At 41.6% G+C, this 71,881-nt stretch overlaps 2 protein-coding genes across 3 annotated transcripts; both read left to right on the forward strand.

Annotated features, from left to right (window-relative positions):
* The first annotated feature begins 12,621 nt into the window (after positions 1–12,621).
* Positions 12,622–22,882, forward strand: LOC100708724 (arginine and glutamate-rich protein 1-B). Its single transcript, XM_003451898.5, has 4 exons — positions 12,622–13,180; positions 16,257–16,482; positions 20,022–20,105; positions 21,606–22,882. The coding sequence occupies exons 1-4, from the start codon at positions 12,849–12,851 to the stop codon at positions 21,768–21,770; spliced, it is 807 nt and encodes a 268-aa protein (XP_003451946.1). The 5' UTR covers positions 12,622–12,848; the 3' UTR covers positions 21,771–22,882.
* A 4,913-nt stretch (positions 22,883–27,795) lies between these two features.
* efnb2a (ephrin-B2a) lies at positions 27,796–54,317 on the forward strand. Of its 2 annotated transcripts, XM_019353217.2 has the most exons (6): positions 27,796–28,104; positions 28,296–28,857; positions 39,946–40,229; positions 47,029–47,121; positions 48,315–48,422; positions 50,152–50,561. In XM_019353217.2, exons 2-6 carry the CDS (start codon positions 28,745–28,747, stop codon positions 50,559–50,561), a joined length of 1,008 nt encoding a protein of 335 aa, XP_019208762.1. In that variant the 5' UTR covers positions 27,796–28,104; positions 28,296–28,744. The 2 variants fall into 2 exon arrangements, with proteins under 2 accessions (XP_019208762.1, XP_003451948.1); XM_003451900.5 differs by having other exon boundaries at positions 27,799–28,857; positions 50,152–54,317.
* Positions 54,318–71,881: the final 17,564 nt, after the last annotated feature.

Here is a 71,881-nt window from a genome sequence, read left to right on the forward strand (position 1 = left end):
CCTTTTCCACAGGAGCAGGTAAGCCTGCAGGGTTCACAGATTTGCCTTCGGAGGCGAGGGGGCCGCCCGAGTTTAGTTGCGCCCTGGAGAGGGAGCGAGTGTTTCAGCAGAGAGTCTGAGAGCAGAGGCCTTCTCATGCAGGAGCAGCGAGCTCCATATTGAATGTGAATCAGGGCGGGGGCCGTGCAGCCCCATTGTCTGGATAAGTGAATAGATTGTCTTTCATGTCCTGAAGTCTGCAGCCCTCTGGCTCTGCTGCTATCAGCCTGCTGATCTCAGAAAATGAAAATGCTTTTTTCTACCTGTCACTGATATGATAATTACAGATCTGTGCGAGCAAAGGCTTCCTGCTGCATCTCTGATGTGCAGCTTTATGCTTACAGGTACATGAAGACGCCTATCTGCACGTTTATTTACGGCTTTAAACTTTTTACTCAATTTCTTTTGTTTTATTTTACTTGGCTTGCATTACTTTTAGCTGTTTTTAGATTGTATAAATGTTCAGAGGTACAGGTGTGATCGGCTCTTTCACAGGTGTGCATAGAAACACCAGACGAGAGTCAAAAAAGAACGAAGGAAAACGCTGCCATTGTTGCTCGCAGCGTGCTGGACACCGCTGACGGTGGGAAAAGTGACCCGGACGCTCCGGCTGGGTTTGATTAGAGCCACCGTGGAGCGGTGACGGGACTGCTCGCTGGCTGTGAAAGCTTTCGGAAGCTACCATTTGGACCGGACTGTGCCGTACTCTGATTGTTTCCCGGATTTGCTTTTTATTGTGTTCTAGTGTCTGTCGGACTATTTAGCCGTGTTTTTGTCCTTCCCATGATTTTATTGCTTAGTTTAAACAACTTAATTCCCTGTAGTTTAAAATATCCTTCCCCCACGAGCCTTAGTCACATTTAATTCAGGTTAGACTTCCTGGTTTCTCTCTCTGGCGTCGGTGACGTTGAAGGTAAATCAGGATGAACTTTTAACTGTTTCTCCGTTTGTCCCTGTCCTCCTGAGCCTGGAACTCATTACCCACTTTCCCTCTCCACACAGCAGGGTCTCAAACCTTTTATCAAATTAGTCCTTACTGTTTTTGTGACCTGCTGGGATTCCCACGTGAGTGGGGGTAGAAAAATGTGTGTGTGTGTGTGTGTGTGTGTGTGTGTGTGTGGTCAGTGATTTTCAATTGTTTTCCTGTGATTGTCTCAATGCAGGGCACTTGTATTGTATTGTTTTTCCACTATCTCCACCCATCTGGCACTTTAGACAGGTTAAAACAAACAGAGAAGTTTGCTCTCAGGTCTTTTTATTTGTTCTTTCCTCCTACGAACTGGCATTTAAGGCTGATGTCTCTGTTTCATTAGAGGTCATGTCGACTGTTTCAGTCTTTTTTAAGAGTTTCGCTCCAAATATCAGAGGGTATATTTTTTTAAAAACTTATTCCATGGAATATCTCCCAATAACTTGTATATTTATCTTTACAAATACACCAGCACACAAAAAACAAAATTAAAAATTCATGGATGTAAACCCAAAGCGATCGCTTTAAAAACCAGAAGAACAATCAATCAATCGATGACAGACAGGCATGACTAACATGAGAACATTAATCATCTTCTATTGGCAGCAGTTAATACCAAAGTCTGCTTTCAAATCTCAGTCAATGAGCCTCATTAAGGTTCATCATCTGCAAGATGTAAAAATACACCCCTAAACATGGCTGTCTTGTTATCGAGGCCTCCTTTGGTGGCGGTTATCGATGTGTCTTTTCCCAAAATACAAACTTCCAAAGCGGCGAAATGACCTGAAGCAGCTGATGATGAAGTGTGATTTTATCCACCGACTGCAACAATTCAGACGCGGAGAGATGACGACATCAGCTAAAGATTCTGCGTTGCTGCAAGCTGCAGGTTTTTCACCCAGAAGAAGCAGCTTTGTGTCCTGATTCAAGTTTGTACTCACTGGTTTGGTTTCGAGCCTAAAGATCATGGATTAAAAACAAAACACAACAGATGTGTCTGATTATTGCTGTAACAAACTGGGGTCGAAGGATGAATCAGTGTCGATGTTAATGTCAATTTTATTCATGTAGCAAATGTCATTGCATATAAACTCAGTGTACTTACTGTAAAAGCTGAAAACATAAAAACTGTGTGGCTCTTAAATGTATTAATTCAATAAAAACAACATAACAAAGAAATAAAGTTAACTAACACACAGAGTTATTAACTGTGAGTCTGTGAGAACAGAAAACCAGCGACTAAAATTAAAATAAATTAAATTACATCACAAAAAATAAAATGAATAAAGTCCCAACAGGACGTGAGCTTCCGTCTCAACAACCTTACACATAATTTTTGCACTTTCTACTTTTTTAATGTATTACATCGGGTTTTCACTCCCAGGAGAAAGTAATTTGTTACGCGTTACATTACTGCAAAAGTAATGTGATTACAGGCAGCTGCCACCCCGCCAGCCTCCTAATGCTGGAGGGCTGTGGCCACGGCCTCTGCTGGTGTGTGTTACAGGTGAACATGTAAAACAGGCCGAGGCTGGTTTAATTAGCCTCAGTTGGCTCCATCAGGTCCACAGATCCCTGCTACATCCACCAGCAGCTAGTTTTTCCTCCTGTGGATTTCAAAGACACTTTTTTGATTTAAGCCAAACATTTTAAAAAATAAAACAAGTGGAGGTGAAATTCCTCCTTTGGCAGCGCTCTGCTTGGATTTGTCGGATCATTTGTCTGAGTATCTCTTACACCTCTGGAAAATGTGAAGGGGCCACAGATAGGTGTTAAACTATCCAGCAGACAAATGGGTTTGGGACTCAGATCCACGCTGAGGTCGACCCGGAGATGGTGGGGCGTCCTCAACAAGTTAACCCGGCTGTGAAGAGGCTTTCTCCTCCAGACAAGGCGTCCATACATGCAGGCGGGGCCTCCTGCTGCTCGCAGAGGGCCCAGCAGGAGAGCTCGGGGAGGCTACTGTTTCTGCCACTGTCAGTGAGATGGATGAGGGGGGAAACACAGGAAGAGGGAGAGTCTGTGACATCTTAGCCTGCTTTTGACACCTGAACACATCACACACACACACACAGTGAACATATGCTGCCCCCAACATTTAAAACACAGATGCAGAAGGAATCGGATTCGAGCTGATGATGATGGTTGAATTAGGTGTGTCACCCCCTCGCTGGGGAGCGCACACGTGTGCGGTACAAAGGTTTGAATTCTGCACAAAGGAGCAAAAGGACGACTCCATACTGAGCCAGAGGCAGGCGAGTGATGGATATGATGGATCAATCACCCTCGCTGTTTAATCAGGACATCAGTCACCCAACTCGAAGGCAGGAGGGGAGGAGGAGAGCTGCAGGCTCTTTATAACCACATTTAACCCCCGAACGAGGAGGCCGTAAATCTAAACAAGCAGAGAGAAGTCCTGTTAAATCCCAGGAAGAGGCGACAAAGAGGGAAAGCAGGAGGTCAACAAGCTCAAAACTGATAACACAAAACATAGTCAGAGTTTGAAAACTATCAATCTGAGTGCAGAGATGACAGCAGGGGATACTTTAAATCTGACATTTTAAGAAAAAACTGTCCCAGAAAAACAGTCTGGATCAAGAAATCACAGATCGAAGGACTGAACGCTGCCACACGAGGATTTATTTTTTTATTAACACAAATTCAGAGTCGCCGTCTGAAACAGCAACAATCCATCTGAGATAAGATGAGATAACTTTATTTACCTCAGTTATCTTCTAAAGTGTAATGGCTGATTAAATAGAATAATATATACCTCATTAAATAAGATACTGAATGACTTTAAATAATGTAAACACGTACACAAAAAGCAAGTGAACTATAGTAATTCAGAATCTAAATACATTGTTTAAAAAGCTGTATGGAGTAAGGAGCTCATTAATTTTGAATTTAAATAAAACTCAGTAAAAGTGAAAATATGCATAAAATAGTAAAAATGTATTTTAACAAATTAAAAGTTGAAAAAAATAAAATATTGTATATCAATAAAGTAAAATACTACAAAATATGGTACACAATATAAATACACTAAATATGAATTATATTAAAATAATACATATTATAAAAACATAAAATATATTAAAATTCAATAAATTCAATAAAATAAGAAATATAAATGAATTGTAAAATGACATGTTTGTGTTACCTGTGGTGGATTACCCTGAAATATGTTAAAATGACAAGTTCATCAATAAATGCATTTTTTTTTTAATGAAAAAACAAACTAATCATATAGTTTGTACTTGACGAAAAGCTAAAATAATAATTTGGGAAGTATAATTAATTGAAATTAGGTTTATTATTTATTGCTGCTGTCAGTGTGACCTTTGCAGAAACAACACAAAGGACTGAAATATTAAATCCTCCCTTCACAAAGCATCACTGAGCCACTTCAATATTTAATAAGAAGTAAACTCAAAATTCAGCAGCAGAAAATGCTGATGTTCAAATAAATGAATGAATGAATAAATAAATAAATACGCAGCAAACATGGCAGCTCCTCTGCTTTCCTGTGGAGGTCATCTGATGTGTGGCCATCATCATCTCCACACCGGAAAGGAGGAAACTGCTCATTAGCTGAGATCAACAGCTGGCTTTTCAGCTGACAATGACTCGCTGCCTCTGCGGCGTGTTTTACAGCATCGTGGGCCGCAGCTCGGGGTCCATGTTTTCATGTAGAGTCATCAGCCCGTCACAGCAGCTGCAGAGCCAACAAGAGCGAACTGAACATTTCTTCAGTCGCCTTTTGGGGAGCACTGAAGTAGATGATCAGGCATGTCGCTGTTTTTGTGACGCTTGCTATAAAAGCTGATGCTCTCTGCAGAACAAGAAGCCATGCATGAGCTGTACTGCACAGCAACCTAGGGTATTTGTCAGATAAGTGCAGTAAAATTGCTCAAAAGGTTACAGTTTAGCTAACGTTTCTCTCTGGTGTGCTCAAGAAGCTCTGAGGGCTCAAAAATGATAGCGTGAAGGTAAAATTCTGCATAAATAAAGTTACTGTTCTGAAGGGGTCGGGGGAGCTGTTGTCAGAGGGGATGACCTGTATGGAGCGTATGGAACGAGAGGTTAAACTCATCTATTCATGTGAGCCATTGTGAGCTTTGTGAGGGTGACGGAGCAGCGCCTTTTCACTCAAAGCAAACTCGACAAAGAGGCCAAGAAGGCCTGAGAGCGACACGACAGCTCGCCGCTGCATTAAAGGCATCAGACTAATCAACATGGGCTCGTGTGAGTCAGTCCCGATGAGGTGATTCCTGAACAGCAGCCAGAAAATCCACTTTTGAGAGTTTTGAGCTGTTCCGGCTCTGCGAGCAGATAGAGATCTGAGATCTGATTGAACTGAGACGTTTTGCATTGAGAAGCAGCAAAGCGGTGAGCTGCAGCCGCTCCTGAAAGATGACGAGGAGGAAACGGGTGCAGACATATGAAAGCAGTTCTCAGGAAAAAAGTCCTCTGAGTGACGATTGGGTGTTGAGTAAGACCTTGGCTCCTTCTCGAGCGCTCAAAAACCGGCGACTCGCAGCGTCACCGTGACCCGAGCCTGCAGGAAGCGGCCATTGTTACAGCGGCGAGCGTGCGTTTGGCTGTGATGGATGTGTGTCTCTTCCTGTTTGTAGTTTCTCAGGAGCGCACTTTCTTCCCATGCTGCGAGAACACACTCTGCAGCCGTGCTTTCTGAAAGAGAGGAGGGAGATGAAAGAGGCGCAGGAGTAAATCTCATCCCCTCGGACACCAAACACATACTCGGGAAGCCTGGGAAGTCTTTTAAGTCCAGTCCTTTCCCTCGAACGCTGCAGCTCATGTTCCTGTCAATCTTCTCGCCCTCGTCAGTTGAGCAAACACGGCCCTGCCTCTCTGCATACGCTCGCAGTTTTTAATTTCACCTGATAATTGCCCCCAACCTTCAGGAAGTGAAGCAGACACTCGTCTCAGATGAAGAACCTGACCCCTGACCTCAGAGTCACAGTCACCTGTCCCTCCTTAAGAAAGATGATCCCAGGCGCTGTCCGCCGCCACTACAGCCGCCGCTGCCATCTATACGCGGCGGTGACAGCAGAGGTCATCTCTGAAGCTCCTCTAACACTTAATTATATCTCCTCAGAGGAAAGAGACAAGCAAACCGTCAGAGGGAGGACATCGGGCATATGGCAGTCGAAGGGAATGGAGAGCTCTTTTCAGGGTTTCTGAGTCTGAATGGAGCCGAACGTTTGTGAGAAATGGTCAGTCAGACCACGGACATCTGGTCAGTGGCTATATGGAGGCTTTCAGGGTGACTTGGACGTTATAAAGTACTCTTTGCAACATTTATCTGCAGAGTCTTCACCTCTAGCAGGTCACCAGAGACCCATCTAGGGTCAGAGTTGCATCTGATTCTCTTGGTATGAAACTTGCCTTTTGGATGTATGGATGGGTGGATTATCACTAAAGGCTGTTTCAAGCTTGTTTAAATAGGCAAAAATTATAGAAAAAAGAGGCCTAAATGGCTAAGCTTAACCAAACAAATCTGTAATACTGGAAACCTGAAGCTCTTATAAGTTGGTAGTTTCATGAATATCATAAGAGAAGATTTCTAATTTCCACCTTTGGCCCAAAAAATAGTCCACATCTGATATTTTCCTTGGTCTCCATTGGGCCTTGGCTTACAGGTTTCCCTTTACACCAACTGCCTCCACATCTGGCTCACACAACATCTGTTAGCGCTGTAATTGAGCCATAAGTGCCAAAGTAGCTCCGATCTGGCCTAATGTGTCTGTTCTCTGGGAATCCTGTTTTAGCTCAGTGGACTCACTTTATTTAGCTTGTTTTTGGTCCATTTAGTGCATCTGGCCTGTGTAGACCCACAATCAGCCTGGCACATGTCCACATGTGGGTTCACCTTATTAAGATCAACGGCTTCCACGTCTTAGCCCCTATCTGCCACAGAGAGATGATCCAAAGGGGGATCAATATTCAGCCAGAAAGAGTCTGCTTTGGCCTGCATTGGTTCACCTTTAATGTACTCCATCGTGGATTGCTTGAATGTTTTGCAGATTTCTTTTGGCCACATTTGACCTGGAATGACATTGCTCACCTTACATGAGTTAAATGTCAGGTGTGTTGTGATATTTAGGCCACATCTTGCCCACAATACATTTTCCACTGTTGTGATTTACAAAAGTAGACCAGGTGTTTTCTTGAATATCGTAATTTTGCACAAATAACATGAAAAACTATTAATAATCTGATAATTTCATCCAACTTAAATCCTAAAAAACATTTTTTCCAAGAGAAAATAAAAAATTAATGGCTAAAACTGCAAAGCAAATCACAAACTGCACAGTTCAGATCCAAAAAAACTCCCTGCTGCTCTTTATAAAGCGATCATCACATCGGTGCTGTTGTTTATTTGCTGTCTTCCTCTTTCAGGCTTCTCGTTATAGTTTAATCTTGTGTGAGTCACGCCTCCTAACATGGACGTTTTCACTGTCTGAGAATGAAAAATCTAAACATAAGTGTGGGAAATGATGGTTTTACTCACTGCTGTGAGACTGTGTTGGAATGGCAGGAAATGAAGCTGAAGGTAAATTTGTAGTGCTTTTGTTGCCTAAAGCCAGTCAAAGGTGGGCGTATAAAAAGAAAAATCCAGTCAGTGGGAATCAGGTGGACCAGAGAGGACTTATAATACAACACCGCCAACATTTAACCCAAAGGAAAAGGGCTCTAATGAGTGAGTAACGATTGTTTCCTGGTATCACTGCTCAGTCCTCCCTCCTCAGTTCCTTCCCTTTCCTACAATCTCCACCTCCACCATCCTCCCCTTTTGTCTCCTTCTGCTCCTCACCTCTCCCATACCCAGCCCGAGGAGAAAGAGCTGCTCTCATTCAGGCCTTTCAGGCTCCCCTCCTCCTCCTCCTCATCCTCAATAGCTCTTTATGCTGGGACCCCTGGGCCATCAACATGACAATGTGACAATGTGGCGGGGCTTTTTAAAAGAGATCCTGTGTTTGTTAAGTGTTTCTGCCCCTGAAGAGCCACCACGGGGCAGGAGAGGGGAGCTGTGAAAGCAGAGGGTGAACTTTGATCACATGATGTGAAAGGATGGACTTTTTGATTAACTTGAGCCGAGCGGGCCGGGGAGGTTTTCTGATTCCCCGATCAATGCTGAATTTATTTAAAACAAACTCTTCAATCTACACATTAAACAGGTCTGACACAGAACGGCTCACACTGGAAATTATTTGAAGGTCATCTCACACAAAATCCACCAAATTAGAGGAATCTTCCCACCATTTCAGAGACATGGTCTAAATCAGCTCATATTTTCTAAAGTAACTTTACCAACACATATGAAGATGTCATGACTTACAGTCCTATGAATTCAGGAGACATCCACATTAAACTTTCTGGGCTAAAAAACACGTTTAACCTCTGCTAGAAACTGAAACCAAGACAGTTTTACATCCACTCCAAGAGTCACAATCTAGTTTTTGTTCAGCATATTTTTTTTCTATACCCAGCTTTGAGCATCAGTGTTGCTGAGGTTCATCTCAACACATGAATATCAATGGGATCAGCAGAGGTTTCCCCCCTGAAGCAACAGCATGCGCCGTCTTTGAAAGCACTGTTTCCACTCGTGCATGTAAACAGGAAGGGTTGTAATCAGGGGTTAACGTGGGATTTGCAGGGAAATAGAATCAACTTAGAAATAAGTCGGATAATTTCAGTTGTTTTCTTTGTGGACGGGCTGTGATCAGCTGACCTGTGCTGCACTCTCTGTGGATTCAGCCAACTACATCGAAAGTATACAGTATAAGCAGATGTCATGTGATTCATCACAGCTGCTTTCTAACCTCTATAAATGTGGAAAGAGCATCCTTGGTTAAAATTCAAAGTGATGACATTGGACCTTATATAATAATGATGATGATGATGGTTATGATACCAACATAGCTTGCACATTGTACCATTTACCTATTACAAACCACCCAGTTTAGTCTGCACTGATTTACAATTCTCATCTTTTAATTTATCAAAGACTTTTCTCAGTATGAAGTAACCGGTGACATCTTCACATCCTTTGTTTTGTCTGATCAACAGTCCAAAATCTAACAAGATGGCCTGTCATGTTATTTCCTGCTTTATTGTTGTCTGTTGCTGGTAGTTTGAGTTATTGGACCTAGACGGTTATTAATACATACTATAACGGAAGCAGGCACAAAAAAGAGGATTAAGAATAGAGCCCTGAGGGACGCCACAGGACAAGAAAGCAGGTGAGTCAATGGTGTTTTCAGGTATGAAACCCAATTTTTAAGGAACATTTTCTTCCCATCGTGGTGTGATGGACACTCGTACATGGACTAAGACTGAAGTCCATTGTTGAGATTTTAGTTGGCCACTTCAGTGGATATTTTGTGCTTCAAAGGAGTTGGTGATGCTCCTGTATCACATACACCTTTAAGCCTTGACTGACGTTATTATCTGTGACTTATCCAAACTGCTTCTCCTGAGATTACCTCTGAACTCTTTCAAAAGAGGATTAGAGAAACATTAAACCAACTCTATTGCCTCTTCTTCTACTTTCACCTCAAACCACCCAGAAGCAAAGCAGACGAACCGAAGCAAAGTCTTTCATTTACACATCCTCTGCTTCTCCAATCTGACTCCTCCTCTCCCCCCGACCGGAGTCGCACTGGAACTCCTTTCCTTTCCACCTCCATGAAGCATTTTCTATTGTTCATCAAAAGGGGGCTTTAAGCACCTCTGCCTTTTCCGAGTGAAAAACAAGACATTTCTAGTGCTTTAATGCTGATTCCTCTCATCTGAAGGACAGAACGCCGCAGATCATTAAAATAAAAGTTAAAGAAAATCGATTATTTGGCTTCAAGCAGAGGCACGAGAAGCAGAGAGGGAGGGAGGAGAAGCTGTTCCTGGACAGATCAACTGCGACTTGCCCTCAATTTCTGGCAGTAAAATCACCTCATTTCTGACTTTGCTTTAATTCAGAGGAAATTTGTATTTCTGAGGAAGTGCTCACACTCAATGTGACACCACAGGCTCACGGATGAATGCACTGCAGCTCAACACAAAGGCCTTTTTCCATCTGTGTGGGTATAAAAGTGACTCATCTGACAACTCAGTTCACAACAAGTAAAAGTGCTTTTGATGTACATTCGAGGCAGCACGCGGTGTGACTCCCTGTGAACAAATTATTTCTTTCTACTAAAATTAGATGCCGCTGCAGGTAATTAGAAAAAACAAAATCAGAGAAAACCCTCTGAAGTCAGAACACTTTCATTTTGAGCTTGAGCGGTGTGACCTTTTTGAAGCCGGGCTGGTGAGTTATGTGTTTTTAAATATAGTAATGGCAGTTTATTTTGAGCGCAGCACTCCGGGGAGAGTTATCACAATGGCCTCATTTTGCCAGAGCGTGATGGCAAACGTTGCGTGGAGGATTGTGTCATTGTCAAGTTGAGTTTCTCTTTTTCCTCCCTCGTTCTGTCTGTTATCTGATGTTCATGTCTCTATATTTACAAGCTTGGATAAAAGCATCATTTTCAGCTCTGATAGTGCATGAAAACAGCTTTTAAAAATGGACATGGCGACGTTAAAGATAGGTCAAACAGGGACAAAACTTCAAATCGCTGTCGAGCCCCTGTAGCAGAGCAACACGTCCAGTCAACTCTTTATAACTTTTACTGTTTAAACTTAATTTATGTCAAAAATGAGATCACCTGCCAATTTGGTCCCATATGATGTGGTTTGGGATTTTGTGTCAACCCCATATTATAACAGTAGCTGCACAAAAGGTAATGAATGACATTTAAATTTACTAACCTAGTAGAGATTAAAGGCCCTGACTGACAGTGAGGTGGTAATGTTTATGGAGAAAACCTCACATAACCACATGGAGAAAATAAACTGAGGAGAAATGAGTGAAAAGTGCCTGGGTTGGGAGTTCAGCTGCACTGGGGCTTTAAAGGCCCCAGAGCACTGTTTAATTTGATATACCTTTATTAGCCCCACAAGGGGAAATTTCATGTTAAGGCTGCCGACCTATTGCACGCAAGAAGAATGAAAATTAGTTTATCTCAAAAAATTCAAAATTACTGAAAACCAACACTTGGAAATAACAACCTGGCTTATTAAAATAAACACAATATCACAGAACTAAATAGTTCAGAAAGGTAAAGGAGCTCAAGTAAACAGAAAATACAAAAAAGTAAAGAACTCAGAAAATTAGAGTCAAATATGACATGACAATGAGCTTCAAATGAATGCAAGTATTGTGTTGTAAGGTGATGAAAATTTCAAAAGATGTTTTGAGCAAAGAGAGAAAGAGTTCAGCTGCATGTCCAGTAAATGGTGCAGGTGGTCTGGTTCCATTGCTTCAGTTCAATTGTATTTACACAATGCCAAATCACAACAACAGTTGGCTCAGGGCACTCAATATCGTAAGGTAAAGACCCTAAAATACAGAGAGACCAAAACAATCAGATGACCCCTATGAGCAAGCATTTCAGCGACAGTGGGAAGGAAAAACTCCCTTTTAACAGGAAGAAACCTCCAGCAGAACCAGGCTCAGGGAGGGGCGGGGCCATCTGCTGTCACTGGTTGGGTTTGAGGGGAGGTAGGCAAAACAAAAGACATGCTGTGGAAGAGAGCCAGAGATTTATATCCATTCATTATAGCCTCAGTATTTTGGATTACCTCTCTGTCAGATTGAGGAAACCAAGCAGCATGCTGATTCAGACTGGATTCAAACAACAGGAATATCAAATTCCTTCACAGAGTAATATGGATGCAATCCAATCAATGTCCAGTAACATGTCACAGATTACACCACTTTTTACTTTTCACAACTTATTTGTTAGGAGGAGCAAACTAAAGCTAACTTGGTGTCTAGCAACCTATCGATACACCGGCCCTCATCAAGAGATCACTGGAGCTGAAACAGGGGCAGGAAGAAAGCGACTGATAAGAGGATGGATGAAAGTTAAATGCCCAGCAAAAGCAAAAAGATAAAAAAAATGTGCATGCATCTGACAATACAACCAGAACAACTGGAGACATACCAGATGGTACTCAGGCAATTTTTTTTTAACGATATAAATACAGCTGTGTGTTGAAATGTCATCTTTCTCTTTGGTGTGATGTTAAAACCACATACTGAATACAAATATAGATTTAACTGCTGTAACATCACCCACTTGGTTCTAGACTCCCAGAATTGACCACACGTCAAATTTCATTAGCGAATAACAAACAAATACAAGTATACATGTTTTTGTAAAGAGAATTAAAGTCATGCGTTAGTTTAGAAAACTTTTTATTGAGTCTTCTAAAATCCAAAGTTCAAAATGGAATGCCAGAACTTTCATTAAGCCTTCAATATGTGATTACTTCACTTCTTGAAAGATAAGTTTATGCATCCCAGTTATATATTATATATAAAATGCAATTTACACTTGTTTTTTAAATTTATAGATTATATACAAATCATATATTCCCATTCATAAAGGTCTTAAATTTGTTGAAGTGATTTGGCTGGTTTCTGGTCTTTTCAGAGTTTGCTTGAGCGGGAAATGCCGAAGAGCGACGGAAAATCCCGAAGCCCGCGGTGCCTGCTGGGAAAACTCATCAACCCGCCATCTTTCCTTAAAGCGAGTTAGTAGGGCAAAACAACAGCTAGTTTGAAGGGTTATTTCTCCAAAATTAAGCCGCTGGAGCAGCGCAACATCAGCTGTTCGTGTGAATAACAAGCTTAAAGAGGAGCAGGCGCAGTGGAGGGCCTGATTCGGTACATATATCAGCCGTAGAATCCAGCAGTCCGCAGGGCACCATGGGCCGCTCTCGGAGCCGCAGCTCGTCCCGGTCCAAGCACTCCAAAAGCAGCAAGCACAGTAAGAAACGGAGCCGGTCCCGGTCGCGATCTCGAGACAGGGAGCGCTCCAAGAAACGCTCCAAGTCCCGAGAGTCGAAGAGGAACCGGCGCAGAGAATCCCGGTCCCGATCCCGGTCCAACACAGCGTCGTCCCGCAGAGAGCGAGCAGCCTCACCGCCGGAGCGCATCGACATCTTCGGCCGGACGCTGAGCAAGAGGAATGCGCTTGATGAGAAGCAAAGGAAGGAGGAGGAGGAGAGGAAGGCGGAGATGGAGCGGCAGAGGAAGATGTGGGTATATTTAATACAGAAACCGGCACGTAAACTGTTACATAACGATACTGAACCCCAGCCCGTACTAGGCTACGGGCTAACCCAAATGCTAGGCTAGCTGCGGTCATTTGCATGGCGATCGTTAGCTCTCTGAGCTAGTTGGCTAACGCTAACAGGCTGCACAGGCCGCAGCGCCTGTCAGAGGAAAGCTTACCTGTTCAGGTGGATCACACCTATAGTTCTACCGTCATTGATTCAGTTAAACATAACTATAAACTCGTATTTTAAGCATCATGATAGATTTGTGAGATTGTTCTCACTGTCCTGCAGTTTTCACCTTGGGAAAAAAACAAAACTAAAAAAACAAACAAACAAACAAACATTGTGCTGGTAAAGTTGAACTAACGAAGTAATGCATGTTGGCTCCTCTTTGAAGATTTAAATATGTCAAATGAGTGGCTATTGGTGTGCATGTCTGTCAGTTAATCCTGCAGTATTTTTAAATTTGCCTTTTAACTTCCTGCAGCAGGCAGAGATTTGACTCTCTGACCTGCACTGAAGGTCAGATCAGTAGTGATGTTGATGCTTCAGGAGGTGCTGATGCTCAGTTACCAACATGCATAATCTTTCCACGTTGAGTGAAGAGAAAGCGATCTGTGTGGGTTTAGCTCCAGGTTCTCGACAGACGTCAGGGATTGAATTTCAGTGCATAGATTCCTGAAAATCCTGTATATATAATGATGGTAAATCTGGCACAGAGTGATCTAATAACATATAGCCCAATATTAAACCAGAGCTGATGATGTACTGACAACACCTGGAGTGCTCACTAATGAATGCATACATACAAATGTAAATAAATAAATAAAAAACAAGGACACTGAAAGGACAAACAGCAGTGAAGTTGATGTAAATCCAGAAGAGCGAGGAGCACCGCAGCCTCGTGTAAATAAAACAAAATCCCCACAATCTGCTTTAACTCGTATAGATGAGTCACTTTATTTTCTTTTAAAGCAAAGATGCTCAGAAAAATGTTAAAAGGCAAATTTAAAAATACTGTTCATACAATAATAAAGTTCCAGCAGTGGGTTAGCTATTACTTTTAGTTTTCTAAAATATATGTTCGATGTATATTGATTAAATTTTTGGAGGAAAAGTCTGAAATTGTTCTGAGACTCATTTTCATATTTTCTGACTGGCAGCAGGGCATTGAGGCTTTTAATTTCCCCCTCACAGGTGTATTTTGGGGTTGAATTGTTCTTGATGATGCTCTTGCATGATTTCTATGTTGAATGAGTGTTTTTCCTCCAATGAGCACTTTGATTTCTCCTCTGGAAAGACAATTGTATTAACATATAAACTGGAGAGCGAGACATTAAGTGAAAAGCTCTTGATTTATTGAATATTAACTTTACTCATTGATTATTTTATCTCACTTCAGCTGTAGCTGTACTAGTAATGAGTATTTTTATAGACGCAAACAGCTGGATAGCTGTAGCTCTGAGCATTTGGAGAGAATGTGTTTCTCTTATAGAGAATAAATGCGCAGATGTTGATGTCTGCAGTTAAAACCATCTGGTTTGTTTATTATTAGTTAAGGTGGGTTTCTGTTTTGCTGATTTTTATTTTTGTGAGGGATTATATACAGGCATCTGCACAAGGACTCAAACCCGAAACCTTCGATTTACAGTTTGGCTCATGGTGTTAGCTGGTATGCAGGTACTGATTCCTGCTGTTCTTCAAACTCTCATACATCTGCTACATCTCCATTGAAGCAGCTGGCCATCTTTTCTGTGGTCAAACACTCAGTACAAATGTATACTATATATATACTATAATCAATAGTTCACAGTAGGTACAGTAGAAGCGAAATAAAAAGCTAAAAAAACATAAACTGGAACCAAACTCAAACTTTCACCTTGTAGTCCACATGTGAACACAATGGTCCACTGAGAGGAAAAATCAAAGTTTTCATTAGTGAAAAAACAGCTCTTCTTCATGTCATTAGTCTGCTCGATCAATGCAGTACTCCCACAAAAGTAAGTAATACAACTTTGTGAATTTAACAAACACAAATGTAAGTGAAAGGTGAATACTTGGCTTTAACAGGAAGGCCTTTTTTTAAAGTCATATTCTATTGATATTTAAATCTTATGGGTTTAAACAGGATGCAGAGAGAGGATCAGGACGCAATGAACAACCACAAAACCTGCTGCAACAGCTAAACATCACAAACTGACTTAAACACACAACTTTAAAAAAAAAATAGAGTAATCATGTTAACTTAATCTTCGTTACTGAAATAATCCTATTTGAGATTTTAATGAAGCAGCTGTGACTGTAGATACATCCATGTTGACTGCAGCTTTTCAGGTGTGTGTTATATTACCTAGAGGCTCACACACACACAGAGACACACCTGAGCCCACACCTGGCTTCCTGTCTGTCTGTCCCGTCTCCTTTCTCCTTCTGCCTAACAGCCACAGGGCCCATTAACCAGGCATACAAATGTAAATATAAAGGATGCTGGGCAGGGCTGGGTCCAGTTTCTGGTTTCCACAGCCTGACTGAGTGAAACCAGATCCCTGAGAGGGTGGAGAGTGTGTGCCTGTGTGTGTTTACATCGCTACTAATAAGTTCCTGTTTACACAAAAAGAACAGTTTAAAGAAAAGATAAACAGGATGACAGGTGACCTCCATCTAAATTCCACAAAACACTTAGAAAAACAGTCTAAATTGCGCCCAATCTCATGTTTGAAATTAAAAATTTCTTCATGGTTATATTATGTATTATTTAAGAGCTGTTTAAAACAGTTTAGTAAATTCTTAAATATCCATTTGAACAATAACCTTTGTTTTTTTTCCTGATCAGCTGTGTTGCAATATTGGGTTTGGTATGGCTAGTAAAAACCACTCTGTTAGGTATGGTAAATAAAAACTGGTCGGTTAGCTTTGGGTGAATACAGACTACGCTGTTATTTGAGATATTTCAAAGCGGCTCGGTGTTGTTTATTTGATTAGCCATTAAATAGTCCTCCGTTTTAAAACCGAAACACGAATTAGTGACATGCGAACCTTTCGTTCTTTCCTGTAGCCGGCAGCAGGAGATCGAGGAGAAGCTGATCGAGGAGGAGACGGCGCGGCGAGTTGAGGAACTCGTGGCCAAACGTGTGGAGGAGGAGCTCGAGAAGCGGAAAGACGAGATCGAGCGGGAAGTGCTGCGACGCGTCGAGGAGGCGAAGCGCATCATGGAGCGGCAGCTGCTGGAGGAGCTGGAGCGGCAGCGGCAAGCCGAGCTGGCGGCACAGAAGGCCAGAGAGGTAACGCTCGGTCGTTTGGAACGCAGCCCCTCCCTTACCCCTACACCACCCCGACCCCAAACCCCTTCAGCTCCCTTCACTTCCCAGTCGCCCACTCTGACTGGGTCTTCGGTCTTTTATCTTAAATGTTTAAAGTGTAACCCAGCCATGGCACAAGTTTCACACAGTTGGATGCAGCCGTGCTGACGGGAAGTGGCAGCTTTCAGAATAAAAGCAAAAGGGAGCACCTTGGCTTCAGGTACTAAAGCAAATCAATATATCCAAGGGCATAATGAATGTTCTTCATTCGTGTAAATTATTAAAGTAATAATAACAGCAGTGACAAGAATAATAACGAAATTCCTGTCATTCACTTTTTTTTGCAGTACTTGCATTTCAGCTCAGTGTGGGAGTCTTTCAGGCTGTTAGCTTAGTTTCTCTTTTCATTAGTCAGTGAGTGGACCTCTCACAGTGAAAAACCTTTAAGTGGGTTTTAAATCGAAACAAATTACCACGTTACCTCAACTCTCCAGCTGTTTATCAAAAAAATTTCACTTATTCCTGAAATCATAGGTAAGGTAATTTTTTTAAACATTAGAGTAGTTGAAAAATGATATTATGTGTTTATTTCTTATATAGTTTATCTTGTCTATCCTGAGTTTGGTAGGATGTAACGTGCTACAGTTAAAAGGTTAAAAGTTGACATTTTATTTCTGTTAATCTCTTTTAAATTATAATTTTTTTTTAAAGGATAGCAGTGCATTTCTAACTTGCTGGTGAGAGTTTTGCCATGGCGGGTTTTCATTTCGTTTCTGGTTTACTCAAGTTTCTTAGTTTTGTATTTAAGGTATATATTTATTTAAAAAAAATTAAAGATTAAACTTGCTGCCTGTCAGTGGTTATTTTAGGGTTTCTTTTGTTTGTTTGTTTTTAAGCCTTTTTAAAAACATAAAAAATATACTATGCAATTATTACAAGTCTGACACTGTAACTGCCATTATTGGGGAGGATTTTTTTTTTTTCTTTCCCAGGCCCCAAAATAAATTTTTCTGAATCTAACAATCAAAACCATGATATAAAATGTTCAGGGTGAAAACAAAACTTATAGAGGCAGTTACATAAGTCCTGTCTCACTGCTGGAATATTTATTAAATTGAAAGTTTTTGTTCTTCCGACTTTTATTAGAATAAGTGAACGTAAGATTTACAGACGTCCTATCTGCGAATGTTACGTTCAATTATTATCAGGGAACTCTTCAGCAGTGTGAAACATGTGTTATTTAACTTGTTTCTGTGCATAGTCAAGGTATAGACCATGACTTTTTTAATAAGTGGAAGAGAGACTTCTGGATATTCACTTAATCAGCCATTGATCTGAACTGATTTAGTTATTCATTAAAAAAAAAAGCCCACAGGTTTCTAATTGAATAATGAATAGTTTATTTGTTGGAATACATGTAATTAGTCTTTTGAATTCAGTATTTCACATAGTGCAGTTTTTATTTATGTATATTATGTAGTCTTTAGCTCTACATATGATTTTGCTAATTTAAGTGTGAGTATTTTTATTCCAAATTTTACCTTGTTGAGGTGTTTGTCATTGTATTGCACTTTAGACTATTAGGCTAGGCTGTGTTTAACTTCATTTTAGCTGATATAGCTGGATTTTTTTTAACTCTTGGGATAAAGTGTATTATTTTATTACAACTTATTTTAAGTTACCTGAACTTAACTTATCTGAACTTACCTCAAGTTAACTTATCCAAAGCTTAACTTCTAGAACGTAGGTGAGCTGAGCTTAGCTTATTGCAACTTACTGCATAGTAACTTACTTTTACTCGTTATGTGTTACCTGATATCAAATTCTGTGAAACTACTTGAACTGAAGTTCAGATTAGTTAAGTTAGCTTTAATTCTTAACTTAGCATAAGATGAGTTTAGATAAGTTCAGCTTATTAGATGGAGCTTATCTTGACTTACCTGAACTGATATTAATTTAGCCTATCTGAACCACATGGTTGTTACTATATAAACATACTAATTGTTTTGATTGTGTTCGCTTTAGTTTGGTACTTGTGTGACATTGTTTGGTTCATTTGGTATTCCTGTTCGTGTTTTAACTATCAAAATGTTTTGCTTTAACCCTGATTTGTGCTGTGAATTTGTTGAATTGTGGAAGGTAATAATCGGATTAATGTCGTTAGTCTTCGGTTGGTAATAGCCTGTATACCTGATGAAGGTCAGATGGACTAAAACATTGTAATTTAATTTGTTTTCCAGCAAAAAGTGAGAGTTTGCACAGGAAAGATGCTAGGACATCTGCTAAGTAAGGTCTTCTGGGGTCATTCCTTTAACTTTATTCAAACTGATTTCTGTTCAGATGCTTAGTCGCCCTAAAGGTTCATTTTTACTAAGAAAAAACAACCCTGACTCCCCTCCCTGGGCACTATTAAGAAAAATGGCGTCTGTTTACATCACAGTATTGTGAATGAGCGGTCCAGCTAAAGTGCAGTGACCATCGGCTCGGGACTAATAGGCTAAGAAATGTACCCCCCCCAACTCTTTGTTTACCCTCAGGACTGCTAGGAAGAAAGGTCAGCGATGTGTAGAAATGTTCATCACGTCTGTTTTAATCCACCTCACCTGCTCTTTAACTCTTTGGGGGAGGGGAACATTACAGGGACGCTTCATTTCCTGTTTCCTGTCCTGACAGGTTAATCCCCTCTCACCTGTGTCACCTGTTGATGATTTTTGTGGAGCTTTTCGAACAAAATGTGTTGATTTATTTTTGTGCTGACGACTTGCTTCTCCTGTAGGCTCAGTTTGGAAATGTGTTTGTGCTGTTATTTTTTTGTTAATTTTTTGGAAACACCACCTTCCTAACTAGCATTGACCTGCAACCTTTCAGCTCAGCCGTGACCCGCGTCCTGTACTGTAAGTGTACCGTGGGCGGGTCCACTTCGAACACACACTCTCTCTCACACACACACGTACACACTTACATACTTGCACAAACACACACCTGCACACAAACACAGACAAACACCTTTGTACTGCACTCCTTCACCGCGGCTGCAGGCTAAGCCGTAAACTGATCAGTAATAAAGAGGAATGGCGCCGTATGGCAGAAACCCCCATATCTACCTACCCACACCAGGAGCGCTCCTGTCTCTGCAGGGGCCACACAGTCCGGACGAGACAGTAAATATTCAACCGTTTAATGCTTTCACCAGTTGTGTAGGTACACAGGAAAATGGTATACGTGCATTGGTGAGCCAAAACTATTCCCTCCTTTATTTTTCTCTTGCTTATAAACATGTTAAAAAGCAGCAGCAGCTTTGATTGTCTGTCTTTTTTATATATCTGTCTTCTATTGATGAGTGTAATCATGCAGCACTAGGTGTGTGTTAGTCTTTAATTTTTCTCTAGGCAGCATTAGAGGGATTTTTAAAAATGTGTGAGAGGCTGAACAAACTTGTCGTGAGTGTGTGAGTGAGAGTGTGCGTGCGTGCCTTTCGTGGCCTGTTCGTGCGCTAACATATCATCGTGTTGCTTGTTTAGGAAGAAGAAAAATCGAAGCGGGAGGAGCTGGAAAAAATCCTGGAGGAGAATAACCGCAAGATCGCAGAGGCTCAGGCCAAACTGGTACGCCAAACGGGACACACACCTTTCTGTCGTTACCATCCACTGCAGTGTGTTCTCACCATCAGCAGTAATTTTACATTATCAACACATGAAAGTTAATGCAATTTAAAAATAAGGCAAACCTATTTAGATTACTCATTTAAGGTTTGCGAATAAAATATTGGCTCGTGTTAGACATTAAAAACTGTTTGATTAACATGATGAATCTACTCTTATTCAGACAAAGATCTCATTTGAGTTAAAATACAAAAGTTTCCAATTTGTCGCCAATATGCAAATTATGCTATTTGGAAAAACGTTTAAGAAAATGGGCTTTCTTTGGCCACGATACTGGGCTGTATAAACTGGTATTGAAAAAATAAATTGTGAAACTTACAAATAAGTAATGTTCAAAATCCCCCCAGAAAAGTGTCTGTTCTAGAAATCCTTGCACTGTTGAGTTGTTGCATATTTACATGCAAGAACATAGTTTAAAGATTACTTGGTTTTGATGAAGGGACCCCAGGTCAGAAAGAGGTCAAGTGGTTAATTCAAAGACTTTCCGTTATGAAATGGGTTCTGAAGTTGGATTGAAAAATTGGATTGATTTGGGAAACTGACATTCATCTGCTTTGAGCTTTTAATGTCGTGACTACATCTTTAATCAAAAAATCTGGATGGATTGAGACCTTAAGGCTTTTTGCTGTGACATTACTGGGTATGGCAACGCTCCGCTGGCAGGAAGCAGTGTCTACCCAGTGGCTTTGAGTTGATGGTTATCAGCCATGGAAACGGATCTGCAAATAAGTGGGACAGGGAAAAAATAAATTCTGCAGAGTTTTGCTTATTTGAATCAGGATCAGTCTGTAAAAAAACTAGCATTCCTGCAATAATTCAAAAACCCAAATTAATGCTGTTTAAGAAGAAAAAAAAAAAATAGGGCCAATCAAAATTGTTTTGTTTTTTGGCTTTTACAAAGGAGCCGTAGAACAAGTTACACAGTACAATAATGCCGTTACGATGGTGACGAGAAAGAAATCTAATTACATAGTCTTAAAGTAAAATCACGTGTTGTCTAAATCTAACAGTTGTATTTACTGTTTAAATTGAATGGAATGGATTTTAACAACTCAATCTAACGAATACGTGTTTGTTTAATAAGATAGATTTAGTTAAATCTAATGGAATCAAACGGAATAAATTTTATAAAGTTTAATAGAAAAATAAATAATCAGCTAAATCTTACAGAATAACTTTTATTGCCTAAATTTAATGAAGTAATTTTACTGCTACTTACTAGTACTACTTGTTAGTATGGAAATAAAATACAAACACCTGTTGAAGTTCCTTCAGCAGCAATATTCTGGGAAACACGGCACATTTAAGGAGCTTCATTTACTTGGATTTACTTGATTTTTATGTCCAGTGTTTTTGTTTTGTTTTTTGGATGAGCTGGCGGTTTGTGTAATCATGGCCTTGTGTGACCCCGCCCCTGCTTCCTTTTCTGTGTCTGTCCCGCAGGCTGAGGATCAGTTGCGTATTGTGGAAGAGCAGAGAAAGATCCACGAGGAGCGCATGAAGCTGGAGCAGGACCGGCAGAAGCAGCAGAAGGAGGAGCAGAAAATCATCCTCGGCAAGGGCAAGTCCAGGCCCAAGCTCTCCTTCACCCTGAAGGCCACAGAATAAGACTGCTCCCCCTTCGTCCGCAGGTCATCCCCCTCCCCCCATCCAGCTCCTCTTTCTCCTCCTCCTCATCATTCAGCCCCACTCCTCCTCCTCCTCTGTGGAACGCTCGCTTCGTTTTGGAAGTGCTGAAAGAAGGGGGGGCGCAACCAGCGTGTTAACTCGCTCCCTCCCAGCTTTGAAGAGGAGGCAGCTCTTCACCCTAGAAGGACCATCGCCCCCTCATCCTCACCCTGCTGCACAGATGACTCTTGTGCTTCTGTTTTTTTTGTTTTGTTTTGTTTGTTTTATTTTTTAGAAAACTTGAACTTTTTTTGATGTAGACGCTCTAACGTGTCCCTCGCCCTGCCACCCGGTTAAGTCTTAACTCTCGTGCTCTTCTTACGGCCTGAAAGGCAGACCTGATAGGCATCTGACTCTGTCTAGTTCGGCTCGGCTCATGTGCAGCATGGGAGTCGGCCTGTGGGTTTCCTGTTTGCAGACTCTGTGGTTACCAAATCACAGACTTTAAAAAAGCACAGCAAACTTCCCGTCCAGCTCGCCCTCCATTTTAAAAATCCTGCTCCTCTTCTTCTGTGGCTCTGCTTCAGCTCCGCCTGCCGCGTGCATTTTGGCTTTTAAATGTTGTCCTGAGGGGAACAATTTAAAAAAAGAAATAGAAATGAGGTGAACCCGCCGCTCGACTCCCAGACTGCCCGTGATCGAACTGCCGGAACCTCCTGCAGGAAACTGAGGAGAGATGGCGTTTTCCTGTCTGATGTATTATCATGTGCCGCCTCTCCCTCCTCACTCCGAGTTAAAGATAAAAATGTGTAGGAGACAAAAAGCCACAGTCCGTGTTCTGTCCCTCAGTCATGTGCTAGTAAATTAACGGGCGAGGTAAGTGTTGATTCGTAGAGGACTGATTCGCACAAGTTCAGGTAAGACGAGGATTGAGGTCAGCGCGAGCGTGGATGTGTTTTAAGTGTGTGAATGTGTGTGTGCGTGTGGCTGACCTCAGGTGGGTATATAAAGACTTTTTGTTATGTTGTGGCATTTTGAATTTGTCATGTAATTTCCCCCCCAATTGTCAAGGGACTGAACAGATCAATAAATCCATTGAATGCCTACACTGACCTGTGTGATGCTTTCCTGAGCTCCTATCTTATTTAATTCAGCCCTTCACAGTTTCATCTGTAATCAGGTAGCCCGATCAGTGACAAATTTTAATGGCGTTATTGGCACCACTTTAGAATTTTTTTTTTTTCTCAGCGATCCATTTTCTCCTCTCAAGTCAATACATCACTGTCAGGTTAACCAAATCCCTGTAACAACATTGCCTAATTAGTTGGCAGCTGCAATTTGAGATTTTTCTGCAGCTGCTGGTTTGTTTCCAGCTCGTAACGGCAAGTGAGGTCGCTGCAAGCCGACCGTTCGCTAGATTACAGAGGATGACAAATGACCTCGGCAAACCCGCATTTCAGTGCAGCTCAAACCCAACTCTAATGAATCCAATCGAAACTGTCAACCTGCGTTTGAGGGTGTAAGTGAAGCGGTGACGGATGGCGATATTAATGTGGCGAGTTACTAAACTCGGGTCACCAGGCTGAGCTCCGCTAATCGGAGGAACAACCCAAAATGCTGCGGTCCATTTTAAAACAGGTAAACCCAAAGTGCTTTCTACTAAATGGAGATGGACCAGCAATATAAGAATAAAACCAGAGACCAAAGCTTTATTTAAAATAAATTAAAAAAACACGGCTGAAGGAAAAATCTAACCAGAAACTTGATGGTATATACAAGAACTGCAGTTAAGACCACATTTTTCTTTATGTGGCTCTAGAAATGTTTAATAGATTTGAAAATGTTTGGATTTCACTTAGTGCCATTAAAAACAGAAAAACACCTGAACAATATAACATGCTAATAATAAAATTAAAAATAATAAATTAATAAAACTAGTCTTTTTTATGGTGCTTGTCAGTTTAAAACTTTAATATAATACTAAAATGGGTTTCATTTATTTAGCTTTAATTATGATGGCACAGGAAAGCTGGGAGAGCGAAAGCATGGGGGTAGACGGCAAATAACCTGGAGCAGATTCCAACTGCTCATCCTGGTGAACCTACTGAAATGTTTCATATTTTTAACAAGAAGCACTGTGATTTCACAGGATAGAATAAACTTTTTCTGTGTTTAAGCTTATTCTGGCTAGCTAACACAATCTGTAAAAAATGTTTGTTAGTAAATGATTTTTATATTATTTAATTAGTTTTAATTGTCTGGTTGGGCTTGGGCACTAAAGCCAATTACTTAGAAAAAGATTGTGGATTGAATTTTTGGGGTTTTTTGTAATTTTTTTTGAACTAAGTGAAATATCAGATGATAGTAGTTAGCTTTTGATAGCGTTAACTGTAGGTTAGCTAAAATTACCATTTTCCCTCCTTTTTTTTTTTTTTTTTTGTTTAAAGATTCATTTTATTGCTGAAACAACTTTGTAATCCAGTTCTATATCACATAAATGGTACTGAACAAAAAACGAAAAATTGCAAAATTAGCTTAGTGAACAGTAACCTAGCTGACCTTAGTTGCCTCAATATCTTTAAGGAGTTTTACGTGATTTTAGTAAATAATTTATTTATTATTTCCTTTGTGCGTGTCCTTGTGTTTGTGGGGTTTTTTTGGTTTTTAATGAGTACATGCTGTTATATTCATGTTCATTTTAATTTAGTTTATATAGCTGAGAATACTCTGTGGAAACAAATGGCTGGCATTGATGGCTATTTTCTAAATAACTTGGCTAGGTTAGCTAGTAATAGCTGTAGCTATAGCCTAGTTGATTTTTTCCTGCACTTTAGAAGTTCTGCTTCTTTAAAAAATATCAAAAATTTTTAAAGAAATTAGCACCAGAGGCTTAAGATGGCCTAGATTAGCTGACTTTTATGTCTTTAAACAAAAATTATTATTTAAACTTTTAGTTGGGAGTTCATTTGTTTAAGTTGACCTCCTTTCAAACTAATAAAGCCCAACTCACAGGTCAGCCTGAGAATTAAATATGTAGGTTTCTTTTTAAATTAGTATTTTTTTTTTAATGTTGAGGTTATGGATAATTACGTTGACTTGCTGTTTATTTGCACATGTTGTTATGCAGTTTGAATTATTTTAGCAGGGTCAATGCACATTACATATATTTTGACAATTAGCTGTTCATTTCTCAAAGTAAATCTGAAACTAGAAAAGGTGCTGTGAGTGTAAATGTCAGAGGTAAATAACTGCTGTGTTTAAACATGTAAACCACCTTCAGACCTCACCCAAGTGTCTGCAGGCAAAACAAAGCAGCGCCATTAGGGCTCCCCGGCTTTTATAGAGGCACTAAATAAAATTATTAAAACATGAATGGATGAAAGCTTAATTTAAGCCTTGAGTTTAAATGTAATAATATTTACAGAGCGGTGAGAATAGCTCATATGATTCAAACCGAAACCAAGCCTGCAGGTGCAGGTTACAACTTACTTTGTTATTTTTGTTAATGCTCTCCAAGCGGTGCACAGAACCGGAGGTAAAGAAAATATTGGTTCATTTATTCGTACTGTGACTTCCTGCCGGAGTCAGGCGGTCCCTCTGAGTCTGGAGCCACACGTCGGTGAGACTGTCACAGAAGCTGCTGGGACATCCACCGCCCGACCCGGGTGCCCGGCGGACCCACAGCCCGCGGCGGTGCGCTCCACTGCGGGCTGAGCACTGCTGCGTGTCCCGCTGCAGCTGACCGGAGCCCGGACCTGCCTGAGCAAGTTTAGTGATTAAAAACACAACTGAGCCTTAGTAGAGTTCCTTAAAACAGTGAAACACGAGAGTTTTTAAACGACAGTGTGTTTTCATAGTTTTTGGATAAGAGACACGTCACGTACTGTTTCCTTTTACCTGGAATGAACTTATTTCCTCCTCCTCCTCCTCACCTGTCTGCAAGAAAGTAAAGGTGTGCAAGAAAAAAAGGTGTTGTTTTTTTTCTGTAAACGAAATTAACTTGAATTTCTCTTAAACCGAACTTACACGACACTTAAACCCACTTTTATTTCCACGAACTTTAATTAAATTAGGTTTCCACGCAACTCCCTACATATTTTAACGCTGTAGGAAAAAAAACGGAGGCAAGTGTAAATCCTGTGCAGACTGACCTCCTGTTTCTAAGTGTCAGACAGTCACAGGTAAGTGCGCGTGTGTGTTTTACGCTTGTTTTGGCTGATGTTTGCGCACAGACGCTTTCGTGGCCCGACGGCTTCAGGAAGAGCTTTTAAGACTGGCAGAAGCTTCCTCTGCCTGATTGAAACAGAAACAATTAGAAACATCAATAAAAACAAATAGTGGGGATTAAAGGCTGCTCAGGAGGACTTTCAGGTGAGAAAAGGACGATATATATATATATATATATATATATATATATATATTTTTTTTTTTCCCCCTGTAGGTTTGTCACAGACTAGAGGTGCAGCAGCAATAATACAGTAAAGCATATTTAGAGCTGTGCCCATCCGGCATCTAAATTCAATTAAATTGAAGCTCTGACAATAAACATCCAGCTCCGAGTGCAGCTCTGTGTGTTGATTCCAGGCCGGCAGAGGAGAAGGGAGGACGGGGGGGACTCCTCAATTATCTCCCGGGTGAAGATCCGCAAAACAAACACCCGCAATCCACTTTAAAACCGCAGATAGCGTGAAGTATGAGAGAGTGTGAAAACTTCACAGAGAGGAGTGCTCATTAAATTAGAGGCTGTTTACCAAAAGTCAGCAGGTGTGACTGTTTCATTTCAATAAACAGATAAAATAGTAATAATAATGTTTGTAGAGTTAATTGAACGAAGGCTGAGCATGTTTGAAGGCTGGAAAATATTATTTATTACAGGAAAGGAGTCCTAGGACACAGCAGAACTCATTTTTATCCCCTGAAAATGTTTATTTAAAGGTGTGAATGTGTGTAAATTTAATTTACTGGGCAACACACAAGCGGGAAATAATGTTTTTAAAAGTAATTAAGCAAAATCTGAGCATAGGAAATATTTTTATTAAAGGGGGAAGTCCTGAAACAGAGAAATAAACTGGTTTGGGGCCTCTAAAGACGTTTTCAAAAAGGGTTAAATGTTTGTAATTTCTATAAAAGGGGAATAAACGGGTAAAAAGTCTCGTTTTTATTATTTAAACCAACTGTGAGAATGTTAGGAGGCTCGAATTTTTATTTATTAAAGGGGAAAAACGTCTTTTTTAATCCTGTAAAACCTTTTTTTTCATAAAAGTGCTAATGTGTTTCATGTCAATATGCAGGTGAGATAAAATATAAAAAGTGAATTAGACAGTGTGGGCATGTTAACAGTCTGGGAAATGTCTTTATAAGAGGAACCGAGTCCTGAGACGTCATTATGAGCCTTTAAAACGTTTTTAAAAGTCTGCACGTGTTTAACGACGGCTAAGAGTGAACATGCAGGTCAGGACTCATGTTAATCAGTCTGAGCTTCTAGAAAAGTGGAAAACGTTTATTAAAGGGCGAGAAGACGGGAACATAGGAAAAACTACCTTTTAACCTTTAAGAATGTTTAAATTCCTCCTTTAAATCCATTATACTCTGTCCCGATTCACTCCTTTTTAATTAAAACTATATATTTTGTCTTTTTTTCGCTTTTTAAACTTTAATTTAGAAGTAAGATAAACCTAAATCTTTCTCTTCGGCTGTCTCTGGCGCAGATTTTCCGCTAGTGGGCACTCTTGGCTTGCGGAAAAACTCGACTTGCTGAGTTCGAGTGTGTGTGTGAGTGTGTATGTGTGTGAGCTCCTGCAGCAAACACACACACAGTCCCGTGTACGAGCCTGATGGGAGCAAATGTTTTCATGATGTTTCTTATGCAATGAACGCGCTCCAGAGTAAAAGCGCACTTTATTTACATGGACTCCGGTGCGCTGCGTAAACCTTTAAAAAGGTGAGATGAGAAGCTTTACGCTCGCATTCACGCGTTTTTCGGTTTATTCCTGATGCTAAAATGTGGGTGAATTTGCACGGACTCTGGCTGGAGTGTGAGTCGGTGGGTTTTCGGCTCCCATTTCTGCGCACAGTCGCCCCTCTGAACTGAACCAGTTGCCCTCTTTGAGTGACAGCCCGGCTCCAATTGACTTCCCCAGCCAAACGAGGACCAATCACCGGCCGCTGAGGGCGGGGCCTGTGCTCAGCAAATATTCCCAGTAGCCGTCCCTTGCAGTTACTTTCCATCCAGGTTTCGGAGCAGCCGCTGAGGCTTCATCCTCCCTGCGCGCTTTGGTTTATTTTGCGGGAGGACGGATCTGCAGGATTGCACCGCAGCAGCAGCAACACTTTGGTGTGTGTGTTGTGTGTATGTGTGTGTTTATATCCGTGAATGTGTGCGTTTTTTGGAGGGGTGTATAGTATGAGAAGTTCCATCCCAGCTCCTTTTATTTCTTTCATTCTCACATGTGATCATTTTCTTCATTTTGACCACCCGACCTCATTGTTTCGCCCTCCTCATTTCTCTGCTGCTGTCACCCACAGTTTGTTGCTCACCAGCTGAAAGAAAGAGGGAATATCTCACCACCACCACCAACAACAGCCACCACCACCACCAGCCACCACCACCAGCCATCTCTCCTTTTCTGTGCTGCTGCTGGATTTTGCTGGACTATAACGCAGAGGGATTTATATTGGTATTGATTTGCTCTCTGATGGGATGTATTCCAGCCTTTACGCGCTGAGCGGGGAGAATACAAACGCACTGTGCGCCGAATGAACTGCTGCCGTTTGGTTTTTGGTGCATCTGGAGATGCTCTGATCGGGGTTTGTGGTCCGTGCGCATCCCCTCTGGATCGGGATATAAGCTGAAAACACTTCCCTCAGCCCTCTCTGTCTCTCTGGAGCCTTTTTTGTTGTTGTTGTTGTTTATTTTTTCCCCCTTCTCCTCCCAGTGTGGACGTTTGGCTGGTTTGAAGGCGCACAGGCTCACCATGGGGGACTCGATGTGGAGATATTATTTTGGAGTTTTGTTTATTGCCTTGAAAGTGGACCTGTGCCGGGCGCTCATCCTGGAGTCCATCTACTGGAACACAACAAACACCAAGTAAGTGCCGCTCGCAAAAAACCCCAGACGTAGTAATAATAATAATAATAGTAAAATAAAAATTATAATAGTAATAACTAGACTGAAATCCATCCCATGAGCGCGCAGAGGAGCGGAACAAAGAGCCTCGGATTTTAATCTTGGGCTGGTATTCTCAGGGTCATTTTTACTGGGTTTCTGTCTCGAGTCGAGCGAGAAAAGCTGGGTTTTTTCGGAGTTAACCCTTCGTGTCAGCTCGCCTCCGAGCTTAACGTTAATGGTTGGTTAGAAAATAGCCCGCTGGTGCGCTCCCGCACTCCTCCGGCGCAGTTTCTCGGAGGTTAAACTCTGATCCGTGTCAGATTTGCGGCTAGTCGGGGCGTCTTTACGCGCAGCGCTCGGCTCGGGCCCGCTCGGCTGTGCGTCACAGCGGCGTGTTTGGGGCAGATTTCTGCGGCTGAAGTGAAATTTTCACGCTTTGCTGTGATAATAATCTGCAGCCACACGTGTTTGTGGTGACAGGGGAGAGGACTGGAGCTGTTTCAGAGGCTGAAATGTTAATGTTTCGTTTCAGCGAGAAGCGAGGAGTCTCCGCGGGGGCAGCCGGGACGCTCCGCCGGGCCTCAGATGCTCTGCTGCGGGTTGTGTGTGTGTGGGAGAGTGCGTGTGGGGGGTAAATATAAAACAGTGAATTCAACCCCCTGAGCAGTGAGGTGGATTTTTAGTTTGTGGGGTAAATGCGTTTAGGACGTGAAAAGTTTTCCTGGAAGTTGGAGTGAAACGGCGGCTCCCCAAACGCTTCCAGCCGCTCCTCGCTGCTGCCAGACGGACAGAAAAGGCCTCAGAGGGGTTGAACTCTGCTCTGGTGAATATTCAGAGAAGCGGTTGAACTCTTTTAATGGAAATTTAAAAATAAAAATAAAAGAGGAGAGAGAGGAGGTGGCCCTCCTGCGTGCAGCCCGGCGGGGGGCGCCCGTCTTTGTGGCCGTTTGGTCACGGGCGAACTCCTGCAGCCAAAAGGCTCCAGAGCGGGAACGTTTTCTGGTTGGTGGTCGCACTAGAACAGGTGTAAGTCATGGAAATGTGCTCCTTTAGCCTCCTCTGACTGGCGCTGTGTCCATTTGTGACGCAGAAAATGAGCGCAATTTCAGAAAAGACGCGCAAAAAAATTATTAAAGCGAGTGTTGGTGCAGGGCGCAGTTTAGATGCTGGTTCAGTCTGGACCTTTAGAGGCTAATCTTGATCAAAAATATGATCTTATGTGTGTGCGCACTTTTAATAATTTAGTTTCTTTTAATTTATCTTCGGGTTATTTCAGAGATTGCTGTGATTAATTTTTACATTAAATTTTTAAATAAAATTTTTGAAGTCTGCACACCTGAGACAGTGTTTAGTAAAAATACTTTCAGTTCAGTTTTATTTATGTAGTTGTTTTACAAATAAGTAGGAGCACCCTCACCTGCAGGAACTGGATTAGTTTGTTTTATTGTTATTTTTTTCTTAAATTTTCTAAAAGTCAGTTTTTATGACATTTGACTGAAAATGTCAAAAGTTTCCTTCCAGAAACTCCCTGATTTGGATCTAGATTAGCTCTGGAAGCTCATCACGTCTAAATTAAACCCAGTTCTTCAGATTTTTATGCAGACCTTTCAGAATAATCCTGCTGATAAGCAGACAAACAGGAGGGAGGGGGGGCAAAATTATTCCTGTGTCTGAGTGGAGAGGTCAGAGGTCACACAATGATCTCATTGGCTGATTTTTCTTTTTCTTTCTTTTTTTTGGTAGTTTTTAAACTCTCCTTCTTTTGCTTGGGTTGAATAACACCCTGAAAGTCCTTAGTGTCTTCATCAGCAGGTCGGAGCTCCCCCTGCCTCCTCTTCCTCCTCTTTGACTATTCAGTTTAGGATGGATGTTGGAAATGTGAAGGATTAAGCCTCATTGTTGTAGCTTTACTACTTTACTGCCCTCAAAAAAACAACAAAAAAAAAAACAAGAGAATGACCCCCTCCTCCTCACCACCTCCTCCTCCTTCGTGTGGTAATCCATTTTGTAGCTGGGAGGGAGAAACAAAAGCGAGGCCTGCTCTACATGGTTTTATGTAAAAGAAGCGCTCCCTCTCCTCCTCTGCACTTCATTAAGAGATTACACAGCAGCCCCCGAAGGCCCTTTGTGACCGGGCAGCGACGGGGGCACCTCTCGGGGTCCTTTTGTGAATGTGGAGGGATGCAGGGAGGGACGGAGGGAGGGGGCACAGAGATGCAGAAACCTCCTGAATGAGTGACGAGGAGTCCGATTCTAGTGTTTTTGTCTCTGTGAGGCCGTGATGGCGTGGCACATTAAACCCAGCTCGCCCTGCTTCACGTGCAGCTAGGGTTTATTTTCAGTTTATGGTGAATAAATACATTTAACCTAACTTTAAAAATAGGCTCTAACACGTATTGTGTCCATTAAATCAAAATAATTTCTGTTTCTGTCATTTTAAAAGACTTTGCTCTTGTCCTGCTGCTGTAACTGAGTCACTCTGCTGAGTCAGACCAGAAAACACAAAAGTAAAACATTTACAAAAAGCAAGCACAGCACACGAAAACATACGAAAGCAGCACGTTGTCTTATTCTTCAGATTTTTGACTTTTTACCTTAAAACAGACTCCCTTTGTGCACTTTCTGACCCCTTTTAAATAATCTAAGCAAACTCAGCTCTTCATAGCTAACTGATCCTCGCTAACAAGTTTAAAAAAAACATTTTTCAAGTCTTTTGTTAGAGCAACTGAAATATAATTATACTACAGTAGATAATAATAAAAAAAATTGTTAGTAGTAGTATTTTTACTAACTTATTTTATCCTCAACTGATCCTGGCTAACTTAGCTGGTCCAAGTCAGCTGATACCAGTCAACTTAATCTCTTCTAGCTAACTTAAGTTAGCTAAAATTACTTAAGTTAGCTAAAACAGGTTAAGTTATCCTAAACCTAGCTTATCCTAGCTAACTTAATCTGTCCTAGCTAACTGATACTAGCTAAGATAGCCAATTTTAATTAAGCGATCTTAGCTAACTTAACAGATCCTAGATAACTGAAATAGTAGCAAACTTAACCGAGTGAAGCAAACCTAGCTGATCCTAGGTAACTTAACCAGTCCTAGCTAACCGATACTGTCTGACTAGTAAGCTAATTGGGATGACTAAAGTTAGTGTTACTTCCTTGAGGGCAGTGATGTAAAATTATTCATGTTTTATTTGTCATTAGTTATGTTAGTTGGTTAAGTGTTAGAGGTGTTTAATAAAGCCACGAATGATTACATATACAGTATGACTAAAAATAAAATGCATGCGTTTGATGAATATTCAGTTTTTAAGACATTAGAGAATAAATAAATACTGGCCTGACATATTTACAGAGGAGGTTTATGTGTTGCCTTAACGTTGTTTGTCAGAGAAACAGATGCTCAACCAATTACAATTACGGCAGCTATAAATCAATGTTATTCCAGCGTCAGTGTCAGCACACTGGCTGGGTTCCTCTGCATTTTAACGCCGACCCAATGTTTATTTAGCATTTCAGTCTCAGGCATAAAGATGATTCAGATGAAAAGTCGGAGAAGCAGTTCGTGATTGCCTCTGTATAATGAAAGAACAGGGAGAGAAGAAGAAGAAGAAAATCTCTCTGGGTGATTACGGTGGTTATGTTTAGTTGCCTCGGGTCAGATGAAAGATACGAGGCCACCACGTCTCGTCCGACAGAGGGCGATTAACCCTCGCTGCAGCTAAACATCCAGCTCCCCTCTCCGTTTGCTCATGACTTCAGGGCCGCAGGAAGAGGTCAGCGGCTCCATTTGGTCACACAAATCCACTAGAAAGTCTGAAAATAGAGAGAGTGGAGGGACAAACAGGATGCTCCTCTTTCTGTTTGTTTTTCTTCTTCTACCATTGGGCTCCTTTTGTCACCCTGCCCTCCACAAACACTAAAAACACTTAGAAGATAAACGAGAAAACAGATGTAAGCCTTTGAAGACTCACTCAGGTGTCGCCTACCTGTGAGCCTGATTTATGTCACTTTCTCATCATGGCAAAGTTACACCTTTAAAAATCTTGAACTCCTTTTTGCTGCTGTAGAGATGAACCCCGTCTGTCCTCGCCTCCTCTCTGCGCCGTCACAGAGGAGGCCCCGTGAGGCCCGGGGTCTCCATCCAGCTCCTCTCCCTGTGATTTTCTGCCTGTTCACGAACAGTTGTTGGGAAAAAGGGAAAAACTTTTAATAGTTAAGTATTTTAACAGTTAAGTGTGTGAAGTAGTAAAAAAGTTGGCAGTTTGTCTCAACAGAAGTGTAAAGTAAACTAAAAGTCTGTCGGGGAGGAGTGAAAGTCATTAATTTATGCGCTATGTACATATTTTTAAACTAACTCCAAACTGATTTTATACTGATTTATATAGATTTAATGAATCTTAACATTTAAGTGCCTCAAACAATAGAAACTGCAAAAACTCTGACACATAAATGAAAGAAATCCTTTTCAGCTGTAGCTTTCAATGTCTTCAGTGTGATTTTGTTGAACTAAATATAAAATATGCAACTGTTATTTTTCTTCCCGCTGTTTTAAAAACCCACCTTGTCCACCTACGTGTTTGAGGTTTATTGTTTTGTGTTATTTGTTTTTACCTGCGCTTTACTCCAATCTGACTGTGTATCCAGTTATAACAGGAACAAAAGAAAACTCAGCCCTTTGACTTTGATCTTTTTTTTTTTCTGAATATGAATTTGTAAAGCTTGTATGTGTGATAGTAATGATTATTGCTGTATGGATTAGAATTTTTGATTATTTTATGTAAACCGGTTTCTCCAGGCAGGTTCAGTTGCCCCGTAGGAAACTTTTACTGTCGTTTAACGGCTTCCTAACACCGTCGGTCCTTATACACACACAGCAAGTATTTCACTTTAACAAGTTTAAATTGTTGGTGTGAGGGTGACACAGGGTTTTTCTGTAAACTTTGAAATTACTGACAGAAATCTAGCTGCCTTTTGCTGAATTATCAAACAAATAAATGTAAATATAGAAGTTTTTCCACAGTTTTCTGGAGGGTTAAAGGCTGAGGCGTTCTGTTTCAGTGTCGTAGGCAGTGTTGGGATGTTTATTTTTAGATTTTTATTTTTATTTTACCAGGAAGTCGCAGTAAGATTAACAGACAGAGATGGGGCCAAGTTAGTAGTGGTATGAACTCCATTACACGCCCTTCAAGGACTTTTCTTTTCACACCTTTACTTTTGTTCTTTGCACTTTTAAATTCACGTAACTCCTCTGACAGCTTCAGCTTACTATGAAAATTCAGATTTCCACAAAGAAAGCATGAAGACGTTGTTCTCTTAAATAATTTCAGTATGAACATCCCAGCATTCACTTGTTTACACACAAGTCAGTTAATAGAGGATCTAATCAGCTCATTTGTTAACAATAAAATGTATGTAAAATTCAAAATGTGCTCCAGTGGTGCAAATCTGGGAACTCCTGTTTTATTATGAATTCTATATGAAAAATCAGTCATTTGAGTCAAAGGACATTTTTCTTTTGATCAGTTTCAGTTTTTCTTGTCAAACTCGTGTACAGGGCGTTTAGAGCGATTCCTGAGAAGGCACGGTTATTGTTCAGTTCCTGTTCATGGGTTCAGCAGGTACGTGTAAGGATTTTCAGGTTTCAGAGTTCTTCTTTTAGTTCATCTTTTAATTTTGGCTGATGCCTGATACTTTTACATGTTTTCTCCACTGCTTCATGACTGAAGTGCTGTAGTTTGTGGTACTCCAGTACATCCCCAACACAGGAAAATACTGCATTTTTACTACAGTACGTTTTTCTGAGAGACTTTCACACACAAACATGTGAAGATCATTGAGTATAGCATATAACAATGAGGGGATTAGTGATCTGACAGAAAATTGGCACGTTAAGGGCTCTTACCACAGCGTATTTCACAGTTTCAAACGTTTTAATGAATCGTAACTAAAATTAGTTGATTCGATCAATCATAATCGAAGTCGTCATTAGTTGCAGTTTCAAATCCTGTTTTTACACGAATACGTAAGTGGGAAAAATGCAGTCATGTCATCATCTATCTTTTAATACTTTAACAGATGTTTTTGAGATTATACCTACATGCTTTTACTGCCGTAACATGTTGAATGCGGGGTGTTTTGAGGCAAGTTTATTACAAGTTTTCAGGCTCAAAATGTTAGACTTTGACATACTCGCAAAATAAGATTTTTGCACACAGACTGAAGGGCTAAAACATTTGGATTAGTGATTTTGCAGTAAATTGATTACTTTAATGTGCTTTTGATGACATTTTTCAAAGTTTTCAATGCGTTAATGAACCATAAAATAAATTTTTTTATGGATTAATGTGAGATAATAATCTAGTCATAGCTTCATGTATCTTTTAATACTTTAACGTGTTATTCTGGATAATAGTTAACTGCTTTTACTTGCATGACATGTTGAATTCAGGGCTTTCACTCTGCGTTAATGGTACTTAGCTTCTCCCTCCCGTCATAGAAGAGGGATTTCTGTTTTTACTCCATGTCAGTGACTAAAATGGAGGCAGTAGATTAAAACACACTTTACATAACAAATTTCCAGTTGATCAAATGACATAAACTAAAATAACGTGAAGTAAAGCTCCCTTTTAGCCACCGTGATCAAAAAGAAACTGACCCGTTTAACATCATGTGACTTTTTACTGCAGAAACAACAGCAGTCCATTAAAGGTCAAGGGTCAGCTTTTTAATGAGGAAATCAGGACACTATAAGCTGGTAAACATGTTGTGGAAGTCCTTTTCCTTTATTCTGATGAATGTGTGCCAGAGTACTCAGGGCTCTTTTGGTTCAGGAATATTTATGGTCACTAAAGACGGGGTGAGGGGCCTTATAGCACAGTGGGGGTCAAATGCATTTACAATCATGAGGTGGAGGGGCAGGCTTGTATTTGTGTGTCCCCATTTGGCAGCTTCATCAGCCTCTCTGTATTCGGCCTTACCTGCCCACCGGGGGGCCAGGTATCTGGTAACACCGTGTCGTTGTCCTTTTGTGTTTTTTTTTCAGCCCCTTTTAAGCAGCTACTGCTTTTCTTTTTTGCTGAACTCTGTCTTTATGCAGCACTTTAGCTGAAATATGACGGATGGTTGTGTTTTTACCTCCGGCTAACGCATAAAGTGGTGACAAGGATCCCGCTGGACTGAAAATGACTCAAGTTTCTCGTTAACTCACTGTAGGCATTACATTTGTTGATGGCGATGGTAGTTTTTTTTTACAGATTAAGGGAAATAAAAGCAATGTAACAGCAAAGCCACCTCCAAAATTCAAACTAGGCTCTTGTAAAACCTTAAAAATATGAAACAATCCTGATGTCAAAAGGTTGTTTTAGATCTACAGTCCAAAATCTCCTAAAAAGATTCACTTTACTGTCACTTCACTTTGGCAAATAAAAGCATCAGATAATGTCTGTTACATGGACTGTAATATGCTCTTTTGACAATTGCTGGGTCCTGTTTTTATTTTGTTGTCTTAAACAGGATTGCTTGTGATTTTTAAAACTGTACAGTAGCCCTGGGTGTTGCTATTTGTTTAAATTATGGGGCTGAAGTCATACTAAAGTGGGTGTTTGAGGCATAAAGGGAGGAGCTGCCGAGGTCTAATAACTGCTTAATGTTGGCGTTGCAGTGTATTCATGTGGCTCTTAAATATCTGAGTCATGCTTGATTTCTTGCTAGTAGCTAGCTTCCTGTAGAGATAGCAATGATGGCAGCAGAGCAGGAGTTCCTACACCCTGCTTGATAATATTGTTAGAGAGGTTTTGATCAAATTTGCTATCGGAAAAACATCGGAAATTATTAACTCGCTTCATTTGTGTATGTGTGTTCAGGAGGCGTGTGCCTGTGTGTGGTAAAACACACATTTTTTAAATATTTCATGTGAATTTAAAGTCATGTTTCAGGTTTGTAGCTAGAATCAGGGTGGGTTTAGTCTGATTTAGCATAAAGGAGGTTTAATTGTTGTTTTTGAAGCCTTGATTTTGATTTTCTGGCCATCATTATCCGCCTTGAGTAATGCACTGTTAACGGGGAGCTTTTGTGCTCTCAGATACATACACAAAACAACCGTGTCCGTGCCTTTCAGCTGCTAACGTCACTGCAGCTCTTTAATAAATCCTAAAGTCGGTTTTCCACGGGTGCAAGCCTGTTAGTAAATCTGCCCTATAGATGTTTAAAATGAGCACATGCATGCCTGCCTGCTTTTACCCCTGTACAAACACACATGCCCACTTGCACGCATGAATGAACACTTCCAGTGACACACACACACACACATATACACGTCCACGTTTTTAAAGCACACAGCTCTACAGTATTTGTGTTCGAGTGAAGCCCCGAGGCTCTTCAGAGGACCTTCCCTCCCTCCGCATCTTCCCTCACATCCACACACGAGATGATGATGCCAGATGGTGCTGCATACCCTTCCTCTCTCTCCTCTTCCTCACTGTCTGTCCATCACTGGTCGTACTGTATCATCACGGAGTGTGTCTCTGGAGGGGGGCGGGGGGCATAAAAAATATTCGCTCGGCCTAGTTATCCACTGCATGTGTGTGTGCTTGTACTGGAAGCGGGGAAGATGATGCAGAGGAATAATGTACGTGCGTCTGCATGTGGACGTTTCAAAGACAAAGAGGGAGCGATAGAGACAGGCAGAAGAAGAGAAGCAGCCACTGTATATGATATGACATTCTGTATATGATTTTACATACTGCATGTATGTCATGATTATTTAATGTAGTTACTGTGCTCTTTTTAACAGCAGATATCTTTCAAGCCTTGACAGATTTGCGTATTTCTATTTTTTTTAACCCTAAGAGAAAAAATGTCATTCTCCATACGTCACCCAGGCTGAAGATGTTTTATTACCAGGAGTCTCGTGGAAATTGGTGAAACTGTCACGAACTCTAAACTACTGAATAACGTTTCTGGACACAGATATTACGGGTTTGTCATGTCGCTGATCACAGCTATTTGTCTTTCTAGTCTAAAATGTACATTAAATTAATATTTTCCCTGTTTAAAAGGCAAAAGAAGTCCACATTCAGAGATAGAGAGGATGTGGCTCACACCTGAGACCATGATTTTAGTCCTAGATGTTGTGTTAGCATAAAAAACAGGGAAAATCGATTACATTTTTGTGACTACAGGACTTTATGGGAACTGATCATTGCTGTGGCAGAGATCATGGAAAGTTGGAATTACATATTTGTTTTTTAACATTATGGGGGGGTTTTTTCACTTAAACGTGATGACTAACAGACTAAAGTTGCAGGATTAAAGCGTATAATAAAGCTTTAATCCTTTCCGTGGAGGATGGAAAAAACAGCACGACTATAACGATTCGTTTTGATGATGCTCCTTTTTGCATTACAAGATTGAAAGTCATATTTATGCGCATTTGAAAATGTAATAATATTTGCAATAGAGAAAGGAAACAGTATAGTTATGAGAAAAGAAACAGAGCCATTAAAACACGTATTCCTGTGTAAAATATGTTAATTATGAATCAGGTCTCCTGTGTAAAGGTTCTGCAGCTGCCCTGCGGTGCCTGTCTTTGTAGTCAGCTTTAAAGAAAAAAAAAACTGTGAAATCCTGGAGCTCAGAGGACTGTTTTCCATCTCAGTGCTTCAGAAATGAGCCGACCCTTCAGGCAGAGGTCAGAGTTCACTCAGAGATGCTATGTTTACTGTAAATATGTATGAAGGGATGCAGGTTTGTGAGGGAAAAACATGATGAGGATGAACGTTAACAAAGAAATTTCTCAAAGAAATATTTTTAAAAAAATCTTTTATTGATACTTTAGGTTAAGAATTATTAAATTATTACTGTATCCATTACAGTATTGGTACTTTATCCAAACACGTTACTTTTTTGCTATATACCATTATCACCATCCCAACTTTACCATTTTGCTGTTTCATGGCACTTTTTCTATATAAATAATTAATTTCACAATTACTTTACTGCTATTTTATACCATGTGTGCCTTAAAATTATTTTATTCCATCTTCACCAAACTAAAAAAAGATGCAGTAAATTATCAAGTAGCTTTTTTATCATTTTTTTTTTATTAGGAACTGTGCATATAAATGGACAAAAATAAAATAAAATAATGTAAAAAGGAAACTTGCTGCGGTTACACCCTGAGACTAAATATATAAAATACATTAGAGAGTCACATTATATACATAACAAGCAGAGAATACATGTAATGAGTCATGTCAAGTAAGACTCTCTGTTCAGCTCCATTTCTTTGGGGTAAAGACCCATTTTCCTGGTCGTAAACCCAGCGTACATTTCGTTATTTGCTTTGCCTTTGTGTGTGTTTACGTGCACCGGTATTCGCAGCACACCGTAAAAAGCCTCCGGGGTGTCCGTGGTTAACGCACCAAATTGTGTTCGAGCGTGGGGGAAAATTTGTTTAGCAGATAAATACGAGGCTTCACCTCTGAGTGTGTGTGTGTGTGTGTGTGTGTGTGTGTGTGTGTGTGTGTAGTCACTGGAATGCTGCAGGGGCTCTCATCACTCGGAGACTAAATGACAACATTATTTTACTTTGGGAAGAAATTTAGGGAAATTCAGCTGCCACCCTCCAGGCGTTCTGCCTCTCTGTGACAGTATTGTTGTGGATTTGCTGAAACTCCGAGATGAGCTTTTATAGCTTTTTTTTTTTTTAATTTCCTGTTTTGTATTCCAGCGATGTTCCACCATTTTCTCAACCGTGCCGCCTTCTCCTCATTTATCCAGTTAATTATTCGCTCTTTCCAGAAAAGCTCAGTGATTTTTATCTGCAGATACTGGGGTCACTTTGTACCACACACACACACAGCTCACATTCCTCCATTATCCTTCATCATCCAAAATTAATGGACACAATCAGTAATTACCACATCAATAATTAAACCGACTTTTCTTTTTCTTTTTTTTGTGAGTATGGAGAGGCTCAATGGCAAACACTCCAATCCACAATGCATAATGAATGACTCCTCATCACTTCTTCGGTGCCTCACTAACGTCCCTCTCTCCTTTCAGATTCGTGCCAGGCCAAGGCGTGGTTTTATACCCCCAGATTGGGGATAAGTTGGACATTGTGTGCCCACGTGTGGACGGCGGGGTTGGCGAGGGTGTGGAGTACTACAAGGTGTACATGGTGCCCAAGGACCAGCTGGAGAGCTGCACCATCACCAAGGCCGACACGCCGCTGCTCAACTGCGTCAAGCCCGACCAGGACGTCAAGTTTACCCTGAAGTTTCAGGAGTTCAGCCCCAACCTGTGGGGATTGGAGTTCTTCAGGGGAAGGGACTACTACATCATCTGTAAGTATCCATTGAGTCAGGAGGGTAACTTATAGCTTACATAAATTAAAGGGGGAATTAACCTTAAACAGATATATACCTTAAATTTCAGAGTCTAGTTTGATCTCTGTAGATTCTTCAAATTCAGCGCAAAGACGGTGAAGAAGACTGTGACTGATTGGTCCCAAATAGCCAATCATGTTGTTGCAGAGTACAGGTTCATGAAATTGTATCAAGGTTTAAAGTTTGCAACATTAAAGGTGTGGCAGTTTTTCATTTCGATGTTACTTGTTAGATAATCACTTCTGGCTCAAAGTCAACAACATGCTAGTTGCCAAAATGTTAATGTTTAAGCTTGAATCCAGTCAGTGATGATGTTGTTCGTTTTTATACACAGTCAGCAAACTTTTAAAGTCTGGGTTACCATCGAAGTTAAACCTGTGGCTTTATCTTCATTCATTTTAATTGGGGTTTTAAAATAACTGCCCTGAGGTGTTGCCAAGATGGCCAACGAAACAGAAATGCTTTCAGGAGAAGTTAGGGAAAACCCAAAGTTCCAAGAAAAATCCAACTATTAAATAAACATATTGGATCCATTTAAATTTAAAGTTGGGTGTTGTTCTCCGTGACTGTGAAATCATCTTCGATTATCTTGGTGGTTGTAGTCCTGTGGGTGCAGGTGTGGCTGCTGACTGCTGGCGATGTGCAGCATTAACACCATCCTGGGAGGAAGCTGGGATGGGGCTTAGCGAGGGCCCCCTGGTTTGAAACACGGGAGGTGGACTGAACCATCTGTGTGGCGCTGACGGAGGACGGAGGGTGGAGGGTGGGGGGACCATCTGCGAGTCTCTGCCACCGCCATCTGTGAGCTGTCACAGGAGGGGAAGGCCATATTTCTGAGTGAAGGAAGGGGAAGAAAGCAGGGAGAAGAGGGGATGAAAGGAGAGCAAGAAATACTGCTTTTTATCCAGGAGGCCGAATGTTTGCAAAACAAACGTGCAGGTAACAGGTTTGCAGGTACAACACCCTCCTCTTAACTTCAAGCAAACATGTAAGAGTAGCTGCTCTAACAGGTCATAGCTGCAGGTTATTTGCATGGTGGGGCATGTCTGACAGGTACTTGAACTGCGTTGCAGGTGAGGCTTGTATTCAGGTAAATATAGCAGGTTAGATGTTTTTTTTAGCTTCTGTATGCTCACTTTGGTGTTAGAGGAGGTGCACATGGACTACAAAGGCTTCTGACTGACGCGATGTCTCCTCCTCGGCTCCCTCCACCTCAAACGCTGATGTTAATTATTGATGAGCTGGTGTTTACACAGCACGGAGCCCGAGGTTGCGTCCGCTGCGCGTCCTTCTCGCTCTGTAAATCCTTCAGTTTCACGCTAAAAAAACTCAGCGTCCTGCCGAGTCGACAAGTTGGAAGAGAAAGGGGCGGTGGGAAAGTTCAATTCTTAAAAAAGATGGTCGGAAAATCCAATTTTGCAGTTCTTGCAGATTCATCCTCGCTCCTCCCTTCACAGCTCCCCTCAAAATGCTAATACGTAGCCTGAAGAGGGGAGAGAGGGAGAGTTTTACTTTTAATTGCCTCACTTTTCTCCTCCGTTAGTTCTGGTCCCACTTCTGCAGCTTTAACAGCTGCACGGTGGCGCTTTGCACGAGTAAACATCAACAACAACAAAAAAAGAAAAGAAAAAAGACGCGTGCAGTTGCCATTACCTTGCAGCGATAAAGCGAGCCAGCACCTGAGACAGTGCTAAGTGCTTTTCCCGCATTTGGCCTTAAATGACGGCGCTGACTCAGGGCATGTCTGGCAGCTGCACCTGAGCCACAGATCCGCCTCATATGAGCCAGATGTCAGGTGTGGTGTGACATCTGTGTTCGGTATTTGATATGTAGCATGATGTAGCCCATGTAGGTCCACAATAAGCTGTGTGGTTCCACATGTGGCACTTAGTAAACCACATTTGGCCCACATGTCCGCCTTGACTTTTGGGAGCATTTTAGCGCACATTAGCCACCATGTGGGGTTGACACTTCACCCTAATGAACACCATTCCAGATACAAATTAATGTTTGTCCCAGATCCACCTTACATGGATCAAATGTCAGGTGTGGTGTGGCCCACAAAACACTTCCTGTAAACCCTCTTAACCCCAGCTTGAACTGAAGGTAGCCCATATTTGGCCGAGTGGGTCTGCATCTGGGTGATCTTGATATAACCCATTCAGGTCCACATTTAGCCTGTGTAGGTCCACATTTGGGGTGAATCTAGGATAATACTTCCAAACATCCTTCTTCTACTTTTAGGAACGTTATAGGTCGTTTAGTCCACCTCTGGACCAACTTTAGACTCACATTGGACTGAATGTTAGGGCCAAATGTGGCCCATACTTGCAGTTTTCTTTGAGTCATGCCTGACAAGAGCCATAGCTGGGCCTAAAGTAGCCCTGCAGTCTGGGATGTTTAAACTGAAAGCTCGGTTCCTGTGTGTGTGTTTGTCAACTGATATACAGACTTCCATCGAAGTGTGACACAGCTTCAGGAAAGTTCACGCCGAGCATTTCATTAGTGTTTTGGAAGGCAGCGCTTGATACGTAATTAATTAAGCGCTGTTTAATCCTCCATTTCTTCTCACAATTGCCGAGGCCCCTGCACCAATGCCACAGATTTGGAGTCTCAACCAATTGGATTAGCTAGCGCTGCCTCGCGTTGAGTATTGTGCCAAGGCTCGGCCGAGATTAGACAGGCACGTTCGACCTCCCTGCTCGCCGCTCTTTACGTTCGGGGCTTTCTGGTCGGATACGTTTAAAGATGCAGCTGCGTGTCCTGTATCGGCCTGCGTGCCTCTTTGAAGCGGCCGCACACAATGCTGCTGCAGTTGGGAGCAGATGAGTTTGATGTGATTGTTTGCGGCAGCGTGGCCTGCAGCCGAGAAGCTTGCAAGCGAGATGATTACATGAGCCGAAGAGGAAGAAGAAAGGGAGAGAGAGATGAATGTGGAGGGAAAGGGGGCAGAAAGGGAGCTAACGAGGGAGAAAAGGGAGGATAGCAGCAGACAGAGTAAGGGAAAGATGAGCTAAAGAGGGCAGGAGGAGCCAAAACTCCACCGTCACCCTTCTCCTTCTCTCTCTTGTGAGAAAGACTTTCCTCGTTAAATGTTTAATTGAAAGAATTTGAATGCATGCGTCAAAAAGTGGATTTTTTTTTTCTTTTTCGTGTTACTCTGCTTTTAAAATCGTATTTGTGAGCGAGCGTTGATATTCGCGATGACCCGGCTCTGCCGCGACCTCTTTCTGAGGGTCATTGCCGACCCTTCCTGTCACGATCCATTAGGACACGCTGCTGTGACGGGCGCCAGCCAGCCCGTGACCTGCACGACGGCTGGTAATCACATCTTCTATCCACCCATCCATCCATCGTTTTTTCCTTCTTTTCCTCTCCGTCTGCCGCCATGTCTCTGTTCCACTATTTATGAGCGGCCCAGCTTTGTCTTTCGGCAGTGCATTGTGTATTAATTATACCCAGGGAATCTGGCAGCATGAGCGGGACAGTTTTACAAAGCTGAAATACAAATAATTAATCTTTTTGCTGAGAGTTACGTAAAACCAGATCAGGGGAAAGGCTCAAATCGGGACTCGGAAATGTCAAAAGAGGGGTAAATCCGGAATTAGAGGAACATTTTTGTTTTGAATGGTCTTCAAGACCTCGTAGTGCCACATTATCCCAGTCTGCTTCTTGAGTGATGACATATCGACCGTGTTTACGGATCTGAGGGTCTCTTCATCATTTTTCCAGGAGTCTTTCTCGGACAGCTTTTTTAATTTATTTATTTATTTTTTAAATGAGGCCATTCATTGTGCAGCACATCTTTAGAAACTCACGGTGTCGTTTCAGAGAGGAGTCTCACTCGGGCAGACTGAGATTACAGTGTGACGTTAAGCAACATATTAATGACTAACCTCATGTTGCAGATCGATCATCTTAGACGTTCTCTTTGCTGTAGTTCCGTCTGTTTTCAGCATCTTCTTCCTGCCATGTCACGCGTTTGTCTCAGCCCACTGGGGAGAGGCGAACGTGAACTATTTTACCCTCGTTCGCCAACCCCTCCTGTGCTAATGTGTTCATATTAGTCAAACCACAGCGGCTCTGAACCAGCAGAATCCAGGTAGTTATCTTCTGTCCCTCCTCATCTGTAGTTTGTTCTTCATGGTCTCTCTAAAGCATCACATGGTTATCATAGAGTCAGCTGAGAAATCTGGAGCCCTCAAGGTTTCCTTATTTTTGTTCCTGCCGTTCGCTGTTTAGGAGGAAAGAAATTAAAACCAGCTGAGAGCTGCTCTCACAGTCTTTATCTGGATTGCAGCTCAGCTCACAATTGACTGTCTCGTTAAACACGGGGTGATTTTCCACCCTCTTGATTTGATAAACAGGAGAAAATGAAGTTAAGGAGGGTGAGGATGGGGGATTTGCGTGAGGCTGATTTCACTGAGTGAGGACTCTTTTCGACTCCCATTTGTTGTGAAGGTGTGTGACTTTACAAGCTGTCACGGTCTGGCCTTTATTTATTTGCTCTTTTGCCAACTCTGAAGGAAAATCTGACCTTTTCCGTTCCTTTTTTTTCTCCCCGTGCTTCCCGAAGGTCACGCGTCTCCTCTTTCTAGTTGTAGTTGGTGACTAAATTCATTTTCTGAGGGGTCTGTCCCATCCACCCCACCTCCCCTTCCTTCTTACCACCAAGCAAACCCCCAGCAGGATGGATTAGCTGGTTAACGCTAGCCAGATAGTGGGAAAAAGTGGCCAATTGCCGGGCTGGCCGAGGAGGGCCTGGTCATTCAGCCAGCCTGAGCCGATTCAACAATCACATTCTGTTTAAATCCAAGTCAGGCTCGCCTGGACTGCAGCCTTGGCACACGGAGAGTGTGTGTTTTCACATTTAAAGGGGAAGAAGAAGAATTTAAAAGTTTAAAATGACTCCAGATTGAAGTGTGTTTTTATTTGGTGCAGCCATGTTTGAGAGGGATTAGGTTACAAAGGGGTTTATTTTAAAAAGGAGAGGTGTTTCAGCTACCGATGGGTTAAATGGTGGTATGGGGCAAAAAGGGGAGAAGAAGAGGTGAAAGTAGTTAATGCCTCACGGTGGTTAAAGATGCTAAAATTCAAGTGTATTGAACTAACAGGTTTATAAACCTCACACTCTCACGAGGAGCCTATAAGGAGCTTTGTCTGTAATGTGCTTTTTGGACTCTCCTGGAAAGCCATAGGTCAGCCACAGAGAGGAGGAGGAGGAGGAGGAGGAGGGAGTCCTTGTTAACATGCTCTTTGTGTCCGCTCTCATCACCGTCTTATTGAATCCAGTGGATTTGGATCAAAATGATTGGTGCCTGGGCAAGGGAGGAAAAGAAAAGAGAGGAAGGACGAGGAGTAAGCACAGTTAAAATTTTCAGACCTATTTCGATCAGGATCTGATGATGTTTTTCAGGGAGTAAGTGGCGCTAAATGCGGGCCACTGAGCGCTGGCCGAAAGCCAAGCTGCTAAGCCCCGGCAGCTCGTTAGCTCTCTGTGTTACTGACCTGATAGACCACAAGCTCCACTAACCCCTCCTCTTCATCCTCCTCCTCCTCCTCTCTGTGTTTGCCTGTTCTCTGTTGTGATTCAGCGGCAACTCCACCAGCTTCCTCCAGAGGCAGCGGAGAGGTGAAGCAGTGGGCCATATTTGTGCATGTTTGCCCCTCCAGAGTTCCTGTTTCCTCGTATTTAAACATTTTTTTAAGATCTTGTAATTCATTTCATTTGAGAGCCATCCAAATATTTACTGCCTCTCTTTACTGCCATTAGCTATATAAAAAAACAGGAGGTACTCACTCTGAAGGGCTTTACCTTGACCTCCAGTCATGCTGTGAGGGAGCCTGGAGTCATTTTTGGCCAGAATATACCTTTTAACAAATCTGTAGGCTTGCCTTAGGGGTGTAGCCACTTGGAGTTGCACTGAAAAACTACTTGATACCTTAATTAATGTAATTTTTCTGGAGGTTATCTCTATGATTAAACGGGAGTTATTCATCCTCACCCTCACCAGGTGTTGCTCTCACGGATGACCGGTCCACGTATAGTTACGCCTGTTAGCTTAATAGAAGCCTGTTCTTCTTATTTCCTAGTATTTAATAAACAGCATTGTATTTCAACCTGGAGTAAATTAAAACCCACCCCACAGTCCTGGTGATATTCCTTTGGAAGAAGGTCAGAACCTATTTGGTGGGTGCCAAAATGGTTTTATATGTAGGAAAATCCACACTTTACTTCTGGTACCTTGATAGCTATTGTTAATAAAATATGACTGGGCCTTTGTTTTATTATTTCAGTTTTTGTTTTTTTAAAATATAAATATTTAATTGTGCTTGTGAACAAATTGTTTCATTGTCTTTAATTTAGTTCAGTATTTTATCATATATTGAAGCATTTAATGCCTTTGACTATCTAAAAACCATGTTCGTCTTTAATAAAGGGCTTACGGCTTACTCCAATATTCCTGCCTCCGAATTTTCAGCATGGGCCCTCTCATCCAGTCCTCTTCTAACTGCCTCCGTGTCAGCACAGTTAGAGACATTACTGTCACATTTACTTGAGCTAATACAGTTTGGAGGAGGTGATGAACGGCAAATTGTGATTTTTATTAACGGGGGTGTGAGTCGTGTCTTCCCGCCGAGCTGCTGCTGTTGTCTTTGGCTGCTTTTGTGAGATAGCTTTAAGGCGTTCGTGGCTACAGATTTTTCCCTGGCGCTGGCGGCTAATTCAGACCTTTCTCTTTTTCTCTTTCTGCAGCAACATCCAACGGCACCATGGAGGGCATTGACAACCAGGAGGGTGGCGTGTGCAAGACCAAGTCCATGAAAATCGTCATGAAAGTGGGACAAAGTGAGTATTTTATAGTTGGATTGCAGGCTCGTGTGTTAAATAGTGGCAGCATCGTCTCCATGACACCTGGGGCTGTGATGGGGCAGGAAATGTAATCTAGCAGAAGTTAATTCAACCAAACAGACACACGTAATCCCGTATGCTTCCATGCACCGGTAGCATCTGCTGCTATACGCTCTGGTCGAAGGCTTTCCAGTTTTCTGATCCCTGAGCCTCTGCATGCAACACCTCAGACATATTGGACCAATAATTATTCACCAGTCTGTCACCAGAGAGGTAATTTCCCGGGGTCGACCCTCTCTATTGAGGGTCAGGAGGAATTAATCGAAGGAAAGACAGAACAGACGGTGAAAATGGTTTTCTTATAAATGTTGATGCGAGCTCCGCATAAATCACTGGATTTATTGAAAGCGATGTTCGACAGAGAGCGGTTCCGGCGCAGAGTTCAGCCCGGAGATTATAACAGCAGATGCTCAGCGAATGACTCCGTCATTTAGTGTGTGTTCGGCGTTTAAACCAGAAAACACGTACGCTGACAGACACTTTATCAGCATTTAAAACCATATGGGTTCATTGTGGAAGCTAAAACTCAACCATTAGCAGCTCTTTATGGTTGATTACAGTCATATCTGAGTCATGAAGGGAAAACAGCTTGCCTTTATGTGGAATCAGTGGAAAAGATTTGGCTGTACCACCATGAGAAATAAAAAAACTCTTTATAGCCTAGCATTATTCCTTCTGTTAGTTTTACCACCTCGTTTAAACCAACACATCTCACGAACGTTCGTGAAATATTCTCAGCTTTCAAAAGTTGAACTTTTTGATGTCCTTTGTGTTCCGTTCTCAAATGTGCTGATTTATATTAATTTACTTTTACATTTTTACTTTTAAGGAAGGAAAGCAGTGCAATGAATCTTGCATTTCTCCATTAAAAGTATTACGAAAAGTGTTATAAACGGCACTATTTAGATAATAAAAACTATGCAGTACGGTAAAAAATATACACACTGTTTTATATTCAGGTAATAAAAAATTTTTGGTTAGGTTTAAGTATTAATAAGTTTAGACAGTAAAAACTATCCTGTTAGATTTAGAAAAATATTAGGATTTGAGTTAAAATTCATGTTTTCTCATGAGATCTGGATTATAACAGCCCTGGTTTAATTCCTGTGCTTCTTATCTGCATTTTTCAGATCCTTCTGACCCCGTCTCACCCAAAGACCCTACCAGAGTACCCTACTCCCCCAAGCACCCAGATAACAAGGAGCCCTACAACCCCAACGACGTGCTGGAGAAATCAAGTAAGAATTATTCTAAATACAGAGACAGGGAGGTAATCGAGGGGAGGATTTATCGAAACAATTTGGCATTTGGGGCGCATGATTGTTCGCCTATCTCAGAGCAGATAGTGCTGAGTTAGTGTGTGTGTGTGTTTGTGTGAAGGAATGAAAGGTCAGCTAGTAATTGAATGTTGCCCATAAAACTGATAGGCATCTCCAGCCCCTTCAAGGACTTACACAGTATCTCCAGACTGGCCCCACTCCAGCACCAACCCGGGACATTAAGAGACATTTTTCGGGAAAATGATCTGATTGCTGTCTGCCGTGTCTTAATGACCCATTCTGACTCGGTTCTTGCAAGTTTCTACAGCTCTTATCTCTATTACAGTACAATCTCCCCATGTAAAAAATAAAAAAAATAATACATTAAAAAAATCAGGACTGGGCAATCAGGCAATTTCCGCAGTGAAGTAAAAAAAAAACAAAAAACAGGAAGGAGCTAAGAACAAAAACAAGCTGACCTACATAAGCAGTCGTGGGTCAGTGAGGGCGTGGCCTTGCTCAGCTTCTGCTCTCTGTGGACGTCAGCATCTCATTCTTGCTCTCGTTTCCCATTTTCTTTTTTAATATCCAATCCTTCCATCCTATCGGAGCATATGGGCGTCAGGGTGCTACAGGCTGAGGCAGCATAATCCTCTTGTAAAACAACCGAAGGGTCCTTGCTTTGGGCTGCCTGCCATCCCATATCCACCTCCCTCTTGTTACCACAGCACTTTGCGGTCCTATGGGAAGTAGCCACAGACGAGTGGACACGGTAATCCTGCCTGCCCACGAACAAACTCCCATCTTGGGAACAGCAGAGCACGCTTACCTTAGAGTTTTATTCCCGGGGAGTAAGAGCAGCTTGGCTTTCATAACTGATGTGCCATGATGATAACCTCAAATATTTCTTTATGATTTTCTTCCTTCGAGGGCAATTAGTCTGGAAAATTAAGTTGTTTTTTTTTCTTTCTAAATGCTATTTGTCTAAGTGCCGTTTTTGCCTGCGTCTCCCCAGCCGTCGTTTGTCCCATCGGGCTGCGTTTGCCCTACTTCCAAGGTTGCTGCCTTCACTTGCTGAATCTGAATGGCCACCAATCGAATGTGACCTTTACAGAAACGCCTTCAGTGTATAGGCTTCACTCTCAGCTGCTCATGGCATCAGCATGGTGAAGAGAAACACCTTATCAGCTTCGATTTTAACATTGAGCTATTTTGCTTTTCCGTATTTTCCCTCATATGTGTGATGGTAATTCTTATTACTGATGGCCAAAAAGCTCTCAGTTTAGACTGCTCTAAACACTCAGTCTCACACAGTTTTTTTCCTATTCTTGGATCTGTATGATGTCATAGGCACAGAAGCCCCACCCACCTGCTGTTGAAACCTACTGTTTATAAGGGCCAGCCAATCAGAAATGTGTCATGTTAAAGTAGGATGCATTGTAATAACTTTTTGATTTTTGTCATTAGGTTATAAGAAGTCTTACTAACAATGCTTTATTTGACTATTTCTTTTCTTTGCTTTTCCTGGGATCTGGCAGACTATAATATGTTTTAAAATATTTGTAGTCATAGTTACGGTTTAGGGAGAGCTACTGAAAATGATCTTAATATGCAGTTTTACCGCTTCAGTGTTTCTGAGGGAAAAAAGCATGTACAACAAATAATCTGACATCATCTTAATCATTCCTTCCTCCCTCTCTTCCTTCAGGTCCAGCATCCAGAGAAAGCAACGAAAACAACGGGAGCGACGGCAAGTCCTCAAACGTCATGCCTTCCGAGGTGGCCATCTTTGTGGCCATTGCCTCTGGCAGCGTCATCTTAATCATTATCATCGTCGTGCTGGTCCTGCTGCTACTCAAGTACCGGCGGCGGCACCGCAAGCACTCACCACAACACGCAGCGACGCTGTCTCTAAGCACCCTGGCAACTCCGAAGCGAAGCGGAGGCGGCGGGAACAATAACGGCTCGGAGCCCAGCGACATCATCATCCCGCTCAGGACTGCTGACAGCGTCTTCTGCCCGCACTACGAGAAGGTCAGCGGTGACTACGGACACCCGGTCTACATAGTTCAGGAGATGCCGCCTCAGAGTCCGGCTAACATCTACTACAAAGTCTGAGGCGGAAGCAGGAACTGGAACAATTCACGAAGCAGAGCGGGTTTTTGGCTTCGGCAGGCGCCGCCGGCACACCCTGCTAATGAACACTCTTTTTCTCTCTCACTCTGTCAACTCCTCCTCTCCTCTGATGTTTTGTCACTACTTTATTTTTCTTTCTGGGAGTTTTGCTGACACCTTGTCGCTCTGATTTGGCATGGACGGGAACGCGTGGCGGCCCTGTAGTGAAGCCCACCGCTGCTGCTGCTGTTGCTGCCGCCGCCGCCGCCACTGCTGCTGCTCTCCGGGAAGCAGAGAAGACGTTCTCTTCTTTCCCTAGTGTTGTCTTGTGTTGTGCACTGCGGCAGCCGGCATTCCTGTGGGCGTGTTTGTGGGATCGGGAAGGTTTTTTTTTCTTTTTGGAGACGGACAGACAGGTTTGAAAGTTTCCTGAGGGGGATGAGATAAGGAATTATTTTCTCCTCGCGTAAAGAGAGACTTCTGCTTGGAAAGGGAGAAGGAGAAAAGATGGAATAAAATGAGGAGGTGGAGAGTTAAAAGAGGATACGGTCTGACCGTGAACTCACCAAACGGCGGCCTCCTCGCCCCTTGACGCTCACTGGCCGGAAAGACTCCGTGGAGCTTCTCGCACCCATTAATCCTCTCTGGGACTTTTTCCTGAGTGACTCACGGACATCACCCCATTAATCCTGCCACCCACCATCACGCACACACATCAACCCTCGTGCACAGACACACTGTCTCACCGCTCGATGTGAACTGTTTGGGTGTTAGTGTGGATCGCCTCATTCCCACATTTTGTCACTTCTCTTACTTGAAGGTTTTAAGAGAAAAATAGACCCCGCCGACACTCTTTCCTTTTACGGTTTACTGCTCGTATCTGTTTTTCATATCCTGGTATAGTTCAGGTGGCTCGGAGTGGCAAGAGCGTCCAAAAAAGAAATAAACCCAGGTGGCTTCTGGGAAGAGTGGAGGACTTTCATATTATAGTGCAGCACTTTTAACCCCCTATTTTTTATTTCTTTGGCCCCTCCACTCTTCACAGTCCACAGAGAGGTTCGCAGTGACAGACGGAGATGGGAGAGCAGCTGTATCCCGGCAGGTTTAGTCGCCTCTGATCTGGGCCTTGACACGGAAAAGTAATGGAATGAAAAGTCCAAGAGGCCCGAGATCTTGTAGAGGTTAGCTGGCTGAAACAGCTCCTAGGTACTGTAACGTTTACCCCAAGGGGTCCAGTGATGAATAAAAGGGCCCCCTTAAAATAAATGGCCCAAAATCAGCGTGAACGGTGCTCTCCTTTAAAAAAAACATGTAAAAAAAAAAAGCACAGGGACATCTACTTACATCGTCACTGTTCCTCCATTAGCATTTCCATATTGTGAGTTTTTGATTTACTTCCTTTTTTTTATTAAATAGATGTACATTTAAAAAAAATAACATTAAAAGATGAAAAATTACAAAAAAATAAAAAGCAGAATTTATTTATGATAGACACATACAGAGCACAGGTGTGGTCAGGTGGTAAGGAGAAGAAGTAATGTTAATATATTAACGGTATAAGTGCACATTATGCAATCTAGGTTTTTGATTATCTAATATCTTGGAATCCTGCTGAGGCCCGGAAAAGAATACGGGAGTCCTGTGTTGTTTCCCGCAAGTCAGCCGCTAAGTCCTGTATTCTTTCCACAAGTTAGCTGTTGAGTCCGTTATTTTTATTTTTTCTTACCCGGTTAAAAGTATAGTATGTTTTCCAGAATACAGGTGTCTCTTTCCCAGGAGTTGGCTACCGGATTCCATTTTTTTTTCTTTAACCACAAAATCCTGGATTTTTTCCCGACTTAGTAAAATAAACCAGGAGTTGCCACCGGCCCTTGAACTGGCCACCAAGTCTCAGATTTTTACCCACTTGATAAAAAAAAAAATCTGTTGTCTGCCACAAACTACCATAGTTTTTCAACTCAGTCAGCTGCGAATGAACAGATTATTAGCGAGCTGACTGCGAAGATGGAAAGAATGGAAAGAATACAGGAATCAGCCGCTAAGTCCCATATTTTTCCGGCTCAGTTTACAGGAGTCGGACGTTATATGCGTATGTTTTTGGTGATAGGTAAATGAATACCAAGAGTAAGCGGTTTTAATCTGAGTCCCGTATTCTTTCTGGCTCGGTCCTGGGAAGGAGGACCAGGGGAGGAGAGTTAACCTGACCCTAAATAGCTCACATTGGTGTACACAAGGGCAGAATAGCTGTGTCTCCCACGCTCACTCAGTGTAGCATCTCCCAAAGGATAACTCCCATGAACACCCAGTGCGCCCGAATCTCCTCATACACACCCCTCATGTTCTCCGTGTGATTGTGCGAGTGTGTGCGCGTGCATTTCAGTGACTTCACATTCATGAATATCTTTGGCGTTAGGCCTGCCCCCGAGCATATATCATCCTCATTCGTACATGATCAAATTTCACCGAAAAGCCAAGCCTTGTATGATCTGAGGTTTGTGCCTCTGAGAGGCTACAAAATCTGCAAATATGCAATTCTTATTTATTTTTTTAAATCGATTCTGAGGAAAAAAAAAAAAAACACCTATGGAAAGTGTTCTTAACCACTGAAAGATGTAACAACAAACCAACACCACAAAACACAAGCCTGCTGTTAGCTTTGAGTTCCTGCATCGTTTCTAGTATTATTTGAACCTCTTCTGTTCTGACCGTGTGCCGTAGTACAAAGGTAAACTGTGAAAAATGAAACAATTAAAAAGCATATGTAACACACCCAAACAGGTATTTAAGAAAAGAGAAATGGCTGTTTAGTTGCTGTCTGTCTGCGGCAGAATATGACAATCTTATTAGTTTCTTTGAATCTGGCGTCCTTTTCTTAGCTTCGCTAACGCTCTCCCAGCGTCGACAGGTGTGCTCCGACCTGCTTGGAAATATCGTAGCGACGCCGTGAGAGTCTCAGCACGCAAGCTAAGAGAAGCACCTCAGGCTACTGTAAAATGCCTTGCTCGTATGGTCAGCCCTTGGTCACTTGACTCAGTAATTTTGCACCGTACTTCTGTAGGTAAGAAACTGTAAATACATTAATGTTTGTATTGTATATGGATCCTGGGTTGTTACAATAGCCTTATTCACCTTTTTAGGAACGTAAATGGAAGCGAAAAAGTACAGAAAAATGGAATTCACTTCAGTAAAACAGAGCATACTACTTTTTTGGTAAATAGCTTATGTAAATATTGACCAGAACCCAATAAAATCATTTTTATAAACTCTTAAAGTAAGATGTTTTGTATAAAATTTGAATTTTTTGCTATGTATTTTAGCTAGCGCTCGATGGAAAGCCCGTGTCCTCCCCACTCCCTCCCCTTTTGCACTGTTTCCATTGTAATTTGGTTTAAAAAAAATAAGAAAAGTTGCCAAACTGACTGCTGCATATTTGTGCCATAAGTGTGTACCATAAATATTTATTGAATTAGTTTCTTTTTGTTTCTTTCTTCTTTTTGTTCTGTTCTGTTGATAATTTGAGTTCAGTCCGGTTTGTCAGTAACACAGTATTATATTTGCATTGTTTGTTCGTCCCCCCTGGTTTTCTTTAGTCATGTCATGGTTCTCCCCTTTTCCTCGCAGTATGAGATGGCCAGGCTGTGAAAAATGGTTTTAACATTCAAAACTTTAAAACAAGTTCAACGTGAGGATAAATGACACACATTCCACCAGTCTGTTACAAACTGAAAATGTTTTTCAATAAAATGTTTTTCCTATGGATGCGCTGCTGCCTGCTTTGTGTTTCTTACTGCATGAATAAATAATGTCTGTTTTTGACTGTTTCACGCGGCGACTTTATTACAGTTTCACTGGCTTCTTTTAGATGTTTATCACTGCGGAGTTGCTCTAGAGGACAAACTTCGTCGCTCTTTGTTCGTTCTGTCGTTTACGTTTTTATTCATACAGTATATCTTCCTGCCAAATATTGGTGGGAAGTGACTCCAGATAAACGCTTAAAAGATGTTGGATTCCTGCAGGGATATGCTCCCATTCTGCCACAGGAGCATTAGTTACGTCCGGGTGTTTAGATAAGGTCTTACTCAGTGTGTGTGTTCCAGTTTATTAAAGCGGTCCTGAATGGGTTTGAAGTTAGGAGTATTGTGTAGGCTACTCAAGGTCAAATTAAAACATTATCTACAGTGCTGTTCAAAAGTCTTGAGTCACCCCTCATTCCTTTTATATTTTGCGAGAAAAATAGGAAATACATGCGGTGATTTACTGAAACGTGCAAACATGCATGGAAACACAGTATATGAAGGCTATTCTGTTCTAGCAAGCTGGTATTGCATGGTGGATCAAAATATGACAGTAGTTTTTAATTTTTCATCGGTTTTTATAAGATCCTCAACACTGGCTGAAATTCAGCGCCAAACCGTGACAGAGCCTCCGCCGTGCTCCATACCTGATGACTCACTCCATCAGACCTGTTGTGACTGATTTTCAGTTAGTTCTTGTGTAATTTGGAACTTATTCTTTTAGGGCCAGTACTTCTAACACTTATCAGATACAAGATATGGCTTGACTATGAGTGAAAAAGTAGTCAGTGTTGAAAGAAATACTTTAAAAGACCTTCGGAAAGCCTGGAGAACCATTACTTAAGACTACTTTAAAAAGTTGTAAGAAAGTCTGGCTCTTTGGAAGCAAAATCCAAAGAAACAAGGGGTAGCTCAAGGCAAATAATATTATTCAAAAAAGTTGGAGCCAGTCACTAAAAATAGTGGATAAATGGCTTAAATTTTAAGTTAGCAGCTATAAGCTACAACTAAGAAATGTTAAGGTCAAAGTTGACTAGATCTTGTTTTTATAACAAGAGTACAACTAGTGTTCCAGTTGTAGGATTTATATTCCGCTACCTGACCTAAAGGTGATGTCCATGGGGGTACAGCTGCACGGTCCTACGTCAGTAATGGAAAGAAACCCATGTATCAGCACATAACAGACTAGCAAATCTTCAGCAGCATCCTGTTTCATTTATGTAACTACATCCTGGCGCCATTTGTGATACGAGTATAAGCAGTGCTCACAAGTCTCCTCTGTGAACAGGCCCAGATTGGGTTTTGGTTGTTTTGTTGCGACACATAGTGTGGAGCAGGGTTAATCTGTTATAAATGAAACAGAGCAGGGTGGTGCAGTACTTAGTCGCCTTTCTGGGTTGGAACCTGCCAGCTGGGTTTCCTCCAGGTGATCAGTTGTCCTCCCACAGTCCAAAGACCTGGAGCTAACAGGCTGACTGGCTCATCTGAAATACCTGTGAATATCATGAATGCTTCCAATGCTGAATATGAAACGGTGTGAAAACAGCTAACAAATCTAAGTTTCATCACGACCACTGCACCAAAACATGAGCATATTTGTTAACATGGCCTGAATAAAATGGTGAAATTGAGACTGGAACTGCATGACTTTGGTTTAGCTCCAGAAAGATGCATGTTTTTCAAAGATTTAACTAGCATGAGTGGTGGCTGGTCTCTGTGTCAGACCTGTGGGTTGCTGGTTTGCCTTACTAGCTCAAAGAGTTGGCAGGTGTAGTTAATGGTTTGACAGATAAAACAAAGCAACACAAAGATTTGGGATGTTGTGTGAACTTCAGGGTTTTCATTTGATAGCATGACTCAGGATTTCAACCCATTACCAACCAGCATGTTTAACAGTTTCGCACACGTAAATTGAGCTCTTAAAAATTTCATGTTGGTATAGTTGATATGACAAGCAATATATTGTATTTTCTGAAACTAGACTCCATTAGCATGTGGCTGAAATGCCTCCTTAAGCCTAAATCTTGGATTATACTCTTGTTGCAAACATTGACAGCTGGGGACCCGGTGGCTGAGTAGTCATTGCTGTTATACTTGTTTGAAATCTGTTGCCTGGGCACATCCATAGTTAATGGATTGTAATACACATTCTCTGCAGAACAGCCTGCGCAGTCACTAAAAACAGGCAGCTACACAGACATTTGTGCAAAGCCTTGATGTCGAAATTTACGTCATTGGGACCCAAGCAGACGCACAGACACGGAAAGTATAAAAGCTGGTTAAGTGGTTCTCTGTTTACCAAGTGGATATAACAACGGACAAACAAGGAGATGTCTGCAACAATGGGATTGTCATTGTTTTTGGTGATGCCACGCCCAGGAGGAAGGTCCCAGATAATCACCTGCTGTACTCTGACATGGACACAACTGGACATCAGAGTACTCTGTACTAAGAAAGTAGTAGATTCTTAACATCACTGTCCGAATTTGAATCCAAATGGAAAAGGTTTTTAACAAAAATACCAAAGTCAATGTGAAAGGCTTAATCTGAAAAGTACTTCTACTTTCTGAAAACCTGCCCATTTAGCATGTGGCGAAAACAAACCCCAACCCTACCCTTAATCCAAGATGGGTTGATGAAGACCTGGTGAATTGTGAGAAGTTAAAGACCACCATGAAGACATCTGATTCCACTGAACATGACGTTTATATTCTCACACGAAACCATCAACTGAAAAGTTCAAGGCTGTAGTGAAACCACCTTTTTAAGCTTAAGGCACAAAGATGCCCCGGAAGACATTAAACAAACCCAAACCCCAGATCAGTCGCCCATAATCTGGCAGCTTCCCCATATTGAGTTTCACCAAGCTGCAACTTGTATTTGTTCAGACATATGACAACCAAGGGACTTGAAACAGGATCTATATCTTTCCCTTGTATTTCCTGCACCATCTTATTTCCTTTCAGCTCTGTAACATATGAGATATGACGGTGGAATGGTTTTGGTTGCAGGTTAATGCACTGTTAAGACTCACAGTATACTGCACAACATAGCAGACGAATGCAGTCTGTATGAAGGTGAGGGTGTGTCGGCTGGGTAGGTTGGCCCACTCTGTTGATGTAATGTGGACACAGTGATTAAGGAATCCTGTTTTCTATCAGCGGGATGATGTTACTCTGTGAAACAGCACCAGCACAGGGCCAAATTGTCGCTAAGCCGGTGAGTCAGTCTTGTTTTGTCGTCCAAGATATCCAGGCATCTAGCCCGTATAACCAGCCGCGCTGCCAGTGAGTCAGGACAAGGACCTGCCAGAACACAGCCGCAGAAAGCCAGGCATCACTTCCACTATAGCTGGCTAGAATCCGCTCACCAAATCAGCCGTCAACTCGCCACCATAACTCTCTGTTCCGCCAAAGCTTGCAAGGAGGGGTATCAAGCAACAGGCAAGATTATAGCTGTGACAGCCAGGCATCCAGCAGGCCAGCATTTATGGCCAAATCTAGATTAGGGTGGTCAGATTCTTGGCTTTACTCTTGTATCAACACTAAGTCACAGAGTCTCTGTTTGCTTTCTGATAAATGATGAAGCACAGAATTTCAGATTAAAACCTTGTTACAGGGTTGGAAGCATCAAGCACAAAGTTTTAAACGCAGCCCTGAAGCCATACCTTTTGTTCTGGTCTCTGCTCATGTGGCTGTAATCAGCCACTGGATGATTAGGATAAGAAGACCATTACAATTTCCACGATTTCAGGAACCAACAAAATAACAAACATCCGACTGTGTAATGTAAACCACACAATAGACCTCCAACACATAACACCTGTGCAAAACAACCCCAGAGTGCAAATGGTGACTACACAGGAAGTTTCTGCTACGTTATGCTCCACAGCAAGTCATGAATACATCCTGTCACTCCTGTATCGGCCTGTTCAACCGCACCCAGTGCTGTACCAGAACCAGAACCACCACCCAGAGCACAGTTCAAGTTTCTAACACTGAAGTCTGTTTTAAGTTCACCCTCGTCTCATAGTAGAAAGTTCACTAGTCAGGAAAAGTCATTTGTTTGACACAAATTTTCCGATGACTTTTAAAAAAACAAATCTATTACAACTCCACCCAAAGTTGATGTTACAGCCTCCCTAAATTAACAGTGTTAGTAATTACCAAAATAAATTAACCAATATACCAGTATTCCCAAGCTTTTTAATCAAAATTATATTTTTAATGCTAATTTTCAAACTTACTGTTTTACAAAAAAGCAGAAATATGTAGTAAAGCATATTATTATTTAAATAAGATGCCAAATTACACTTACTTTTGTTCCTGAACAGAAAAAAAAATGTTTTAGTTGTTGGTGTTACGCTTGAATTATTTCTGAATTCTCAGAGGAGCCCAATGTGCCGCCTTAAATTTGGGTACAAAAACATGAATTCAGTAAGTTTTAGTTTTAGACAAGTTTGTGACAGATTTCTAAAATATTTTTCTGATCATCGCTAATAAAGCAATTTCAAAAGTTTAAGTCTGAAAGTGAGTCCAATGGAATAGTGCCATAGACATATCAGGATTTCACTATTTAAAAGTGAAAGCTATTAATTTCTTTATACATGAACACATAAGTAGATGGTCAGATGAAAGGAAACATGAAAAGTCATGACCAGTTCATGATTTCTGGGCAATGACTTGTGGGACTTGAGTTTGATTAACATCCACCTCATTTTGTAGAATTCTCAGGTGTTCGGGACACCTGAATGGAACTGCTTAACATTCTAGACCCGTACTAGAACAGAGTTTCCCAGATAGCAAGCAATAACTCAAAGTATGTTAAATTGGTGTTATTCCAATGCAATTACTCTTACACTTACACTTATCCAACATTTCTTTAGCACTGAGATTTCAATCTTTACCATAATGATAATTCGGATTAAAAATCAACATTAATTCATCAAATCATGTTGCTGTCTGAGTCCAGATTCCTGACAATTCTGGAAGAAAGTGGAAATCTGAACAATCTAAACAACTCAATATAGTTAAAAAAAGAAAGAAAGAAAAAAAAGAGGTAAATATTGATCTGACGACCTGCAGTCACTAGAAAAATGGTGACCACAAGGTTTGAGTTAACATAAAATATCAAGAAATATTTAATTGTCACCCTTTTTCATGATTTACTGCTAAATGTTAATGTTATTAAAAAATGCCACAAATATACAAAAACGTTTTTGTACACAAACAGTAGTACATGCATGTTGGCCCATCACGGCCATTATGGGATAGGGGGTTAACTAAAAACAACAAGAAGAATTACTAAGACAAAATGAATAATTCACACTTAATTTGAAAGTTAATAATTGAATACTTTTATTCCAGGTGTTCCTGTTATTTTGGCTTCGCCCTGTATTAAGCCTGATAACGGTAAAAAGCCACCTTGTTATTTCGGGGTGAAGCTTTACAGGCTACAAGAAACATCCTTGAGGAGCACAAAGCTCTGAGCTGAAGGACTCACCATCTTTTTTCTTCTTTTTCATCATTATCCAATACACCCCTCCATGCTCCGCCACATCGGCGGCGAGCATTAAAGATATTAAAGCCACAGGCTACATATTCATCATTTCTAACCACATTGTCTTCACAGCCCTGTTTATGAGGCGGCAGCTGAAAATGAAAATATCTTCATGACGGCCGCAGAGCTCAACTCCTGACTGTTTATCGGGAGAAAAAGAAGGAGAAGAAGAAAAAGGAGGAAACAAAAAGAGAAAACAAATTGTGAGCCTCAAATCACGGCGGTCTGTCATCTCCTAGCATCTCGTGCTTTGATGAGGAAGAGGGGTGCTTTCTGATGTTTTTCCTATTTAACTTTTCCTTTTTATCTCCCTCGCCTTCATGGCTTGGACCGCCGAGCGCTGCAGAGGCGACGAGGCGTTGCGGGTGTTTAATGGGTTTTTCGTTTTGAGGAGTCTGAAGAGTTTATCATCAGGGAGTAGTCAGATTTTTAGGCGCTAACCTCCCTCCGCATGTCTGTAATTGAACATTGTTGAGAACAGAGGGCCACAGTCTTAAAGCCCAGGAGGCTCCAGTGTCAGCGGCGATTACGAGCTCGGTGGGAAATGAAAGTTTGAGGCTGAGTGGGATGAAATCTCCCTGGAGGCCACTGAGAACGCAGACCTGTGCATGCGTTGGCTTGCTGTACATTTCTTGCTTTTTCGAGCGCTCACTTTGCATACTAAACACAGCGACTTCAAAATGCCGCGCTCGGAGGGAAACTCCTGTGTGATCCGAGATGCGTTTGATTTTTGGCGTTCTCCTTTGCAACGTTCGTGAGCACAAACCGGACTCAGCTGCAGCTGAGTGAGATAATTGCTCAGTCAGGCATGCGGCTGTGTCATGTGTAAACAAGTAAGTAAGTCATCAGGGTGCATCTCCGTCGTACAATAAGAAGATAATCCACACAGAAACTCTTGATTCCTGTCGTGTGACTCATCCAGGAATACGGATTCCAGTCGTGGGTGAGCACACGTGGGAGATATTCTTCATGTCAACGAGGACCGAATGCAAAGAAGCAGACTGTTTGTGGTCCTACGCAAAAATCAATCCATTGTTTATGCACACTGCTGTAGCTTTGCAGAAAAGCTTTTCGAACACATGTAGACATTTTGCCTCTACGTACACACAATGGTCACTGCCGAGTTAAACCACTGTTCTGCTGTGTAGCTCAGGGTAAACAGTTCTCTGTTGGTCACACGAGATAAGCCTAGATTAACAGATTTATTTAAAGAAGTGCAGCTTTGAAATAAACTATATCATTCCTGGTAAGGTGAAGCCCAATCAGCAGCCTCAGTCCAAAAGTTGCAGTTCCTCTAATGTCCACTTGAGGCTCCAGCAGTGAATCAGATCCGATGTTAAAATGTCCATCTTTTTTTCCATGTACAGGCTTTTTGTCATGCTGTATTTGGAATATCAAACCTGCTGTGACGCTGTCTTAACTCACGTGATTTTAACCTCGAAAAGACAAAATTTATAAGGGATTCAGACTGTAGACGATGTTGCGTTTACAATAGAAAAAGCAAGAATTTGTAGCCTAGCCTAGCCTCTGGAAAGTTAAAGTACTCCTGCAGAAAGACACAGCAGAAATGAACATGTTTACAGCCTGATATGAAAAAGGTTTCAGTATCTAATTTTCTACCTTTTAAAGTAGTCTGCTAACTCATCAGGCTTAATATCTGACAGATAATACGGGTTGTTTTACCATAAACTCTCAGCAGGTTCACTTAAAGTTAATGAGCTCTTAAAGTTAACATTTCACTGTACCTTTCTTGTCTGACATCAGGAACAGATAAATATGTACATAAGATCAGAATTATTCAAGATTATTAAAACACAATACAGAAGTTAATGTCCAACAGCCAGAACATGTTGGAGTATTTGTAGGTTATATTTAGAGTATTTTCACTGATGTGTTCTTGGAGTCTGAGGTAAAACTGATGTAGAAATAATATTAGACCTTTAATCTGTGAAACTGAGAAAGTGAAATACACATTAAACGTGACAAAAACACAATTAAAGCCTGGACTTTACTACAGAGGTGTTATGATTGTTTTACTGCTTAATCACACCTGTTGAGCCATCATCAGAAAGTAATTTTAGTCTTTAACGATCCAACCGAAAGCTCTCACGATAATCACGTGAATCACTCTGTGAAACTATAGCAAGAAGCACTCCCTGAAGTCCTGTGTTACGGTGACGTCGTCGTCATGAGTAAAAGCAGAAGCACGAAGCAGGGATGGGGATTTGGGGGCTGAGGTGTGTTATTAAATTGACAAAATCCAAAAAAATGCAGGCTGGGAAGAGTCAAAGCCAGAAGAGGCCCGGTGAAGGGATTAAGTGGTTTTAAAGCTCCTGCTTTTGTTCCCGTCTCTGCGATGGAAGCTGCAGACACTAACACCTTCCATTCATGCACACAAAGGTGAGGGGTGGAGCTGGACGTCCTTACAATGCCTCAGCAGAGCAACAGGTGAGAGAGGCTTGGCTCGCAGGGAGCAGGCACACATTTTTATCAGCTGTGTGTGTGTACAGTCAGGACGATTAGCCGTAGGTGTTGGCTGTGTTCCTGTCACTGTACCAACAACGTGAACACCCAAAAGTTCATGAGTAATACCTGCACGGTTTGTTGTCGTCCGACTGCTCAAACGGAAACTGAAACTCTTTGTTTGGTAACCATGGATTCAGCGACATCACCAAATCATCAACAGGTGATCACAAGAACATCGAACACCTGTTCAGGAATCCTTTCAATGACTTAAGGAATGTGTCTAAAGTATCTACAAACCTGTGATGTATAATGCTTTCATAAGTCATAAGTCATCAACAAGACATTGCTTGTTGGTAAAGATAAATTCAGAACCAGTAGATGCAAATCTGGACTTTAGGGTTTGGACAATAAGGTCTGAAAGCCTGAAACAGCAGGTTCAGAGTCACCTGTTTTCAGTAAAAGTGCCATCATGCATTAAAAACCCTTATTTAAGCCTGGAAACATCAACATGTTCAGGTTTGTGTTAAACACGTGCTGTAACCGCACACTTAGTGTAAATAAACTCGCACGAACACAAAGCCAAGAACTTTGTGCAGTGAATTCCCAATCTCGCTGTCTTTTAAATGGTTGCTTCAAAGATGGGGAACAGGTCTGCGATCGCTCATAGTTGCCGTCTTCAAAGCGACTTCGATGCATCAAGAAGAGGAGAAAACAGGAATACAATGGAGTCAGTCAATGACTGAATGGAGTCAAGTTAGCAATTGTGTTTGTGATTACCAGGAATTAACTGTGAAAAATCTGCAAAAATTGTCATTTACTGCAATCCTTGTCATTTACTTATGCAGAAATTCGCATTTACTGCTTACAGTCAGAACCTCAGAGATGTGAAACAAATCAGAAGTTCCTCCTTTGATAGCGACATAGTCACTACAGGATAGAGATTTAACTATAAAATGGCAGGTGCTTAGAAACTTTGCTTTCATATAGGAATATAACCAGAATACAACCAGACTGTTGTTCTGATTTGGTGCGGTATAAATAAAGGTCAATTGAATCGAATACAACAAGTTGGCAACCAGCTGAGTCGAGTCTCCTGTTGCAGAATGGTGCACAGATGTGCTCATCAGTGCAGAGTTTGTCAGACTGATTGCAGTGTTAACAATATCTCTGCACGTATAGATTAGCAGTTATTTGCAAACCTTCACTTGTCAGTCTGAGAGTGATTGCAGTGAATTTGAGTTGGGCTGCAACTGTTTGGAGACAGGTTGCTTGACAGAAATGGTTCCTGGAACTACCTGCAATCAGTCACTGAATGCGGAAAGATTTCAATCTATTACAAGGCAACCATCAATATTTCCAAGCAGAGACGTATTGGACGGTATAATTAACCGCACATTAGCCATATTATTGGTCAGATAATTGCACTAAAAATGAACTCATTCATTCACTTCATTTCTTATCCACAGATGTTTCTACTTGGTAAAACTGCCACGAAATGAGAGAAAAACTTTTTTTCTCTTTTAGTGTAAGAACATTCAGACCTCTGGCTTAGAATAAAATTCCAGATAGAATGTCCTTCTATTCTGCACAGATTACAAAGTCATCCATGGTGCTGCATGTTTAAAACCCCACCCAGGTTTAGGTTTTGTATGCAACAATTTTAGTGCCTGAAATCCAAAAAGCAAACAAATTAGAGCCACATCTTCTTACACCACATAAAGTGTCTAATTTTGGTAAAACTGGCCTTTCACAGACAATAACAAACACCCTGTTTTGATCTCCCAACTGATTCTTGGACCTCAAAGCGAGCAGCGCTGAGGCCGTGTCACCATCACCTGTCAATCAAAACTCGCCGACATCAGATCACGGGGTGCATCGGTGCAGGCGTCCGTCCCTCCCGCTGTCTGCGGCGGCCCGGGAGCTGTCAGTCATCCTGCCATCACGGGACAACCCTTCCCTTGAACCGCTCAGCTACCTACACACCAGCATCATTAGAGCTCTCGCCATAATGGACCCCCGAGGAGGTGGCGGAGTGTTTTGAAGTTCACCGTGATCTGCTGGCGTCCCCAAACACTCAGAAACACACTCACTCTGCGGTCGCTGGTTTAATGGCGGGGTCATGCTCGTGTTTTTGTCCTGTTCTGCTGCACAAAGAGAGCCTTTCCTCTAAATGACATTTTAGAAACAGAAGATGCTCAAATATGACAGAAGAAAATGTAAAATGTTAGAAAGTAGGCAGCAAATAATTAAATGTCATCCGTTACCAACATAAACATTTCATAACGACTTTCGTAACTTGATAAAATTTCCAAAGACTGATTTTCTACCTTCTTATTAATATTCAGCAGACCTCTACCTCCGTTTCTCTGAGATATTTTTAAGTGTAATGTCTTTTCCAACCATGAATTTCTCAGCCAGCTTCTCCTACTGTTTTTTTTTGTAACATGAATCGATCTGTGGGTGTTGTAAGGCTGATGGACGGGGAAAATGGGGAAATACATGTCTGTTTCATTTTTAAAACGACTGTTTTGTGAGAAACAACAGAGGATTGTCTACATAAATGTCTTTCGTTTCTCCATTTTGGATAAAAACGACTGAAGACCCTAATTACTTTTACATTAGAACATTTATTTAACATAGAAACACTATAGATTGCAGAGAGTCACTATAATATCTTAAAAATATAGCCGCGGAGTTACGTAATAGCCTAACACAGAGTTAAAAAGAGCAAATTTAAGATTATTTTGAACTTTGAATCATGCAAAGCTGCTCTAATGTGGAGCAAAATGAAATCCACTTTAACAAATTAATAATTGAGAGCAGCAGTTCGAACAGTAGGAAAACCGCTGCAGTGCTAAAAGACCGAAGCGTGATGGTGTTGCATGTGTGACGTTGTTGTTTAAGACTTTCTGTGAGCGGTCGCTCAGGCTGCTGAATGTAAAGTGACTGAATCACCATTCTTAAATTAATCTACATCACCTCAGAGGGGATCATCTCACAGCGGGGACAAGGAACGGATGCCGTTCTAGCTTTTGCTGCCCCGCTTCCCTCGGCCTCATTTCCAAAAGGAGATTGACCTTCTTACTCCAGTCACCCCTTCTCCCATCTCTTTGTAAAGTACCTCGTGTTACCCTTTTCCCACATAATCACATCCCTTCTCCTACATCTTCTTCTTCCTGGGTCTCTAATGCGATGGTGACAATAGAGACCCCCGCCTGCCCACTTCTCCATTCTTCTTCTACCAATCCTTTTCTCATCAGCTGCCTCTGAAAGCGTCAGTGGAGGGTGGCAGATTGCTTTTACTCCCTGTGAAACTTGCTGTGATGCTGTCGGATGATCATGTTCTTCATTTTCAGCAAGCTGAATTTTAAAGTGTGAAAGATGTAGCAAACAAACACTTCTCATCATTTGACTTTAATTGTTGCTTAAACGCCTTCCTAAGTTGAAAGTGGATCTCATCATCAGGGAAGTTGTCAGAAAGGTTAATTTAATCCAAACTAGAAGGCCTGACCTTCTGTACACTGAAAGAACAAGGACATTTAAGGGTCTTCATGCCACAGTTTCACCAAGCAGGAAACCTCCGAGGCTCAATATCCATCAATACTATAGTTCCTGTAATCATGACTGAGTCTGTCCAAAAACAGCATTAACTTCACGCCTTTTAAGATAAGTAACCAGTTATTTATATATTATGAATATAAAATCTAAGTTAAACAACATGTCTAAAACAGCTGAAGAGAGAGAAAGTGAAAGTCATGCAGTGAAAATGTGGGGAAAAAATTAATAGAACATTTTATTCTGAAAATCTGACACCTTATACAATACTGGTGAATTCCTTTAGCTACAAGAACTACTCTTTTATTTTGAAAAATCTGAGTTTCTGAGTATCCATTAGGGGGGCTCTTCAAGTGACACTTTAAAGCATCTTGTAAAATTCCTGCTACTATCTGGGAGGTTTTATTTTGAATTTTGGACATTTGTTCAGCATACTGGTCTGCCATTAAAAAAAAAAAGTCCATCTAGAAATACATTGTTGTAAAAAACAGAGTTCAATTATGGGCTGTGAAGTTTCCAGTGTTCCAGAGGGATCCATCCTGTTGAATGCAGGACAGTTTTCTAAGAAAGGCGCCAACCTACACCAATCAGGATGAAGATCGTTGCCTGGTTTATACCAAGACACAAGTTTTTGAAATCATGGCAATAGATCAGTTAATGTTTTTTTGTTCTTGTGTCCTTGAACACTGTTTTTTTTTTGTTTTTTTTTTTTAAATCTATCCCCGTTCATATTTACTAATTCAGGTCCATGCACATGAAATTACTATTTCCCACTTTTTAAGAGTGATGAAGTATACAGACAGAGGTGTAAAAACTTAAATGTGGGTGGAACTAATAAGAACAGGGCTGACAATGAATGAAAAGAAAAAACAGAAGGAAATAAAATCGTATGGAAACATCTTCAAAGTAAAATGAGACAATAATCAGGTATGAAACATACAAAGAGCCAAAGAGGAAGAACAGAATCAACAGAGAGGCAAAACTGTCTCCCTATCCATTAATTTTGGGGCAAATATTAATTATCCATCTATTTGAAAAGCACCTGGATGATAATTGACAGGCCTCTTTGAGCCTCATATTAAAGAACAGATCTGTTATTCTGGATCCTTTTGGCGGTCAGTCTCACCTTGTCTCTCAGGCCACCTGTTCCTCATTTAGCCCTCATCTTTGGATCTCTGATGTTCACCTCATCGGCCTTAAACTGGTTGTTATCTCCAACTGTGTGACACCAGCACAGAAATTTAGATCTGCATCTATCTTAATGGCTTTAGCGAAAAAAAAGCAGAAAACTGAGAAGTTAACAGAGCAACTCAGTTTGATTTGCATTGTTTTAATCGTGGGGTGGAGGAGGTTTTGCATATATACATATAAATGGATGAATTAGCTGAAAGAGGGAAAGCCTCACTGACAGGTCTGTCCTCTGCAGTCGAGACAGAGGAAGGAGGAAGCGAGTCCAGAAACAATAGCTTGCTTTTCTTTTCTCACGTTCCAGCAGGATCATCGGCACTGATCCGTATGATTGGCTGATGATGAGGTGCGGGGACGCAGCGCTAATCGCAAGCAGGGTGACAGACGATCGGATATTATGGTGGAATAATGAGAGGACACGCGGCGGACAAGCAATAACGGGGAGTAGGTAGATCTGAGAAGATGGAGGACGGTTTTCTGTTTTCTGTATTTTATTTATTGGTTTATTTAAAGGGAACGGTCCACATTAATAAACATTGCTGTAAATGTTCCAAAGATAGCACACAGGCCATTTTTCATGTGGACAGATGGTACAAAGTCACCCTAAAAACTGAATATTAGATGAAAATCTCAGCGTTATGGAGATGGTTTTCCAGCATGCAGGCCAATAATAAAAAAAAGAGGACACTATATTTCCAGGAACTATTTAAAGCAAGAAAAAAGTACAAAACTCATAAACGGAAGAATTAATAGATGTATGGAAGGCCACTTTACACGAACCCTCTGGGATTGACAATTAATGATGACCCCAAACCGCCAACCCTTATATGGAGACGAGCAGAAAGAACTCTTTGGTGCATCTATTAGGAGGCTGAGGGGTAGTAGCACTGGCAGCTGTCAGTATTTTTTCTTTTAGTGTTTATAGATGAACACAAAGAGACTTCAAAATGAACACCACAGTGAGTCTCCTGCAGAAACAGGCTGAAATGGAGACTACAATGATGCGAGTCAGGCTCTGGCTGCTGGGCTGAGGTCTGCATACACTCTGCTTTAACATCACTCGAGCTTATGTTGCGTTGCTAATATATAACATCCAGATGTTTCTGTCCTGGACATAGTTTGGAGTGGATTTCGGCATCTTGTTCTTTTTTGTACTTCTTGTCTTGTGTGTTTGTGATCCAACAGGACAAACATGGTCCACAGGTCCAGATCAGGGACTCACAATTAGCTGAGGTGAAGTCTAGCAGCAAGCTAGCAGCTACAGCCGCCTGTCTGCCTGTCAAAGAAGAAAGAAGCCACACCCCTAATAATGCAGGCTTTGAGGTTTATTTCACTAGCTGGGCCCACGTCCTCATTTTAGGTTTGACAGCATTTTAGTAGAAAAAGGTGAATGCTTGGACATGAACTGAACTGCGGTTTGGGGAAGGCCTCGAAGGGGACTGGCGAAAGGCTCCCCGGCCTGGCAGATCCCCGTGTACTAAATAGGAGTGAAGAAGTTAAAGAATTGAGAACAAGGAGGGAGGGAGGGTGGGGCACATAAACGAGAATGAACAGCTTGCAGAACTGGGGGAACCTATATAGATGACAACCGGAAGGAGCGTGTTTGGAGGCGTGGTCCTGTTCCTGAAATTCCGATACATAATCTCCAATACAATTTAAACTGGTGAGTTACATAAAGTAAGGTCAATTATTTATAGAGACCAAAACAGTATTCTTCTGGCTGGGACTGAAGGGTGTAACACACAGGAAGTGGTCAGTGCTTGCTCAACCAGGTGAGCTACAGTGCCGCCGAAGTCTATGGGTAGTGACTCACTTTTGGAGATAGCCTCAAGTGGACTTGAGAGGAACTGCCGTTTTTGACGAGTCATTACATCACAGCTAGTGGGTGTAATCTAACAACCAACCCCGCGAATTGTATCATCTGAAGTGAGCAAGCGCTTAAACACACTTAAGAATGACTCATGAGTTTCCATAAAACAAAACAACTGGATAATCTGGGACCCATCCCTGTTGATACTGAGCTGTGACAAATTTCCAATAAATCAAATTACGTATAAGCAGTTTCTGTTGAGTGAAACTCTGACTTTATTTTGGGGAGTTGTTAATACAGCCCGGATAGAGAGAGCCAACAAGTGTAACAACAAATGGACACATTACAAGAAAAATAGAAGACAAAGAAGGGCATTCATGCCTTCCCCTCTAAGCTTAGTTTACACAAGGCTCAGTCCACATAGCTGAAGGCTGCACTGTCTTAAATAAGAGTTATAAAAGATGCAGGCATGAAATTATATATTCTTATATGTGTGTAGCTCGCTATAAATCTCAGTGAGCGTAATCCTTTATTGTGATATGCCTAATATGTCTTAGAGCCTGTGCAAGGAAATTCACTTCCCCCTGACTGTGCTGCATTAAAGTGAGAATAATCCAGGCTAAAACGCGCATACATTACTCTGCAGACATCACTCTGGTTTATTAAGTGCATAAACAACTTTTCTTCTCTCTCTCAGTCGAGATGCAGTCCATGGGACCCGGAGTTCATCTGTGATGTCACCCGCCAGATGAAAAGTGGAGCTGCTCCTCGGAGAGTCGTCGGGAGACAGACGGGAGAGTTAGGGCGAGTTTACGCCAAAGATGTTGGGCTTTGTTCAAACTCCAGAGCTCCTCCAAAACAGCCGCGCCCAGACGGCAGCTAACGTGGGGTTTCAGTCTACTTCCAGGAAGACTGTCAGAGTTTTTATCCCGGCCAAGGAGCAGGAAACACCGCCAGAAAACTGAGACCCAGTGGGTGATGATGGAGGGAGGTCGGGTTACCAGAAGTCACCACGTGCGCCTGAATCTGAATCGTCTTTGGAAGCTCTAGCTCTTAAATCTGGGCACACCTCCACTTTGGATGGAAAAGAGAAAAATAAAGTTGTTCAACTCAACTTAAGATGCCTTTTGATTAAAGATTGAACAGATTGTCATAAAATAAATATCACAGAAACCACCAAACCTCTCATTGACGGAGAAGACAGGTCTGAAGATTTATTCTGTCAGAAACGGTGAATTTATCCTGTAACTTCTAACATTTATGACAGCTTTGTACTCACCAAACACAGAAACTTGGAAATCACTAAAACGCTTCAGTCTTTTTTATTATCCCCATCCATGTGCAGCACATCTTTAAAATTTTAAAGTCTTTAAAATGTCTCAGAGTAGCTACAGTCCACCACCTCACAGGTCAGGATCAGGACAATCCACACGAGCAATCCACACGACACAGCAACATTTATTGACTAACCTCAATCTGTGGATGGATCATCTCAGATGTTGTCATGGCTGAAGTTTGGTTTATTTCAGTGTTCTACGTGGCGTCATGAGTACATTTCTTGTAGTTTCTCCATCATATTAGATGTGATACAACCAACAGTTGCTATGGAAACCTGGTGGTTTCTGGCTCTCACCCGATGAAATCAGCTGCAAAGAATTTCCTCCGCTAAAATTGCTTTGATTGCCAGAAGATTGCCACAGTTGCCTTTAGTTTTTCATGTTTGTCTACAAACACTCAAAGTACTAGCTGAGTGGTAGTAAAACTATAAAAAGTGCAACACAACTTTCACTTTAAATTTAGTTTGTGTTTCAGTTTTACTTCAGCAGCTGGACAAGTCCGTCACTTCCACGTAAACTACGACACAAGCAACATGTTAGCAACCAAAGCAATCAGAGGGAGGATTATCATTTCGATTAGCTTGTTTTAATAATGTTGTAAGCTTACATTTGAACTATAATTTCATTAACTGCTGAGCCCTGAGTTGAAAAAGTGGTACAGAGGGTCGAAATAGACAGAAAAACACAAACCTTTTGGTGCGTCATGGTGGGCATGGACCAAGCCGAGCTGCCTTCAAGTGATGCCCGTGAGAGGCGAAGTCAGTGCTTTCAGACCTTTGCTCTTGCTGGTCGTCTCTCAGGCCGAGGCTGACGCCAGACGAGCGGCTCCTCTGCAGGATGATTGGCAGGTGTCTGAGCCAATTGCATGAGGGGGAACTCAAAGCGAAGTCATTAGAGGTGAGGAGGTCGTGTAATCGTGCTGAGGCTGTCAGAGAGTCCAGACAGACGGCGAGAGGTTGGCTCGCACGCATCAATTATTTGCCCGTCCCGGTGTGCGGCCTTAGTTGGAAGGAGTGCGTGTGTGTGCGTGTGTGTGTGTGTGTGCGTGTGTGTGCGTGCGCGTGTGTGTGTGTGTGTGTGTGGAGGATAGATTAGGATGTGCCAGGACTGGTCAGGAGCAGAGAGGGGATCAATGGAGGAGCTCAGTCAGCTGTGACCGCCGACTGTCAGACACTCGACGGATGGATCGGTGCGTCAGCAGGTGGGGAAGTCTACACTCACACACACCTGAACACACACTTCGACAGCCATGTTTCTGCTGCCGAAGATCAAACTTTTCCTGATTAAACACACGACGTCTCGTGTCTACATTCGTCACCTGAATTCTCACATTTGTTGTTGTTCTTCTCCTACCCTCAGCTGAGTCAACGAGTCTTCACTTAAAGAGATGAATTGAAGCCAGAGCAGCAGAATATATAAATCAAGGCCATAAAATGAGATGAAAGCAGGTTAAACAGTTTATATTACATCAGGTTATGCCTGAAACTCGTGTTTTAAAAGGAGATTTAAAAGCTTGCTCTGATCCTTTTGCTGATCTTGGCTTTAAAGCTCTCAGATTTTTTAATTCCCATTCAGATCTGGTTCCAGCGAAGGCACTATCGATCATCCCACGGG

The sequence above is a fragment of the Oreochromis niloticus genome, linkage group LG16 (assembly GCF_001858045.2).
Source record: "Oreochromis niloticus isolate F11D_XX linkage group LG16, O_niloticus_UMD_NMBU, whole genome shotgun sequence".
In the NCBI taxonomy this organism is placed as follows: domain Eukaryota; kingdom Metazoa; phylum Chordata; class Actinopteri; order Cichliformes; family Cichlidae; genus Oreochromis; species Oreochromis niloticus.

What these genes read in the sequence shown, in the direction of transcription:
- LOC100708724 (XM_003451898.5), top strand. Translation starts at nt 12,849, where the DNA reads ATGGGCCGCTCTCGGAGCCGCAGCTCGTCCCGGTCCAAGCACTCCAAA. An exon ending in ATGGAGCGGCAGAGGAAGAT is followed by an intron (nt 13,181 to 16,256) that starts GTGGGTATATTT and finishes TCTTTCCTGTAG; the next exon opens with CCGGCAGCAGGAGATCGAGG. An exon ending in CAGAGGCTCAGGCCAAACTG is followed by an intron (nt 20,106 to 21,605) that starts GTACGCCAAACG and finishes TCTGTCCCGCAG; the next exon opens with GCTGAGGATCAGTTGCGTAT.
- efnb2a (XM_019353217.2), top strand. Translation starts at nt 28,745, where the DNA reads ATGGGGGACTCGATGTGGAGATATTATTTTGGAGTTTTGTTTATTGCC. An exon ending in AAGGGACTACTACATCATCT is followed by an intron (nt 40,230 to 47,028) that starts GTAAGTATCCAT and finishes CTCTTTCTGCAG; the next exon opens with CAACATCCAACGGCACCATG. An exon ending in CGTCATGAAAGTGGGACAAA is followed by an intron (nt 47,122 to 48,314) that starts GTGAGTATTTTA and finishes TGCATTTTTCAG; the next exon opens with ATCCTTCTGACCCCGTCTCA.